The sequence below is a fragment of the Eschrichtius robustus genome, chromosome 16 (genome assembly GCF_028021215.1).
Source record: "Eschrichtius robustus isolate mEscRob2 chromosome 16, mEscRob2.pri, whole genome shotgun sequence".
Classification (NCBI taxonomy): domain Eukaryota; kingdom Metazoa; phylum Chordata; class Mammalia; order Artiodactyla; family Eschrichtiidae; genus Eschrichtius; species Eschrichtius robustus.
The window spans coordinates 46,711,404-46,783,218 of record NC_090839.1 but is presented as its reverse complement, the minus strand read 5'-3'; the positions used below and the strand labels follow the sequence as shown (position 1 = coordinate 46,783,218).

Below are 71,815 nucleotides of genomic sequence, written 5' to 3'. Positions count from 1 at the left end.
GTAGTTGCGGCAAGCGGGGGCTACTCTTGGTTGTGGTGCGTGGGCTTCTCATTGCAGTGGCTTCTCTTGTTGCAGAGCACGGGCTCTAGGTGCACAGGTTTCAGTAGTTGTGGCGCACAGGCTTGGTTGCTCCATGGCATGTGGGATCTTCCCAGATCAGGGCTTGAACCCATGTCCCCTGCATTGGCAGGCGGATTCTTAACCACTGCGCCACCAGGGAAGTCCCCTCAGAGGTTCTTAACCTGACCTTGGCTCGCTCATTTGCCCTTGCACTGTATCCTTCCCGCTATTTTGTCCCGCTACTGAGCGCTTCATTTCAACCACCGAAGTCTGTCTGCGGCTGTGTGTTCCTGTTTTGTGTCTCCTGGTCTCCTTGAGGATACTTATTCAGCTTCCTCTAATTCCTTCCCTGCCTGACCTACCAGTGCTGTCTCAGTGTCTCACTGCTGTGGCAGCCAGTGTAGATGGTTCCATCATCAAACTTGCTCCTGAAAGATCTTTTTCTTTTCCTCGCGAGCTCACAGGCACTTGGGAACACCAGCTGCCCTGGCAGGGCAGGTGTCCCTGGAAGGAGAAGCAAAGGCCCAGGCCCAGGACTTCCGTGCCCCTTGGGGAGGACACGAATGGAGGGGGGCTGGCGTCAGGGTGGAGGATTTCCATGCTTTCAGTGGGCTGGACCACTCCTGCAGTGACCTGTCCCCAGGCCAGGTGACTGAGCCACTCTGGAGAGCCACCTCCTTTGACATCATCACCCACCTGATGCGGGTGATGCAGCAGAGGAGGGTGTGCTCAGCACCTCTGCACCCCGGCCGGTCCTGTGCTGTCACCAGGCTGGTGGGATTGTTCCCTGCCACGGTGATGGGGCAAGCGGTGAGCTCTCCAGGGAAACGTGGGGATAGAAAAGCACGTAAGGGGAACCCCCAGCCAACCTTTCTCTGGTACCTGACCCTCTGACCCCTAGGTTGCATTTCCCTGACTCGAGAGAACCAGCAACCATCTACCTCCCGTGGGTCACCATGTTTAGGTTTAATAAAATGATCCACCTCCATTTCATTAGTTCTCCATCTGACCAGAAGAAGCAAATCTCAGAAAGTGACTTTTAAAAATATACATAGAAGAGTTGGCCAGAATGCCCAACTTTGTATTACTGTATCATTTCACTGTATTTTCTTTCACCACGAATTTCAACAAATTCTGGAAACTTAAGTCAGAATCAGAGATCTTACTTACTTTTTTAACCTTCCCAAGCCTCATCAGAGAAATGGGGAAAATAATGGAATCTCGCTCTTTGGGTTTGGGGACAGTCAATAGAATAACGCGCTATCGAGCCCAGCACAGAGCAAGTTCTCATTAAATGTGGAAAATGGGTCCACCCCCAGCTCTCTGGGCCTCAGCCTCCTGGGGCCACACTTGTTGAGAGGATTAGATGCCTAGCATCAGGTTCAGCTCAAACGGGTCCCAGAAAATAATCCCAGGTAATCAATGTATCAAGTTCTTAAGGCCAGGCTAACACATGACCTCTCACGGCCACGCTCTGTTGGTCACAGTTTGGCAACAAGGAGCAAACAGGGCAAAGCGGTGTAATTGTTTGGCCCAAGGCCTTCAAGCAATTTTCTCCACGTTCACACCAGCCGTCCTTAATGGAGCTATGCACACCTACAAGTCGGTGGGAGGGGAGCTGGGGGGAAACCCTTCTCCTCACACATCCCTTCATAAAATCATGGTGCCCAGGGAGCGGGATGTTTGACCTCGACACATGAGCTCTTATGCAAAAATAATGAAGGAGCCTCAACTTGCTGCCATGGTCCTGCTGCAAGCCCAGACTCTAGTGAGAGATCCCATAGGCATCAAGTTTACATCAGGGTTTAGGCGGGATTGAAAAGTAACAGTCAGATTTGTGAGTCATTGATAGGATTTAGGTGGGCTGCCCTAAAAAGTAACTTGTTTGCAGCACTAGAATTTAGGGTACATTTCCGGTCATGCATTTATTACAAAGACAAGCAAACAAACTCTATCTTTCAGAAGAGTCCATTTCCTAAATTGGGAATTGTTTAGACGTGCCATATCCAGTATGGTAGCTGTGAGCCACATGGGGCCACTAAGCTCTGGAAAGGTGGCTGGTCCAAACTGAAATGTGCTGTGAGTGTAAAATACACATTAGATTTTGATTACTTAATATGCAAAAAAAGTTTAAAAATCTCATTAATATTTTTATATTGATTATATGCTGACATAATGTTTGGATATATTAAACAAAATATTCACATTAATTTTTTCCTGTTTCTTTTTATTTTTCAGGGTTAATTATATTTCTAGAATTGTGTAATTCATTCTATACTTATCAAATATTACTTGTTAATAATATTAGTAATAGATATTCTTTATTCAACTAAAAGGCCATTTTAACCAGGATTTTAACAAGAGACTGTGTATTTGAGGCAAGTAGTTTGCAAAGCATTCTTAGACACCTAAGGTGATACACAAGTTATACAGTTAAGAAATTGTACCCATTTATTTACTTACTTTAGTTTTTATTGAAATATAGTTGATTTACAATGCTGTGTTAGTTTCAGGTGTACAGCAAAGTGATTCAGATATATATATATATTCTTTTTAAGAGTCTTTTCCTTTATAGGTTATTATAAGACATTGAATATAGTTCCCTGTACTATACAGTAGGTCCTTGTTGGTTATCTATTTTATATAAAGTCTTGTGAATCTGTTAATTCTAAACTCCTAATTTATCCCCCCACGCACCTTTCCCCTTTGGTAACCATAAGTTTGTTTTCTATGTCCATGAGTCTATTTCTGTTTTGTAAATAAGTTCATTTGTGTCACATTTTTAGATCCCACGTATAAGTGATATCATATATTTGTCTTTCTCTGACTTCCTGCACTTAGTATGATAATCTCTAGGTCCAGGCATGTTGTTGCAAATGGCATTATTTCATTCTTTTCTATGGCTGAGTAATATTCCATTGTATACATGTACCACATCTTCTTTATCCATTCATCTGTTAATGGACACTTAGGTTGCTTCCATGTCTTGGCTATTGTGAAGAGTGCCCTATAACCATTGGGGTGCATGTGTCTTTTCATTGATTTATTCACTTGGGAATTCTGCACCTGGGCACTGGGACTGGCACTCATGGGTTCCCTGCCACTGTGAGGTTATCACCTCAGAAGCAGAGGCAGCCAGTAAGCAATAAAAATAGGAAATAACTGAATTTTAGTGCATGCTCTAAGCCAGTGGGCGCTATGGAAAAAATAAAGAGAAGGAGAGAGTATGAGGGAGGTGTGGGCGCATAGATTCCCCCCAAATTCCAAAAATTTGGTGTTTTCCTAAAGAGAGTGATATTGGAAGTGATAACCACAGAGGAGGAGACTCTCCAGGTGGGCTGGAGGCCAGAGGCCAGAGGGACTGGAACAGATGAGCCGGAGGAGAGGAAGCGATGATGTCAGGGGTGGGGCGGAGCATGCAGGAAAGCGGGGATGACATTGGTGGGCGTGAGGTGGGGCGGGGCTTAAACTGCCTCAAGCAGGAAATACAGAAACCCCAAAGCTCCCTGCCCTGAGGAGCCCACAGCAAAGAGGCGAGAAAGACACGAGCATGTGAGACTGTACTGCACCCAACGTGATGTACAAGCGGAAAGGGAAGGGAGATGAGCTCGGCCTCGCTGCTGGGGGCAGGAAGTCAGGTTTCAGTTAGGCTATTTGGGGATGTATAAAAATTCATCAGACCAAAAAAAGACGTGAAAAGACATTCCAAGGTCAAGAAATAGCACGCGCAGAGCCCAGTGTTGACAAAGAAGGTGGATGATTTGGAGACCTGCAAGTCGAGGGTGTCTGGTGGGCTGCCTGTGGGAGGAGGCTCAGCTTGAGAAGAGAGGGCTGCATCCGGGCCTACTCACGACGGTGTGTGCAGGGCTAGGGGCTTGGACGTCCCACAGGCAGTGATCAGAAGCTTCCGGGCAGGACAGTATGTGGTCAAAGTTGTGTTTTCGAAAGATAAGTCATGTGACTCTATGAAGAAAAGATTGAAGAGAGTATAACTTAAAGATACACAGAGGACTTAGAAAGCTATTAAAGTTGCCCAAAGTTTTTGTGGAGGGTTGTATCTAGAGAGGGCTGGAAGTAAAGGAGGGACTGATTGGAGAGATTTTTTTAGAGGTTTATTCTTAGGAATCAATGACCAGTTGAAAGATGGGCTTTCTAACATGAAAGAAAAAGAATAAAAAATGATCCCCCAACTCTCTTGTTTGGGAGCTTTTGGGTGTTGTTATTAACTGGGAAAAGCAGAGGGAGAGAAACATGTCCCAGACATGCTGAGTTGGAGGCATATATTAGTTTGGGTTCCCCCAGAAGCAGGATTCAGTTGTAAGCAGTGTCCTTGGAAGGTGACCTTGTGAGCAATGGTAGGGAAGGTGGGGAGTAAGACAGGGGCGAGAAAGCACTAAAGCACAATTGCACGGTTACTGCTGTGTCCGTGGGGCTCAGCCCTGCGGGGGCCTCTGGGAAAAACCAAGAGTGTGCATCAGAATCGCTCCACTTCAGGGAGTGGGGACTGGGGTATTTACTCTGTGGGATGCTCTGATTCCTGATTTCCTCTGAGCTGGGAGGCCTGAGAAAGCCCTCAGGCAGAAAGGAAGGTGCTCCCAGGACGAAGTTCTAGGTACCTTGTGCCTGGGAGTGGAGAGGCAAGTGCCAAGGGGCTACATGTGGGACATGGGGCGCTGGTAGCATCCCGTAAAAGGTGCCAGCTGAGAGGGCTCTGCCCGTGGGGATGTAACATAGGCCATGGAGAATACAAAGCTCCAATGAGAAGTCAAGCAGAAGACAGTGATTTGGGGAATCCAACATACTTGGCTAATATTAGCATAAGCCTTTTCAAAGTGGTTTCTTTGCCAGGTAACCCCATGCGGTGAAGACACTTCTGCGTGTGAGCGTTACTGGCTTGTGCCCTGTGTGCCTGTCCCCAGCAGCAGTGACCTGGGTGAGGCTCGATTGAACTTGGGCACCAGCTCTCCTTCCTCAATAAATGTCTACTCTATTGGACCAGAAGCCATGGGATTTTATTCCTACATCCTCTGAGAGGGATATTTTTCTAGGATTTTGTTTCTTTTTTTTTTTTTTTAAATTTTATTTATTTATTTATTTATTTATTTATGGCTGTGTTGGGTCTTCGTTTCTGTGCGAGGGCTTTCTCTAGTTGCGGCGAACGGGGGCCACTCTTCATCGCGGTGCGCGGGCCTCTCACTATCGCGGCCTCTCTTGTTGCGGAGCACAGGCTCCAGACGCGCAGGCTCAGTAACTGTGGCTCACGGGCCTAGTTGCTCCGCGGCATGTGGGATCTTCCCAGACCAGGGCTCGAACCCGTGTCCCCTGCATTAGCAGGCAGACTCCCAACCACTGCGCCACCAGGGAAGCCCAGGATTTTGTTTCTCAAAGGCAAACTCACTCTCTTGGACAAGTGAGTGCCCCAGTGATGGAGTCCAGCTTCCTAAAGAGTAAACAGAAAACTCCATCGTGGACCCGTGTTACCAGCGTTCCTGAATTTGAGTTAGAATTTTAGCTTTAGAAGAAAAGGTACAGAAAAAAAAACAAAGAATAAAGAAAGTTGGGAAACTCCCATGTCCTTCCTGGCAGGGACCAACAGGACAGGAGATTGGGAAGAGTATTGAGTGCAGGTGAGCTCTCCTGTGGGCGTCTCTATCTGGACCCACCTGTCAGCTGTTGCCCTGCAAGAGGAACCTTTCAAAGTATCTTAAGCACCCACATTAAATCCCCAGTCTGTCTTCTGTATCCACAAGATCCCTTTTGTCTGAGAACTATCTTCTGAAGATTATAAATAGAGCCTCGGAACTATCTTAGACTCTGGGCTCGGTTCAAATTCCATCCTTGTCCAGTTAATGGTGGACCTTTGGATGGCTCATTTGGCCTTTCAAAGTCTCAACTTCCTCATCTGTGTAGCGGCGATAAGAACCACCTCGCAAATTTTTCAGGGTTGGAAGGGCTAGGGACTGAGAAACTGCCATGAACAGCTCTTGATAGTGTTAAAGATTTGGTCTAGAATGGCTTTGACTGTTATTGCTGCTCTGGATCATTCTTAACCTTCCTGTGGCTCCAGTTACCAAGTATAGGCTATGGCCCGAAAGCCTGCAGTGTGAAAGGCAGACATCCACCCCTGGGGTCCCAGAGCAGGGGCTCAGAATGACTCAAATGCTAGAGGCCCCACTGGATTCTTTCTTTCGAAAAAAGCACTGGACCCTTGAGAGACCTCTAGATCCATGTTGACCTCTCCCAACCGTATGAACCTAGGTGGGTTACTGCACCCCACCCTCTGTATGCGGGAAAGGAATGAATTAGACAGGTCCAACCCCTCCAGCTCAATACTCCTGAGATCCTACACCTGAGAATTCTGGCTTTGACTGACCTATACTCCCAGTATTCTGGTTGACCAAGAAAAGAGTGATAGAAGTTTCATGAGCCATTATCTTCCTAATGAGTGCTAAGTGTGCGTCCCCAGAAGAACTCCAGTTATTCAGGCCCTGAGCAGCCCACTCTAAGACCCTCACTCCAACCTTGCCCTTTTGGTTTTCCTGCTTAGGGGGCTCTGAAGAGGTCAGAAGAAACAGATATCCTACCAGGATGCCACTTCCCCATCTCAAGAGAACATCTTTCAACTGAACCACAGTCAGCTTCATTTTCAACTTGTGGGTGAAATTCCAGAGTGATAAACAAAGGAAATGGATTAGGCAGGCAATCCTTTGATTCCAGTCACATCCCCTGAGGGTCTGCGGTGGTCAGTGCCGTGCTGGCCCCTGGAAGGAATGGCCGAAGTCGAACGCTGTCTAGGAAAACAAAGCAGGTTTTAAAAATAAACGTCATTTAGGATATGACTAACCGATGCCCACTCCCTATGTGTGTCTTTACGTCTATAATCTTTCCGCCTGTAACTTTCAGGCAGGTTTCCTCTGACCCACCTTCCACCTGGGCCCAGGAAGTCATATGCCATGGAGAACAGCGGTGATTCCGGCCAGCACGGTGAGTCAGGGACATATGGTGTCCCGAGCTCTCTGTTTACTCTTGTGCCCGGGAGATTAGTCAGCCAGAGGCGCAGAATCAGCCTGAACGCCATCTGCTGTACCCTGGTGCAGGCTGAAGGTGACAGGTCAGCCCTACATACCTTGATAGCTAGGGGAGGGCCTGGATCATTCAAAGTGGGAAGGCTGCGGCCTAACGAAGGCAGGGCTCAGGCTGTCCATCTGTCCTTTCTCACCGAGCAATGGGAGAGCTGCGTCTGGAGAAGGAAGACGGGCCCTGAGCTGCTGTGGTTCTGGTTTGTCCAAGGCTCCCCAGTGGACCTCTTCTCAGCCCCAAGACACCAGGTAGCTGCCCTCACTTCTCTCCTGCTGGTCTGCAGCCTCGGGAGTTAGTCTAAGAGTTCAAGGTATTCTGCATGTAGAGGTGGTGCTTTGTCAGTGGAAAGATTCTAGACTTTGGCCCCTGCATCTGCCTGCTTTTAAGCTCAGGTCTTGAGGTCTTGGGTAACTTGTTCAACCCCCCTAAGTCTCCCTTTCTTTGTCTGTTGAATGACATCCTCACAAGGCTGTTGCCTAGGATGAACTGATCTGAGATAATCTATGTAAAGCACCTGGATTTAGGAGGAGTGCAATAAAAGTGAGTGCCCTTCCCCCTCCCCTGGATTATCTGCTTTTTTCCCCTTTGCCGTAGATTCCTTGGTGAACAGAAAGCTGTTATGTCATTTGCCTGTAATCCTCATGATAAAATAAAATTCTCATCAGAATAATGTTGACATCCCATTGGCATGTCCGGGCCACAGAAATAATGATGTGGTGAAAATAAAGTTGAGGCTATTGGCTAAAGGAAAGAGGTTAGCAAGTCACAGTGTGCAGAGAGAGAGAGACAGAGAGAGAGAAAGAGAGAGAGAGAAAGAGACAGGCCCTGGGGGAGCCTGAATCCTTCTCCATGAAGAGTAAAATTGCACGTGACAGCACTGGACCTCTAGGAGATCTCAAGACACGTGCTTTGGACAAAACTCTCCCCAGTCTCCAGCGTTCCAGGTTCATTTCCTGGGGGTCCTCTATTCCATCAAAACTGACTGCAGTTCCCAGCCCACCAGCCCCAGGAGGAGGTTGATTTTGGCTGTGGATTTCATAACTGATCCCATGTGGGCACTTTTCCATCATTTAGCTGAAGGTATGAAGTTGCGAGTCATGAAGTTCCAAATTATGAAGGCATCCCCATGGGATTTCTACTGGTGCAATGGGTTTTGTTATAAGGTTTGTATTTGTTTCTGAGAAGAGTCCTGGAATAACTGTCCCATTTGCAGCCACCAGCTCCCGGGTGCTATTTTCAGCACAGAATTTCCCCAGGACCTGTTACAGGAAAATTGTGACAACATCTGGCCAACTTCAGAGAAATCAATGAGGGCTGCGAGGGTGGACTTTGTTCACCCATGGTGTTCCAATGAATATTTTCACCTGTCCAGAAATCAAATTCATTGATTTCTCCAAAGGGCAAGGACAAGCAGATGTCCCCAGTAAAAGGAGGTCTCCCCAGTGGCTTTCAGAACTCACTCATGCTTTATTCTTTATGTTGAACAGACACTCTTCTGGAGGCTGAAGAGAAAAAAAACAAAGCAAGACAAAACTAAGGTTGGTTACCACGGACTATGCAGAGGACAGAGGGCACTTCTCTGTAGAAAAAGCTGCGCCATCCCCAGACCACATGCCCTGAGCACAACCATCTCCACGAGCTCCCGTGCCTGGTGGACCTTGGGCTCTGACTTCCAGTCTCCACACCAGCAAAGGATCGCTGGGACCAGGACAACTCTGTTCATGCAAAATAAGACTGGCCCCAGGGTCCAGACAACACAAGGCAGGAGGGGAGCCCAACTGCACAAGCTTCTCCTTGTGGATGCAAAGTGGGCCCCGTGGCCTGGTGGAAAATAATGGCCTTTCCCAGCGAGATCACTTCTGAGATGAGCTGGTCTCTTCCGAGATAGGCATGGCTCTCGATAACTTCCCAGGCTCAGTTTCTTCATCTGTAAAAAGGAATAACAATGCCCGTGTCAGAGTGGGCTGTCAGTGCACGTTAAACATGTTTTTAGAGCAAGTGTGGAGACAGTTGACTTGCTCTGATGGAGGAATAAAAAATAGGTAGTTGGGGAAGGACAGCCTGTGAGATCCAGTGAGGATTCCTCGTGCCCCAGATCCCAGGGGCACTTTGCATGGTGGATGTGGCCCCAGGTCCCACCACGGTGCCTTCTTGAGCATCGAAGGCTGCTTCCCCAGGTGGGACATGGACGCTGGAGCATGGGCCATTCTGGAGAAGCCACCGTTCCTGGTGACAATCCACATTCGAGCCGTGGGCAGGGACTCTTTTTGCTAGTTTCAGGCAGGAGACGTAGAGAGGGTGGTGTTGGTGGTTACTATTCCAGAGTGAACCCCCTGCATCCAGAACCATCCAGAATCTTCTCAGATTCTTCTCCAAGGGAGACAACCCAGCTCATGTGCACAGTTACTTTTGGGGTCTAATCGTTGTCTAAATTAGCCCTCCTTTCACAGACAAAGATAAATTGTGTCTTGAGAAAAGCGTTGGGATTCGATGGAGCTTTTGAAATCCCCTTGCAGCTGGCCTTTAATCCTCACGTTGGCATTTATGGTGTCTGGACTACAGTGACACCTGCCCCTGCCTTCGTATCCTGAAAAGATCCAAAGTCACAGACAAGCAGAATCAGGGAGCTGAAAGGGCTGTAGAAAACCTGCCATTAATTAATAAGTTAATAAATTAAGGGGAGACATTTCTGTAGGAGCGTGGCTCAGCTGAGAGCTCAGCCCTGGTATTGCAATGGCACCTGTCTTACTGTGTGGCCCTAGGCAGTGCCCTTAACCTCTCGGATCATGCATTTCCTCATCCGTAAACGTACAGAGAACACCTGGTAACACCTGCCTTGGCTAAACCTTGAGGATGTTGAGGATACAGTAAGAAAATAGGCCTGAGGGTATTTTGAAAAACAGTAAAGGCTATAAAATCTTATAACAATAAATTGCCATGGTTATTACATTCAAGGAGCACCAGGTGGAAAACAACAGACATTTCTGTATCTACTGGTTAATTGCTACTCAGCATCTTCAAAGATTATGTTTGTGCTCAAAGGTCACCCTGAATCAGTCTATGGGTGTCTACTACAAAATTCTTCCAACTTTTCAGTATGTTTGAAAATTTTCCTAATAAAATGTTGGGATATGAAAAAAAAAAAAATCACCTTACCTGAACACTGCAGTCTCACACATGTCTAGAGGCAATGAATTTGGAGTCTCCATTTTGGACAAAGAGAAAAAGAAAAATGGCAGCATTATCAAAAGGCGAAAAAAAACAAGTCATAAATTCTGGCATGTTATAGTTCAGGGATATCCACCAGTCTTATTTATAATAGCACATCATTCTCCAAAGAAGAAAAATGTTTGAGTTTGTCACAGCACATCACTTTGAGGGAAAGCTCTATACCCATGAAAACAATACGTAAAAAGATGATACAGCACCTCTGTGCCTGTAATGATTCTCAGTTAAACAAGCAACAGAGAGGCAAATTTTTATATACTTATGACAGTGGTGTTAAATAAAAAAGAAAACAGAAACACTAGAGATAGAGGCATCCAAAAGATCATGGTGGTTGAGAGGCCTAGGATCACAGGAGGACTTGTTCTTTCTTTTGTGTAAATTTTTCCTTTGATGTCGCTACACTCCATTTATTATAAAAAAAGAAAAAAAAAATATTATGATTTTCATTTAGTGTAATTCTTTGATATTGAAAAAAATAAATGGCAGTTTGTGTATGCAGGCCCTCTGCTTGGCACAGCTGGCAAGAGCAACTTAGCTTTGAAAGAGACCCTTGTGGGCTGCCAGGTGCATTGTTCATCTGTGGCTGCCCCGTGACTTTGGACACAATAGTTGCCAGGTTCAGGCGTGCCCACTCGGAGCCCGACCCAGACCTGGTTCAAGCTCATTGTTGCTTCAAGTACTTCTGCGAGGAGCCCACATCGCCAAGCTTTGAAGTCGGGTTCCCAGAGCCTGTTTCCTCAGAGGGTGAAGTTTATGTCGGAGAGCACTTGTAGGTGTCGCGGGGGGGGGAGATGTTCCAAAATGATCCCAAAGATCAAGACGGTCCCCACATGGGTCAGGGAGAGCTGAAGAACCCCTGCTAAAGGCTGGGATGTTACCGATTAGAAAAGTGGGCACAGGTGGGGCATTTATTTCAGAAATCCAGCCAGTGGTCAGGCCACCCTTTGGGGAAGCAGCCCTCGGCTTCCACTCAGCTGCCTCTCACAAAAGAGCCCTAATCGGCCTTTGTTCTCAGGCAGCAAGAGTCAGGGTCACACCTCAGAAGATCACATCTAAAGCTCCTGGTTTTCCAACCAGGGCTGGGCAAGGCCGAGAGGCTCTAATTCAAGGGCAGCAGGGTGCTGGGCACTGGGTCAAGGCTGCAGGCTTGGGCTCCTGCCTCTGCCCTCCTCCTGGGTTGCCAGTGACCTCAGTCCCCAGAGTCTCCACTCCAGTCCCTTGCCACCCTGGGGAGAGGTCCTCATTGCCCCTTTTGCTTTGGAGAACCTGAGATTCTTTCCAGGACAGTAAGTTCAGTGAGTCAGCAGCAGTATTTTTTGAAGGCCTTCTATGTGTAAAGAGCTAAGGTTAAGATTGGTTCAAGATGGTGGAGTAGAAGGGCATGTGCTCATTCCCTCTTGAGACAGCTCCAGAATCACAACTAACTACTGAACAATTATCGACAGGAAGACATTGGAACTCACCAAAAAAGATACCCCACATCCAAAGACAAAGGAGAAGCCACAATGAGACAGCAGGAGGGGCGCATTCACAGTAAAATCAAATCCCATGACCGCTGGATGGGTGACTCACAAACTGGGGAACAATTATACCACAGAAATCCACCCACTGGAGTGAAGGTTCTGAACCTCATGTCAGGCTTCCCAACCTGGGGGTCCAGCAATGGAAGGAGGAATTCTCAGAGAATAAGACTTTGAAGACCAGAGAGATTTGATTGCAGGACTTTGACAGGTCTGGGGGAAACAGAGACTCCACTCTTGGAGGGCACCCACCAAGTAGTGTGCACATCAGGACCCAGGGGAAAGGAGCAGTGACCCCATAGGAGACTGAACCAGACCTACCAGCTAGTGTTGGAGGGTCTCCTGCGGAGGCGGGGAGTGGCTGTGGCTCACCACAGGGATGGGGAGACTTGCAGCAGAAGTTCTGGGAAGTAGTCCTTGGTGTGAGCCCTCCCAGAGTCTGCCACTAGCCCCACCAAAGAGCCTGTAGCCTCCAGTGCTGGGTTGCCTCAGGCCAAACAACCAACAGGGGGGGAACTCAGCCCCACCAATCAGCAGACAAGCATATTAAAGTTTGACTGAGCTCTGCCCACCAGAGCAACACCCAGCTCTACCCACCAGCAGTCCCTCCCATTAGGAAGCTTGCACAAGCCTCTTAGATAGCCTCATGCACCAGAGGGCAGACAGCAGAAGCAAGAAGAACTCCAATCCTGCAGCCTGTGGAAAGAAAACCACATTCACAGAAAGACAGACAAAATGAAAAGGCAGAGGACTATGTACCAGATGAAGGAACAAGATAAAACCCCAGAAAAACAACTAAATGAAGTGGAGCTAGGCAACCTTCTAGAAAAAAAAATTCAAAATTATGATAGTGAAGATGATCCAGGACCTCGGAAAAAGAATGGAGCCAAAGATCGAGAAGATGCAAGAAATGTTTAACAAAGACCTAGAAGAATTAAAGAACAAACACCTAGAAGGATTAAAGAACAAACAAACAGGGATTAACAATACAATAACTGAAATGAAAATTACACTAGAAGGAATCAGTAGCAGAATAACTGAGGCAGAAGAAAGGATAAGTGACCTGGAAGACAGAATGGTGGAATTCACTGCCATGGAACAGAATAAAGAAGAAAGAAGGAAAAGAAATGAAGACAGCCTAAGAGACCTCTGGGACAACATTAAACACACCAACATTCACATTATAGTGGTCCCAGAAGGAGAAGAGAGATAGAAAGGAACCAAGAAAATATTTGAAGAGATTATTGTCAAAAAATTCCCTAACATGGGAAAGGAAATAGCCACCCAAGTCCAGGAAGTGCAGAGAGTCCCAGGCATGATAAACCCAAGGAGAAACACGCTGAGACACATAGTAATCAAATAACAAAAATTAAAGAAAAGAAAAATTATTGAAAGCAACAAGGGAAAAAAGACAAATAACATACAAAGGAACTCCCGTAAGGTTAACAGCCGGTTTCTCAGCAGAAACTCTACAAGCCAGACAGAGTGACATGATATATTTAAAGTGATGAAAAGGAAGAACCTACAACCAAGATTACTCTACCTGGCAAGGATCTCATTCAGATTCGATGCAGAAATCAAAAGCTTTACAGACCAGCGAAAACTAAGAGAATTCAGTACCACCAAACCAGCTTTACAACAAATGCTAAAGGAACTATTCTAAGTGGGAAACACAAGAGAAGAAAAGAACCTACAAAAACAAACCCAAAACAATTAAGAAAATGGCAATAGGAACAGACATATTGATAATTACCTTAAATGTGAATGGATTCAATGCTCCAACCAAAAGACACAGGCTCGCTGAATGGATAAAAAAACAAGACCCATATATATGCTGTCTACAAGAGACCCACTTCAGACCTAGGGACACATACAGACTGAAAGTGAGGGGATGGAAAAGGATATTCCATGCCAATAGAAATCAAAAGAAAGCTGGAGTAGCAATACTCATATCAGATAAAATAGACTTTAAAATAAAGAATGTTAAAAGAGACAAAGAAGGATACTACATAATGATCAAGGGATCAATCCAAGAAGAAGATATAACAATTATAAATATATATGCACCCAACATAAGAACATTTCAATATATAAAGCAACTGCTAACAGCTATAAAAGAGGAAATCAAGAGTAACACGATAATAGTGGGGGACTTTATCACACCTCACACCAATGGACAGATCATCCAGACAGAAAATTAATAAGGAAACAAAAGCTTTAAATGACACAATAGACCAGATAGATTTAATTGATATTTATAGGACATTCCATCCAAAAACAGCAGATTACACTTTCTTCTCAAGTGCACACGGAACATTCTCCAGGATAGATCACATCTTGGGTCACAGATCAAGCCTCGGTAAAATTAAGAAAATTGAAATCATATCAAACGTCTTTTCCAACCACAATTCTATGAGACTAGAAATCAATTACAGAGAAAAAAATGGGAAAAACACAAACACATGGAGGCTAAACAATACATTACTAAATAACCAAGAGATCACTGATGAAATCAAAGAGGAAATCAAAAAATACCTTAGAGACAAATGACAATGAAAACACGATGTTCCAAAACCTATAGAATGCAGCAAAAGCAGTTCTAAGAGGGAAGTTTATAGCAATACAATCCTACCTCAAGAAACAAGAAAAATCTCAAATAAACAATCTAACCTTACACCTAAAGGAACTAGAGAAAGAACAAACAAAACCCAAAGTTAGTAGAAGGAAAGAAATCATAAAGATCAGAGCAGAAATAAATGTTACAGAAACAAAGAAAACAATAGCAAAGATCAATAAAACTAAAGGCTGGTTCTTTGAGAAGATAAACAAAATTGATAAACCTTTAGTCATACTCATCAAGAAAAAGAGGGAGAGGACTCAAATCAATAAAATTAGACATGAAAAAGGAGAAGTTACAACAGACACCACAGAAATACAAAGCATCCTAAGAGACTACTACAAGCAACTCTATGCCAATAAAATGGACAACCTGGAAGAAATGGACAAATTCTTAGAAATGTATAACCCTCCAAGACTGAACCAGGAAGAAATAGAAAATATGAACAGACCAATCACAAGTAATGAAATTGAAACTGTGATTAAAAAGCTTCCAACAAACAAAAGTCCAGGACCAGATGGCTTCACAGGTGAATTCTATCAAACATTTAGAGAAGAGGTAACACCCATCCTTCTCAAACTCTTCCAAAAAATTTCAGAGGAAGGAACACTCCCAAACTCATTCTATGAGGCCACCATCACCCTGATACCAAAACCAGACAAATATACTACAAAAAAAGGAAATTACAGACCAATATTACTGATGAATATAGATACAAAAATCCTCAACAAAATACTAGCAAACAGAATCCAACAACACATTAAAATGATCATACACCATGATCAAGTGGGATTTTTCCCAGCAATGCAAGGATTCTTCAATATACGCAAATCAATCAATGTGATACACCATATTAACAAACTGAAGAAGAAAAACCATATGATCATCTCAATAGATGCAGAGAAAGCTTTTGACAACATTCAACACCCATTTATGATAAAAACTCTTCAGAAAGTGGACATAGAGGGAAACTACCTCAACATAATAAAGGCCATATATGACAAACCCACAGCAAATATCATTCTCAATGGTGAAAACTGGAAAGCATTTCCTCTAAGATCAGGAACAGGGCAAGGATGCCCACTCTTGCCACTATTATTCAACATAGTTTTGGAAGTCCTAGCCACGGCAATCAGAGAAGAAAAAGAAATAAAAGGAATCCAAATTGGAAAAGAAGTAAAACCATCACTGTTTGCAGATGACATGATACTATACATAGACAATCCTAAAGATGCCACCAGAAAACTACTAGAGCTAATCAATGAATTTGATAAATTTGCAGGATACAAAATTGATGCACAGAAATCACTTGCATTCCTATACACTAACAATGAAAGATCAGAAAGGGAAATTAAGGAAACAATCCCATTCATCACTGCAACAAAAAGAATAAAATACCTAGGAATCAACCTACCTAAGGAGGTAAAAGACCTGTACTCAGAAAACTATAAGACCTTGATGAAAGAAATCAAAGATGACACAAACAGATGGAGAGATGTACCATGTTCTTGGATTGCAAGAATCAATCTTATGAAAATGACTATTCTACCCAAAGCAATCTACAGACTCAACACAATCCCTATCAAATTACCAATGGCATTTTTTTACAGAACTAGAAAAAAAAATCTTAAAATATGTATGGAGACACAAAAGACCCCAAATAGCCAAAGCAATCTTGAGGGAAAAAAACAGAGCTGGAAGAATCAGACTCCCTGACTTCAGACTATATTACAAAGCTACAAAAATCAAGACAATATGGTACTGGCACGAAAACAGAAATATAGATCAACAGAACAGGATATAAAACTCAGAGATAAACCCACGCAGCTATGGTCAACTGATCTATGACAAAGGAGGCAAGGATATACAATGGAGAAAAGACAGTCTCTTCAATAAGTGGTGCTGGGAAAACTGGACAGCTACATGTAAAAGAATGAAATTAGAACACTCCTTACACCATACACAAAAAAGAAACTCAAAATGGATTAAAGACCTAAATGTAAGACCAGACACTATAAAACTCTTAGAGGAAAACATAGGAAGAACACTCTTTGACATAAATCACAGCCAGATCTTTTTTGACCCACCTCCTAGAGTAAGGGAAATAAAAACAAAAATAAACAAATGGGACCTAATGAAACTTAAAAGCTTTTGCACAGCAAAGGAAACTATAAACAAGATGAAAAGACAACCCTCAGAATGGGAGAAAATATTTGCAAACGAATCGATGGACAAAGGATTAATCTCCAAAATATATAAACAGCTCATGCAGCTCAATATTAAAAAAACAAGCAACCCAATCCAAAAATGGACAGAAGACCTAAAGAGACATTTCTCCAAAGAAGACATAGAGATGGCCAAGAAGCACATGAAAAGCTATTCAACATCACTAATTATTAGAGAAATGCAAATCAAAACTACAATGAGGTATCACCTCACACCAGTTAGAATGGGCATCATCAGAAAATGTACAAACAACAAATGCTGGAGAGGGTGTGGAGAAAAGGGAACCCTCTTGCACTGCTGGTGGGAATGTAAATTGATACAGCCACTATGGAGAACAGTATGGAGGTTCCTTAAAAAACTAAAAATAGAATTACCATATGACCCAGCAATCCCACTACCGGGCATAGACCCAGAGAAAACCATCATTCAAAAAGACACATGCACCCCAATGTTCATTGCAGCACTTTTTACAATAGCCAGGTCATGGAAGCAACCTAAGTGTCCATCAGCAGACGAATGGATAAAGAAGATATGGTACATATATACAATGGAATATTATTCAGCCATAAAAAGGAATGAAATTGGGTCATTTGTGGAGACATGGATGGACCTAGAGACTGCCATACAGAGTGACGTAAGTCATAAAGAGAAACACAAATATCGTATATTGACACATATATGTGGAATCTAGAAAAATGGTACAGATGAACCCGTTTGCAGGGCAGAAATAGAGACACAGATGTAGAGAACAAATGTATGGACACCAAAGGGGGAAAGCGGGGTGGGGGGCGGTTGGTGGTGGTGGGATGAATTGGGAGATTGGGATTGACATTTATACAGTAATATGTATAAAATAGATGACTAATAAGAACTTGCTGGATAAAAAAATAAATTAATTAAATTAATTTTTTTAAAAAAGAAAGAATTGCACCCCTAGAAGTCAGAAAAGGCATTCTGTCCTCAGCCTCAGGAGGGACCCAGCCCCATGAACACCTTGACATTATCTCAGAAACACTGATTTCAGACTCTAAAATCCAGAACTATAAGAAAATAAACTTGTGTTGTTTTAAACCACTAAATTTGTGGTAGTTTGTCACAGCAGCAATAAGAGAGTAATACAGAATGTTATTTGTGGACACCAAAAGTTCAATTTCAGATAAGTTTCACATGCCACCATCAGCATCATTATTATTCTTTTGATTTTTTTCAACCATTTAAAAATGTTAAAATCATTCTTAGCTTGCTGGCTGTACAAAAACAAGTGGTGGGCCATATTCAGCCAAATATTAGGACACTTCATCCATCCACGGATTAAAGTAATAATACATAAATTGATTATTAGAATTTTTATCATGGAGTTTTTATAATGCTTCAAAATTAGAATACTATTAACGTAATTCATTATGAATTAATGTAACAAAAACAAATCAAAATAAAACATTTAAATAGATGCCTAAAAACATTTAATAAAATTTTAATGCTCTTCTTTTTAATAAGTTAGTAATTGGAAATTTCATATTTTAATAGTGGTTGTTTGTCATAAACCATAACAAACATTTTGCTTAACAGTGAAAAATCAGTAGCGTCTTTGATCACCCAATCTAAAGTAGCCACCACCACCCAGCCCACTTTCTGTCTGTAATAACTGGTTTTATTTATCAGTCCTTAATTGTCCTGCTCATTTATTTATTTTTACTTGTTTATTTCATTCTTCTTTCAGAAGAGATAGTGACTGTTCACTGTTGTATGCCCAGAACCTAATACAATGTCTGGCACATATTAGGTGCTTAATAAATACTCGTTGAATAAAAAAAAAAAAAAAAAAAAGAACTAAGGTGGTAAATATAAATATGCTCTGAGCCCCACAGAATTCACAGAGGCATAGGCCGTGCAGTAATAATAACTAATACCTGCCGGGCCTCGCTACTTGCCAAGCCCTATTCCATGGGCTTTCCCTGGAGAAGCTCCTTTAAGCCCACCACAGCTCTATGACATGGATACTATTTTTATATGCATTTTATGGAGAAGGAAACTGAGGCACAGAGAAGCAAGCAAAGGCACTCTGGCTCCAGAGCCTAGGGTCCTGACCTCTCCCACGCCCTCCCACCCCATGCAGTGACAATTGTCAGGAGGCCTCAGCTTGTGGGGGGCGGGCAGGGAGGCAAGGGCACCTTTCCAGATGTTCTGGAAGTTTGCTACTCCAAATCCCGACATTCGGGAACAAGATAGGTGCTGAGGATTTGGAAGTGAGGGGATAGGATAAGGAGCAGTGTGAAAATGGGAAGAGAAGGTGACATGGTAGAGCCATAGGAGAAATTTAGAAAAGAAAGGAAGGAGTGAGGGAGGGAGGGTAGGGTAACCACAGCAAATATTGCAGAGACTGGCCACCAGCCTGATGACAGACATGATCTGTGATGATTTGACTACTCCCTGACTCTCGGTTTTCTCATCTGTAAAATGGAAAATGTTATGCTGTCATTACAAAGTTTTTTGTGAGACATAGCCCAAAAAAAAATACAAGTGTGAAAATTGCCTGTAAGCCAGCATTCCCAAAAGTGTATCTTGTGGAATGTTCCTTGGGATGTGAGCTGGATGAGAGTCTTTAGGATTAGGATACACGGTACAAAACATTAGGCAGTGGTCCTCGCTGTGACTCTTCCGGACTTTACTGGACTCACATGCATAGTGAGTCACCAAGAGAGGGACTTGGTGTTGCCCAAATATTGTGACCATGGGACACTTTCCACAGAGCACTTTGAGGGGTCAGTGTCTGCAAAACCCACTTTGGGGAAGCCAGTGCATTGAGTACAACGGTGCCCACGTAACCAAGCTAGGGGGACCAGGTGTGACAATGTGTGCAGAGTCCCTGGCAGAGCTGGGGGCCAGTGAGCATTGATTCTTTCCCCACATCAGATGATGAAAGCAAGGGAATCATTGTAAAAACTGAAGCTAAAATGCATAAAGAAAATCTCAGGAGATAGTCCAGGACACTACATCCTGCAGGCTCTACTGAGAAACAGCTAGGATGTGGGTTCAAGGGCCAGGTTTACAACTTCCTGGCTGTGTGATCTGGCAGGAGTTGCGTAACCACTCTGAGAAACAATGCAAGGCAAGAATTCAGATAACCCAGTGTGTGCTACTAGTTTCCTCCTGCAGCTCAATTTACCCCAAACTCAGTGGCTTAATCAACACATTTACTATGTCACAGTTTCTGCTGGTAGGAAACCAGGAAGGTTTAGCTGGAGTCTGGGCTTCAGTTGAGATGTCGTCCAGGATGGGGTCTCATCCAGAAGCTCAACTGGAAAAGGATGTCTTCCAAGCTCAGAGTGGTTGTCTGTAGTACTGGGTTTCCTGAGGGCTCAGTTCCTCTCTGGCTGTTGACTGGGTCACCCTTGTTTCTTCACCCTGGGGCCTCCCCAACACAGCTGGCAGCTGGCTCCATCAAAGCGGCAAGACTGCCAGCGAGATGGGGTCACAATCTTCCGTAACTTAATCATGGAAGAGATGCCCCCTCACTGGGCTCATATTCTATTAGGCAGAAGCAAGTTACTCAAGGGGAGGGGATGACACGAGGCCGTGGATCCAGGAGGTGGAGGCACTGGGTCTTAGAGACTTCGTGAGACATAGAGAGATGCATTGTTGTATTGTCCCTATTTATTTATATTTATATCATTCCTGTTGGTTAAGCATTGGTTATGCTTACTCCGTTTAAAAATTCCTGTTGAAATTGATTAGTCAGTAATATCAGCTGATTATCATCTTAGAGAGAAACAAAGTATCTAGAAAGCATGCCAGTGGGAAAAGGAAAAAAAAATGAGAAACACAAAAACAGAAGATTTATCAGTGGCTGACTGCCGTGCTTAACACCTTGAAATGATCCTAGCCTAGGAAGGATCCAGAAAGCCACTGTCCATATTTTTCAGTCTCAGGGACCAAAGGTCTTGGAATTACACCACTAGCCATCTATTTTTGGAAAGCAAAAATAATGATAATTCATTGTTTTTAGGATTTTACACATAGGAGCTCATTTAATCTTCAGAACAACCTTGTGAATTAGGTTCTATTATCCCCATTTACAGATGAGAAAAATGAAGCACAAAAAAAAAAATCACAGGATGGGGCTGAGCATCTTGTCACTAGTGAGTGGTAAGCGGATCCCGACCCTCTGTGTGGACCGCACACCTCCATCTCAACCACTACACTGTGTAACCTTTTAAGAGTAGGGGTGTGTGTGTGGTCTCTGGTCACTCAGTTAATAAGGAGAAACCAGAAACCAGGCTCCAGAAAGACTCTAGAGATTTGAGGCAGGGAGAATGGAGGGGAGGGCGGAGGGCACCGGACAGATTTACTCCCGTGGCACTTTGCCAAGGTCCCTGCCCCCCATTCTGCCTATCTGTGGATGCCCGTTGACCAAGACTATCTGGGTTCCTGCTGAAAGTTGTAAGGCATCAGGGTCCTAGTTACCCCCTGGGAACTCAGATGAATTTCTTCCCCTTTCTGAACCCCGAGGTAAAAATAAGATACTTACACTAAAAAAAGAGAAGTCTAAAAATTGCCTTTCCTATGATCAAGAGCCCACAAACAAGCGGGCCTGGATGACCTTCAGAGGTAGATTTGGGCCCCAGTCTGTAGAGACCACAATGGCCCTCTTCACAGATGGATGGTCTGTGTAAGTGCAGCACAAAGCTTGGAAACCTGACAACACGAGTGCATGTTCTGAGCTTGGGCAAGCCAGGGCCGCAGCATGCCAGCTTTGGGGGCCATCCTGGGAGAATGTTACCTCGGGGCATCTGGTATACTTGAGTGGTCCCCTTGCTTTTTCCTCCCTTACAGAGCAAAGCAGTAGTTTACCTCCCAAGAGAAAAGAAAAAAACTCCAGCTTTCTCACAATTGGGTCCCGGTGGTGACAGGGCCAACCGTGGATATTGTAAGGCTGTCATAGTGCTGGCAGGTGAGTTTAAAAAGAGACAGAACTCAGCATCTCACGTGACCAAGGAAAGAGCTTGGAAGGGGGGCTGAGAAGTCAGGATCCCCTGTCCCCCTTCCCCACCTCGTAAGAAAACTGAGACACCAGCTGAGGAAAAGTCCAGGACTTCTGCCATTGTTCTCCTCACCTTTGGGGCTAATTAGCCACCACTGGGCCAAATTAGCTCCACCAGGAACAAAGACGGTGGGGCAGGGAGTGAAGAACAAAGCCCTTCCCAGGGACTGGAGGTCACACTCCAGGCCTGATGCTGGGAAAGCGAACCAGAGGGGCGTGCAGCCTGCAGAACTGGGGTCCAGCTCCCAGGTGCCTGCTGTACCCTCACGTGATGGGTTCCCCGCAGCATTCTCTAAGAAGAACACGACAAGTGCATGCCCACGTGCACCGCTCGCATCCTGTCCTCACACCGCGCTGCACTCAAGCCTATTCCCCTCAAGGTCTCCACGCGCCCAGGGGCACGGCAGGGTGAGCCCTGCATCCGGAATCAAGGAACACGATCCAACGGACAAAATCCTTCTTCCCCTCCAAGTGAGTTCCCCAGCTCTAAAAAGCCTGCCTTGATTCTAAATCAGTGTCTTCTCTCTGGTCTTGGTATCTTCGAGAAGAAAAGAATGACGGAGAAGTTTTTGGACCTGAGAAGCTCGCTCCTCTTTTCCTAACCCTGGGAGTCTGGGCTTCCCTCCAAGTTCCCTGTTTCCTAGCTGTGTGGCCTAGACTAGGTGCTTGCCCTCTCTGGGCTTCAGTATCACAAACGCGGCTGCTTTGCTTTGAGCGCTGAGTCCTGTAAAGTATATGAAGTGCCTTGTGGTTGGCCCTTCATTACCGAAGCATCTCTGCAAGGATTATGAAAGGCACTCCTGTCTTACCTTGCCCAGTCAGAGAAGGAAGGGCTCAGAACTACCAAGGCTGCCCTTTTCACTTCCTTCCCAGCGTCCCCAGGAGACCAACTTTCCGGCGCACTCAGGATTCATGGGGGAACTGCCCACATGGCCCAGCCTCCTGGAGCGCAAGCTCCTGGCCAGCTCGCCCCACAAAGCAGGGCCTGAGGCCTTGACTGGCTCGTGTCCACCACCCCGTGTCCTGGACCTCAGTTCTCTCTTGGCACCTGCTGTTAGAGGTTAATGTTTCTAGAAGCCCTTTGTGTGCCGGATCTCTGTTTCTTGGGTCCAGGCCTGGTTCTGGTCCCTGACGAACTGACTCCTGGCCTGGGTCCCCACCCTGCTCCTTCTTGGCGTGCTGGATCTGCCTGGCTTGTTTTCAGCCCCTGATGCTCAGAGCTCACTCCCGTTGGAGATTTCAGAGCTGTGGCTCAGGGATTTCAGACTCAGACCAGGGAAGGGCCTTAGAGCACAGACAACGTGTCTAATTCCTTAGTACAAAGATCCCCTCGAAGGCCAGCCAGCCAGCACACCTTCTTAAATTCCCACGATATCACAGGCACTGTAGTAAATCAGGAGATTCAAAAATAAATAAAACTTCAAGAAACTCACTACCCACTATGTAAACTTGTGTACAGAAGATGAAAAGATGGTTCCTCCTGGAGGCTGCTTGTCTGGGCTACGAGGGCGCATTCCCAGGACAGGGGTCTCCTTACTTTTGTTTAGTCCGTCATCAGGTGTTCGTGATTGCTAAAACATTCTTTCTAATTTTGAGCCCATGTCTCCTCCTGTCTACCTTCACCTCTTGGCTTTAGAATTGAAGGCCAAGTCCATCTGAAATCAGACTCCATTCTCACCAGCTGTGTGACCTTGAGCAAGTCTTCCAACCTCTCTGAGACTCAGCTTGCTTTGCCCAGCTGTACAATGAGCACACGACTCCCCGGGATGTATCGTATCACATGAGACGAAGGGTTTCTGCCTGTACAACTGCTTTAACTGTTCTCGGGACAGAGAGCTTCTTCTGTTTCTCTTCTAGCTAAGCGTTCATCTCACTCTGTTCCTTCTGCTTTCCTTCCCACTGCAGCCTCCCGCCCACCAACGATGCCGACAACCTCCTGTTGTCTCATCTGGGAGACCCGCCTCGGTTCCTCCCCGGATCTCGTGAAATGGTCCAGGGCCCTCCTTCGGAGGCCCCTCACTTGGGTCCTCCAACCCTGTGTTCTGAAGACTCCCTCCCTTCTGAAGACCTTTCCTCACCTGGGGCTGCTCCCAGCCCCTCCCCTCAGCCCTCTGCCCTTCTTGGCAGCAAGGAAGGTTCTGGAGCGCTTGCTCTGCCTGATCTGAGCCCTCGGCATGTCTGTACCCATTTCATTCCTGAATAAGGCCACAAGGACTCTGACTCTCCCTCTACGGATGACGAAACTGGGTGGTGCTCAGAGTGGTTGGGTAACCTGCCCAAGGTCAACCAGCAGAATAGGCCTGGACACGCAGGTTATCTGGCGTCTCCTAACCAGTCCGTCTCTGAGCAATTTTGTCCCCACTGAAGTTTCGTCGAGCTATTTGTTGACATCTGCCTGATGGGCGTCTCCAGGGAGGACCCTTCCTTGCAGCTCTAGGTCTAAATGTGAACTGCGTGCAGGACATCTGCCCTCCATGGTCCGCGGCCACATCAGGATGAATGTGAACTCATTTTCTCTCCCTCCAAACCCGTCCACCCCGTCTTCTCCCACGTCGCCCGAGTGCGACAGCCCCCGATGCCCGCATCTCCACCTCCCGCTCCCGTCTCACCCCAGCCCAGCCTCTGTGCTGCCTCCTGAGTGCTCCCCATGTCTGCCCCTCCTCTCCATCCCCTACGCCATCGCCTAGGTTCTGCAGCCTTTGTTTCTTGCCTGGATTTCTCCACGTCTCCTAACTACTCTCCCTGCCCCTCTCGGACCTCCTGCGATTTGTCGTCCTGCCAGGTGTCCAGGTGCTTTTTCTAAAATTCTGCACTCTTTGCTTAAGCCCCTTCCCTGGTTAACCATTACCTTCAAGATAACATCCACATTCCTCGTCACGCGATCCCAGCCCCCTTCTCACCCGTCCCCCTGCCTCTCAAGCCTCCTCCTCCACCCTCTGTCCCAGACTAACCGGATTGCTTGAGTTATCAGGATAATTACAAAAACAGCATAAACCGCTGGGTGCTCACCAGGGGCTGCACAAGTGTCTCTCTTCCTCCTTACATCCACCTGAGATGGAGAAATTATTCATGCCTCCCAAGCAAGGCAACCGGGGTTCAAAGAGGTTAAGTCACTTGCCCAGAAACTGATTTGTCCAAAACCAGGTGTCGGTAGCTCCAAGACCCATGCTCTTTGCCACCAGGCTCTAGGAAAGTGGCTAACTGCCTGGTGTGTACCACCTTGTGTGTCCTCCCCCAGCCCTCCCCAGGCTGACTCCTTCCCGTCTGAGTGCAAGGCTCGGCCCTCTGGAAAGCCAAGGTGGATCTCTGGCCCCCAGGCTGGCTTGAGTGGCTCAGAAGACTTTTATTTATCATACTGCTTTAAAGTGAGTATCCCATCATTTGTATGATGCATCCTGGGCTTAATATTATCTCTTCAGGAAGACAAAACTCGCCCCATGGGAAATGTACACATCCTCAAGCCTATCTCACACTGTACACACACACACACATGCACACCAAAAACTCCCATGCAAACTAAGTCAACCTCTGGGAGCCTGTCTGCCTTGGTCCAATTCCCAGTGTTACTAGGCCAAGCCTCTGGAGGAATTTTATCCCATTTGGATAACCCCGATGCCTGATACATGAATGAAACTTGAGGGGGTAAATAATGAATAGCCAGAAAAACAGCTAACCTTTTTTTGAGAACCTACAAGACACCAGCCATCGAGCTAGGTATTTGGCACGGATTATCTTATTTTAATTGCTCACAATAGAAACTATGAGATAGGTAGTTTTCTTATCTACAGTTTATTGATGTGGAAACAAAAAATCAGAGAGGTTAAGTAAGTCACTTAAAGACCCACAGCTACAGTGATAAAGGACTGAGATTTTAAACTAGTTTGGCTGATGTCAGAGTTTGAGGTCTTAACCTTGGGCTGCATTTCCAGAGAATGAAGGCTCTTTTCTGCTCCTCAGAAATGCTGTTCAGTCCACCTCCCTCCTTCCTACCCCCACCCCGGGCCAAACCCACCAAGATCATTGTCATACTGCTTTCTTTTGTCAGTATCTCTCTTTAAAAAAAATCACATAAAAATTTAACAGCAATTCAAGCATCGCTTGTCTATTATGGAAAACAGTAGGATTAGTACCTCCTTTCATATGGATGCCATGATTTCAACCTATTCAACAGCTGAGGCACACTGTCGATATTCAGTGAACATGTCGCCCACCTTAGCTTCTAGATCCTTCTCACAAAAACTAAGCCAGGCTGCACAAGTCTGGCATCTCTTCTACTTCTCTCAGCTGAAGACTTTATCATTTGTGAGATATATCCTTGACTTAGTATCATCTTTGCAGGAAGACAAATAAAAAACTCACATTGTAAATGTACACAGCGTTAATCCCTACTTCATGCCATATAGAAAAACAAACTCAAAGTGGGTGATAGACCTAAATGTAAGATTATAATGCTTCCAGAAGAAAACAAGTCAGAAAATCTTTGGGATCTTGAATTAGACAAATATTTCTTAAATACGACATCAAAAACACAACACATGAAAGAAAAAATGATAAATTGGACTTCACCAAAATAAAAAACTATTCTTAAAAAGACACTGTTAAGAAAACAGAAAGACAAGCCCCAGACTAGGGGACAATGTTTGCAAAACACATATCAGATAAAGGACTTGCCCAGAATATGTAAAAAAAAAAAAAACCTTCAAATTCAAGAAAAAGAAAATAGTGCAATTTTAAAAATTTGACCAAATACTTTGCCAAAGAAGTTATATGGTCAAATCATCATATCGAAAGATATTCATCATCGTTTGTCATTAGAGAAATGCACATTTAAACCACCATAAGATACCAATAAGCCTATATTAGAATTTCTACAAAATGCTGACAATACCAGGATATGGGACACACATGCATTCCTGTGCAAACTGATAAAACAACTTTGGAAAACAGTTGGGCAGCTTCCTAAAATGTTAAACATACACTTAACCATATGACCCAGAAATCTTACTCCTAACTATTTACCCACGAGAAATGAACACTTATGTCCACACAAAAACCTGGACATGAATGTTTATAATGGCTTTATTCATAATAGCCCCAACTGAAAACAACACAAATGTCCTTTAAATGATGACTAGGTAAACATGCTCTGGGGCATCCCTGCCATGGGTACCACTCAGCTGGAGAAAGGAACTGACGACTAACACTTGTGACAAAGAGGATTCATTTCAAAGGCGTTCAAGGAGCAGAAGAAGCCAGACACAGAAAGGCTACACAGATCTAATTCCATCTCTATGATATTCTGGGAAAGGCAAAACTCTAAGGATAGAGAACAGATCAGTGATGCCAGGGACCAAGAGGGAAGGGTTGGACTACAAAGAGGCACAAGGGGACTTTTTTTGTGGAACTGCCCTGTATCTTGATTTTGGTGTTGGTTACATGACAGTATGCATTTTTCAAAACTCTGGGAACTGTACAATAAGAAGGATGCACTTTAGTGTATGTAAATGGTACCTCGATTAAAAAAAAACGCATTCCTGTTCAGTATAACCAGTGGTGGAGGAGAAGCCAGGTGACAATGAGTTGAACCTTTTATCTGCACCCAGGTAGATCTTATATCGGCAACTACTTTACCTGTTAAATAATTTGTTGCCTTTGTCACAGATTTTAGGAGGCATCTAAAGTTCACAAACAATAGAAGGTAGAGGCCAGCCTCTTAGAACCAAGGAAATACAGTAGGTCATTTTGTGATTATATAATGCACACTTTATATCTAACCTCGTGAAGGCCAGTTTATCCAGACCTTTTCTGACTTGAGACTATGTTAGTCACCCCTCTCCAATCAGTGGCCCTGGAAATGGGGTGAGCATCCCTCCTATTTCTCCCCCGAGCAGAATGTGGAAATATCAGAAGGACAGTGCGCCTGGTGAGAGAGCAGGGACGTCCATCTACGTGGATGGTTACCGGCCAGCATCCTCCTTCAGGAATTTCCCAGTTGATGGAGAATGAGCGCAGGGTCTGGGCTTCCATTCCCCAAAGCTTAGTGCCAGATGGAAGGCCTCCCTCGACATCTGAGACCCCAGCTTCAGTGGACATTGCCTGTGCACGTGTCCTGGCCCCGTCTTCTCTCCCTGCGGGCACGGAGACCCAGCCTCACCCCCTAATCCAGCTGCACAAAAGCATAGCTGCTGCGCTAGGAGGTATCTGCCTGGCTTCCTTCCACCAAGAAAACATTCACACCCCGTGTTTCATTCTTAGAAAGTCCACAGACTTATACCTAGAAAATAGATTCCAGGAAATTATACCTTCAGAGGCCTCTTCCTTTTGAAGAGTTTCACGGAAGTCGTTACCCTTTGTGATTAAAATCAATACCAACAAGGGGAGACGGACCACTGTGTGCCTGAAGGGATGCCCTGGGCAGAATATGGCATCACCTGTGGGTACCCGGCAGCTGAGCACAACCTGAATCTAATTATGAGGAAACAAGGGAAAATGAAAATAAGGAACTGTATTATTCAAAGCTGTCAATATCATAAAGTATAAAAAAAGGTTGAAGAAATATTTCAGAAAAAGGAGATCGCAGACACACGACATCATGTGCTAAGGGGAAAAAAAGCCAAACCCTACAATCTTGAGTCAAATTATTGATAAAATCAGAACACTATTGGTAGATTAGAAAAAAATATTGTCAATGTTAAATTTACTGAGGTCAACAACCGTGCTATGGTTATGCAAAAAAATTCCCATTTCATAGAAAATACACACTGAAATATTTAGGAGTGAAGAGTCATGATGTGTGCAACTTAAACGGTTTAGGAAAGAAACAATTCTTGAAATTATTTGCATTATTATTATTATTACAATTGGAATGATTATTACTGTCAAAATTATTAATAAAAAGCTTTTAGGGGCAGGGTGAGCCAGGCCAAAAAAAAAAAGCTTTTAAAAATGTAGACCCGGGACTTCCCTGGTGGTGCAGTGGTTAAGAATCCGCCTGCCAATGCAGGGGACATGAGTTTGAGCCCTGGTCCGGGAAGATCCCACATGCCATGGAGCCATTAAGCCGTGCGCCACAACTACTGAGCCTGCACTCTAGACCCCGCGAGCCACAACTACTGAAGCCCGCGTGCGTAGAGCCCGTGCTCCGTAACAAGAGAAGCCACTGCAATGAGAAGCCCGCGCACCACAACGAAGAGTAGCCCCCGCTCACCGCAACTAGAGGAAGCCCGCACACAGCAACGAGGACCCAACGCAGCCAAAATAAAATTAATTAATTAATTAATTAATTAATTAATTAATAAAAATGTAGCCCCTAACGCAAGTTGTTTTGAATGTACGTTTAACACTGCAAGCTTGGTTAATTGCAGAAGGTGGGGGGAGGAAGGATGAGAAATGTGATTTTCCGAGCCCTGTGAAAACCCTCCGTAGACCGAATCCTTATGAAAATGTCAGTTCTAAATATCACTTGACAGATGCTTCTCCCAGGCTTTTTATTGGGACAGACATCAGGTATGCTGTCTCCTTCAGACAATGTCTTGGGTGGTGTGGGGAGGCCTCTGCAGATACCCGCTTGCCAATCATTTCCAACACAACAATCTCCATTTTCCCCTAAATCCTTCAAAGAAGGACTGAATATTTACAGCCTTCATGTTAACATTTTCCCTTTTCCACTGTTTGGCTTGGCCGAGACATTTTTGGCTGCATCAGTGGTCCTGCTGGTCAGTGACCCAGGCAGTCCCATGAGGTCCTCCGTCTCCTTCTCTCAGTCATTGTATTGCTGTTCCTTGGGGCAGGGAGGCACATAGGTTATAAGGAGGAAAAAGAAATGAACCCCAGTCCTTTGCTTTCATCATGCATTTGTGGTCCTGATACATGTACTGTTAATAGGAGAAGAGGGGGACATTGGCTCCAAGTTTGGGGATATGGGTAAAACCCTTACAGCAACTGCCAACTCTGAGAGGATTAACACACTAAAAGTGTAATTCTTATGCTTACAAAGTCATTATGGATTGGATGGTTCTCCTCCAGGTGGTGACTCAGGGATCCAGGCTCCCTGACGTTTTTGTCATTGTCATCTCCACCATGTATCACACACAGGTGCCCTGCTGGGGAAGGAGGAGGGAGGGAGGGGTGCGGGGAGATTTATGAGTGAGTCCAGTAACTTACATCACTTTAGTCCACTTCACACAATCAACAATCAATCATAGATGTCCACACTCCTCCACTGAGAGGTGGGGTCTCTTTCCCTCCCCTAGAACCTGGGTGGACCTTTATAACTAACATGGTGCACATGCTAGTGACAAGTGACCGTGAGTGATTTCCAAGACCAGGTGATAAAGGCAACACAGCTTTGGCTTGGTTCACTCTCTGTGTCTCTGGGGCTCACCTTAGACTCTAGTCGCCATGTTGGGAGGAAGCCCAGGTCACATGGAGAGGCCCCATGTGTACGTTCCAGCTGAACAGTTCCCCAGCCACCAGCTGGGATCAACTGCTAGACCTGTCAGTGAACGAGCCATCCACTCTCCCTTGCTGAATTACTGACCTGCAAAAACAATAAGAAATAGTACCTTTTCGTTATTGATTAAAGCTACTAAGTTTGGGGGTGACTTGTCACACAGATGTAGGTAACTAACACAGTGAGCATCTTGCTAGCCTCTACTATGATTCTCTGGCTTCTCTGCATGGTTACACATATGGAACCCCTGACTACCAGCTGAGAGAAAAATCACCACAACCACTGTCACCACAACCACCATCACTACGGTGTCCGTCAGGGTCTTGGTAAGAAATGCAGATGTCGCACTGAAAAAAGGAAACTGTGGAGAGTTTTGAAAAGGCGGTTAGGGCAAGGATGAGGGAACTTATTAGTGACACACCCTAGGACTGACAACCACGTGGTGGGGGTAGTATTACCCTCCTAGTCCTGAAGGGACAACATGGGGACAAGTTACTGGAATCTGGTAGGACATCTAACTATAGAGGACAGATCAGCTGGGAGGGACTGAGACTTTCAGAATGCAGCCACTGTCAATGGAGGCCCAGCAAAGAGAGAGAGCTGGGGGAACAAACACCCAAGCTCTCTCTCCTCTCACTTTGATTTTTCATTGATATTTCTACTGGGTGAAACCAACAGAAAACCAAAGGACAAGGAGGCTGGCTGAACAGTCTATAGGGTCGGCCTCCCATGGGACAGAAGAGGATGATAAAGTTAGAGAGTAGATCTGGAGGGGGAAATGCAAATGTCCGGTGCATACACCATCATCACCACCATCATCACCCCCATCATCACCCCCATCACCACCATCTTCATCTTCATCTTCATCATCACCACCATCACCACCCCATCACCCCCATCAGCACCACCATCACCACCATCCTCACCACCACCATCATCATCATCACCACCATCTTCATCTTCATCATCATCTCTATAGTACCTCAAATGTGCATACTACTTCTGGATTTACAAAATAAGTCCTCATACTTTCTCTTGTATCTTCCTCAGAAGGTCACCCTTGCAGTATCCCCTGCATCTAGCAGAGGGCATTGTACATAACTGGTGCTTAGTTCAATCCCACAAATACCTAGCATGTCCACTCTACTGAAGGATCTCAGCTAGAATCACAGGTACAGAGAGTAATGTTCCAAGATGAATATGTTAAGTATCACGAGAGAGACACAAAGTGTTAGGAAGGATTGATCAGAGAAGACTCATGAGGGTGGTGGTGCCCAAGGTTGGGCCTCAGTAGGGGGTAGATTTCCTCAGGTGTACTTGGAATGGAGAGTGCTTCCATGTCCTGGGAACCACATGAAGGAAAGATTTAAAGGTGGGGAAATAACGTGTTCTGCGAACAGGAAATACTTCCGTTTTGCTGGAGCACGGAACTTAGAGAGATAAGATGTAAGTTATAAAATTGAAAAAGTGAAGTGGTCATATTGGGATAAGTCTTTAAAGCCAAGAAGCACTTGTACTGAGCACATCAGGTACTGGGGAGTCAGTGATGGTTTTTGAACAGAGGAAGAAACATTCTAACCGCCCTTCCAGAGAACCTGGTTTACAGCAGTGGGGGGATATATGGAGTGAGTACGTACACGAGGTGGGGAGATTACCTGCAGGGCTGTACTTGTTTCAGAAATGAGACTCTTGTTGTGGGAACGGGAGCAGAAATGGAAGAAAAGGGTGTGGCAGCACACCGACAGGGTGAGAACTGAGCAGGTAAACAGTGGTTCTTCCACTGCTGGCACGGGGAATGCCACTGGTTCAACATCACACGTTTTTATTGAGTGACTGCTCTGTGCTAGGCACTGCTCCTGACTGTGGACACAGCAGGAAACCAGATGGATAATGCATCTCACTTCTCATCTGGATTCAGTAAGAGAAGGTGGTGCCATCAGCACAAGCAGGAAATTCAGGACTAGGAGATGGTGTACGGATTCTCCTCTGCCTAGAGTAGCCTTCCTCTGCTCTCCTTTGCCTAGAAAACTCCTATACATCCTTCAAAACCACCTCGAACTCCCCAACAATTTAAACACCTGTCTCTGATTCTTTCACAGTACTTTTCTCAGTCCTTTGAAATCTCCCTTCACAGACAACTAGGATTTCAAGGGTTTGAGAAAAGCATTTATAATTACAACAGATTGTGAAAGGTCTCTTGGAAGTTGTGTTAAAACTATTTGGTCAAACCATTAGCAATGCTGCATCGGTAAGTCAAAATCAGTAAAATAGCAGCAAGTTATTATTGGTCCTGACAGTTTGGAAACAAAGAGGACTCTGCACATGTGCCCTGCCCACCCCCTGCATCCTTACCCCACCCCACCCCATGCACCCAGGGGGTGTGTGACGCTGCTAAATGACCCGCATGCAGTCCCTGGGCTGCCAGGGCCAGGCTCGGCCTCCAGTCCTCCTAAGGCAGCAGGTGGGTCCAGGTGGGTCCAGGGCCCGGCCTTTGAAGTCAAGGTGACTCAAGCTGGAATTGAGGCTTTTCCACTTAAAGCACAATAGATACATAGATATATAGATAAGTAAAATATATAGATACGTGATATACAGATAAAATGTACACATTTAATTTGTTTCAAATAAATCATACTGCCACCTTAGCTATGAATTTGAATAAAGATAAATTAAGACAGATGATTGAACTGACATAATGTGTGAATATGTATATATATTATGTAGCTTTTATAGCAAGAGTATTAATTTTTACTGAACCACAACTGTGTGCCAGACAAGATGCTAAGGGCACCATCTTTTTAGCTAAGTGAGACTAAGTGAGTCATCCCAGCACACTTACAAGGGAGATGTTGATATCCTGATTTTATACTATATGAAATAGATTCAGAGATGTTAAGGAAATGCTCAAGGTCGCACAGCGTGGTACAGAACTTGAAATTAGTTGTTGTTGTTCTTTTTCTTTCCTCCATGTTATGGGTTGAACTGTGTTCCCCGGAAAAAGATATGTTGAAATTCTAAGCACCAGAACCGCAGAATGTGACTTTACTTGGAAATTGGGTCTTTACAAAGATAAGTTAAAATGAGGTCATTAGGGTGAGCCCTGATGCATAAGATTGGTGTCCTTCTGGAAAGGGGGAATTAGGACACGGAGACAGACATGCACAGAGGGGGCACAGTGGAAAGGGATGGAGACACAAGGAGAGAACCCCACGAAGACTGGAGTGATGGGTCTACAAGCCAGAGACTGCGGGCAAACCATGGGAAGCCAGGAGGGAGGCACAGAGCAGATTCTCACCCACAGCCTCGGAAGGAGCCTTGATCTCAGACTTCCAGCCTCCAGACTGTGACACGATAAATAGATGCTCCTTTAAGCCATCTGGTACATAGTACATTGTCTCAGCAGCCCTAGGAAATAAGTCCACTCTGCTTCCAAAGACGTTGTTCTTACCCATCTATTCCACCTGGCCCAACACAATGTGGTGACACGTGGGGCTGAATTCACATCCCATGGACATGTCTGTCTCTTGACCGAGTTATTCCTAGGGAATAACATCACGTTTACCAGGAGGAGGGATACATTAGGAGTTTGGGATTAACAAATACACACTACTAAATATAACTTAGATAACCAACAAGGACCTACTGTACAGCACAGGGAACTATATGCAATATCTTGTAATGACCTATATGGGAAAAGAATCTGAAAAAGAGTATATACACACATGTATATATCTAACTGAACCACTTTGCTGTACACCTGAAACTAACACAACATTGTAAATCAACTATACTTTAATAAAATTTAAAAAATTTTTAATTTAAATTTAAAAAAAGTTTAAAATGTGTATATCACGTTTACCCTTGTGCTCCCTGCTCATAGAACAGTGGGTGACACAAGGCAAGTGTACAAATATGTCCTTGAACTAACACAACATCGTAAAACAACTCTACCCCAATTTAAAAAAAAAAAAGATTTTCCTCGTCATACAGGACCTAGACTAGGGTGCTGGCAGAGAGAATGGAAAAGTTGTGATAAATGCGACCTTAAGAAAGAAGAACTAACAGGATTTGGTAAATAATTGAAGAAAGAGAGAGTTGAGGTATTGCTAATACCTTGACCAATGGAATCTTAAGTAACAAAAGAATGTGAATTGGAAATTTCACAAGAACAGGAAAACTGTCCTCTGGTTTAAGCCAACGGATGTCTCAGCTGGTATGGCTCTGACTTTGCAGATAACAGGTGCTCAGATAACCCCAGAAATGTCCCCAGGCCATCAGAATCCACCCTTTCATCTCCAGATACTTCTTAGAAAACTGATCATACATAACAAGGAGATCCATCAGCTAGGGGATATTCTAAAATGCTGAGCCATGTGCCAGACAGCATTTTAAGGGAATAAAGTATTAACATTTTTATCTGAAAGATACCCAGATGCTTCAGATCCTGAGTAATGAGTGGTTAAGGAAATATACGGGGGGTGGAGGAGCTGCTGACACGCCTGCACATATAAAGAGTTCTGTAGAATAAGTAAAAATTGTGGGCTCTTCTATGTAATCAATGCTATTAATGATTTAGCAATGGCAGAGCCTGCACGGCTGAGGCATGAGGACTGACAAAAGGTTGGTGGGGGGGACACCCAGGAGTCCACATCCGTGCCCCGGAGGTGAGGAAGAAGGGGGGGAGAGGAGATGGTGAAATGTAGAAAACGAAGGTCCGAGAGACACCAGTCAGTCCTGGAACTGGCCCCCAAAATGCTTATTAGAAGCAGCACATCAGAAGAAAACATGCAGATGTCAGCAGATTCGTTTAGGGTTTCAAAGAAGAATCCCCCCAGCCTGCCACTAAAACTATTTGTCAGTGGACATTCCCAGACCACACACACAAAAAAAAACCTATTGGCCAACCGTTTCTACCCATCAAGATGCAAAATTGCCCTTGATGCAGGTCAAGGGTCTCACCCCTCCCAGACACCTCCCTAAGATAAGACCCAACCACAGACACCGGCACTGACAAAGGACAGCCCTCGCGGGCAGGCAGAAGCAGGCGTCCACTGGGACAGCTGTGAGGGAGAGCTGACCCCTGGGAAGAGCCTGCCCCAGACGACCTGGCCCTCTCGGTGGCCAGCCTGCTGTTGAGAGGCCCAGGCTCGGTCCTGGGGATGCTGCAAAGGTGATGAGAAAAACACAGACATTCTTCTCTGTTTGGGAGGAAGCGGTGGAGGCCTCTGGGCCCAGAGCGGGTGGCAGAAGGTCCTTGTGGGAAAGCAGCTGTGCAGGGCGGACTACGGTGCCGGCGATGCCGGGTGACCGGCTGGCCGACAGGGATCCCTGCACCTGTCCCTGCTGGTCCTGGAGCCTCATTCGAGACAAATTCTTAAGATAATCGTGAAAACCATAGCAACCTTGTTGATGTTGGGATTTGTGCTGAGGTCCCAAACCGAGAGGTGGGGCAGAGAAACAGCTTCCGATCTCTTTCACAGAGGAGGCGAAAGGACGTGAGGGCTGCCCAGTGGATCTCGAGAGCTAACTGCGCCCACCCTATTCTGCCCCTGTTTCTAGAACAAGAAACGGATCCAAAACACATCACCGGCCTCACTCATTTCCAGGAAACTTGTCTTTTAAACAATTGTCTGTAAAATCATTTTTGTTTTATCCTCTGACAGAGAGAGAGAGACTGATGCCAAAAGACAGGAGTTGGCATTTCCAGGCAGACGTTGGGGCAGCGAGGGTGGAAATGGGAGCTGCTGGGGTCAGTCCTGCTGTTAGAGAGCGCGTGACAGGCCACCTCCGAGGGATGAGGACTCTGGGATTATGATTAAAGGGTGAAATGAAGGCAGTGGCGAATGGTCTGTGTTATCCCTTGAGCCCGGGCTGACTGGAGGGCGCAGATGAATCCAGGGAGGGGTGTGAGGACCACTCTCTCCACTGGGAGTGGGAGGCGTGTGTGTGTAGATCTCAGGAAGGGGGCAGAGTGAGGGTGGGGAAACTGAGGCAGGAGGAGGAATGGCCCTGGGCTGGTCATGGCCATGGGCAGCCGCACAGAGCTGAGTGGGGGCCTGGGGGGCTGTGCTGGAGCAACACCATGATCACCCGACCCCTGGGACTGGGGAACAGCCATGAGCAGAGACGTGGTCACCCTCCAACCTGTGCTCGCTGGCCGGGCTGGGTGGGCGGCCCTCCCAAGGGCAGAAATCCTGTGTCAATGGCAGGTGCAGCGCGGCCCTTGGGGACTGCCCTCCACGGCCACAGCAGGGGTCAGAGGGAAGGTGAAGAGGCTAGCCCCAGAGAAGCCCCAGGCCTCCCAAACCTGACAAAATGCTCTCCTTTCTTACCTGATTCTGGAAGCCACTGATGGTCCACGGTGGCCCGTGCCCTGTCTCCTACCCCAGCCCTCTGTGTCCTGCCGGCCACTGTGCCCTATGCTGGACCTCATCCAGCAGGAAGGAGAGCCTGGGAGCCGGTTTCCAGGTTAGGAGCCTCTGCCCGAGGGGCCTGTGGCACCTTCCCAGCTGCCAGGCCCGACGTGAGGGGCCCTGACGTGAGGGGCCCCGACGTGAGGACGCCGAGAGTCTGTCCTTCTTGGACACAGAGAGCAGTGCGGACTCAGTGTTTTCAGAATTGATTCACACAGATGCATTTTCAGGTCGTTTTCTCTGACTCCGGGGTGGGGGTTGGGTCATCACCTCTCCCCTCCCCTCTCAGACAGGTTCCTTGGAAGGGAGTCTGAGCTGTCAGTTTCCCTCGGGAAACACCCCCCAAAGGGGAATCTCCCCAGATCAGCGCCGAGAGCCCCTGAGCACCACACAGGAAGGGTGTGGAGAGAGGAGCAGGGCTTTCCTCTGGGCAGAGGGAGGAGGATACGGGTCCTGCCCTTGCTGCCCACGAGGCCTTGGGAACGTGATGGAGCCGAGTGGGTTCAGTTTCTTCGTTTATGAGCCTGTGACTGTGAAGGTGGGGCCGGGATCGAGGTAAACTGTCGCTCGTCCGTCCCCCAAAGGTGACAGTCTCCAGTTTTCCCCTCTGCTCCCGGGGGTGGGGGTGGGTGAGCGTGAATGTCATCGCCGGGAGCATCTCCACAGCCCTTTACGTTTAAAGATTTTTTTTTTCAAATAGTGTTTGGCCCTTTCTTCAGGATAGGTATTAAAACACACCTCTTTTGCACAAAGTTCTTTCCCCAGAAGATGCGTCATTAACGTGACTTGGAGCAGTCAGATCACAATTCAGAGGATTTAGGGCTCCCTCACCTTCTGACTCCTTTGCTAAGAGTCATGTCAGGAGACCCTAGGAGATGTGGACAGACCTTCCCCCATTTTTCCTCCCAAGAGCAGTAACAGAATAAGTTGCTGTTTTATTTTGTTTTGTTTTATTTCCCATATACAGGCTATCCAAGCCTTGGAAATTGGGCTGCCGGCATTTTAACTAAAGTGAAAGCCTGGGTGACCCCCACCCCTTCCCCAGTGATTTTCAGGAAGGGAAATAAACCAGCAAACCCCGGCAAGGCTATGGTCAGTGTGTTACCTCTTGGAAAGGGAAACGCCAACCCTCAGGATGGTGCCCCCAGCTCTCTAACCGGCCTGCCCCCTTCCCAGCACCCCCAGTCAATTTGGAAGTTTTCACTTCAAGTAGAAATCAGTTGGGGGGGGCAATATTTCTCCTTTTAATAAATAAAGTAAATACTTCCTCTGAATCAGCTTAGAGTCTCCATTTTCTCATACCAGGATCACCTTTATTCTGAGATCGGTACTACCCGTAAACCATCACTTCCCAACACAAAAGATACAAGGCAAATGCCTACAAATTCCCAGAATCTGGCCTTGAAATCAACCCGATATTTAAATCGGCATGGCTATCCCTCTTTTGTGTCAAAGTATAATCACAGTCTCCCCAGAGATACTGTATGTCTTGTTTCTTTTCTAGTAAATTTTTATTTTTCCCCCCAACATTCACGGCTTAAGCATCTATCCAGTTTAAACGATGGGGATTTATATTGCTATTTTAGTGGAAGAGGCTTGATTAAAACCTGTGTCCTCATCAAATTATTGGACAGTGGTTCTTGGGCTCTGTTTACATTAGTGTCGACCTTAATTTAAATTCTGCATAACTATATTTGCTTCACTAAATGCATTCACCAGGAACACACCACAAATTACTTTGCATTATGAGCAGACTCTCTTTGTCTATTGCAAAGTGTTTTGAAATTAGCACCATAAGTAACTAGCTGTAAGTGTCACTCGATCTCCTTAATGCCTCATTAATCAAACCCGGTGGCAGTTGGTGTGATGTCCAAGCCCATCTCATACAAGATTGGTATCACTTGCTCCTTGCTTCTGACCACAGTCTTTTAAACCTGATTCTAATGATTTGTGCGTCCACCCTCCCTGTGTTATCCTCTGCCCTCAGAGGCCTCCCAACACGTGTAGCTTTGCACCATAGACCAGTTCCCGAGCATTCTTTGCAAAAATCGGCAATTAAAAAACCATTTCCCCTCTCGTGGAAACCCATGATCTCAAAAGGAGAAAAGTCGTTTCCCTGAGTTATCTACCAAGATTCAACATGATTTTCAGATCACTCTTAAAATGCCACGCTGGAAAATTTTCCCTGGACTAGTTTTTCTTTATGGCAAGAGTTACAGAAAAGAAACACATTCTCCCAGGGAGACTGCAGTTTCCACCCTGGCCTCAGTTTTCAGAAGGATAGTATACATTTAGCCTGAGCACCTAACCAGGAGAGGACAATATGTTTGTTGCTTTATTATGGGATATGATTTCTGTCCTAAATACAAAATTTTAAAATTTTGTACCTGCAAAGGAAATGCAGAACAACCCAAACTTGATATTTTTATTATAGTCCCTACAGAAAAAAAAAAAAAAAAAAAGGTTATCATTCTTACATACGTGTTTATACAAAATCGTAACAAAAATGACACAACGAAAATGTTACAAGATCCTTTTTCCGGTCTTTTATGGGGCCATCAAACATGTGCAAATGTCTAAAAGGAACCCTCCCTATGTTCCATCCCCTTTCCCTGCATCGCACACAGGCCAGAACACACACACTCACACACACACAAACCCTTTTCACCAAATTTGATCTCCCTGACGTTAAAACTACTTAGCAGCTCTCCTGGACAGGGGCATCCCACGGGACGTCCTGAGTGGGCTGGGCAGTCAGTAGGCATGTGGGCAGGCAGGGCTGCCCTGTCCCGCATGGCCGTGGCCGTGGGCAGGCACGAGGCCACCCAGAGCAGACACAGGTGCTCTGTCTCCCGCGGTGCCGCCCCGTGAGGTCAGCTCTTCAGGAGCCACATCTCAATGGGAGGCCTTTGGCTTCATGGACTTCCCTTCTGACCACCCAGCAGGAAAAATCTACGGAAGGGTTTTTTTCTGTGAGTTTTGTCAGTGTGAAAAAAACACACAAACAGCACTGAAACTTCAAATTCCCTGCAGGTGGGCTTCTGGTCTGCGAACGTTTCGTGCAATCTTAGTAAACCATTAATTTTCTTTGGTGGTAAACTTTTTGCCTTTTCACCTTAGAAAACCATTCAGGCTAAATAAACCTTATTAGAATAGAATGCAGCCTTGTTGCCTGGCTCTCAATCCAACATCCATGGTAAAACCCACTGAGTCCGAACACGCAGACGGTACAAATCTGTGTAAGATTTTGACTTTAAAATCGACCTAATGTAAACCATACTTTGTGCTTATTTTTATATTATTATCACGTCTACTTTCTCTTATGGCATTTAAAATAGGCTTTGACTTTAAAAGAGCAAATGTGAAAGAACATTTTGATTATATTTTCGGTGACATTTACTCTGATTAAAGGTGTAATTTACAGCAATTACAAAAGTACCTTTTATGTCCCATCGCCAGATCATCCTGTTTTTACTCTGATTCCGGCAACCTCTATTCATTTAGACTCTGAACGACATCAGTGTGGGAAGGAGTCCACGATGATTTTCAGAAGTGACAAAATCATCACTGAACAGTTTCAAAATGGCCAATTCGAAACTTCTTCTTTTTAACAGCCATGAAATCTGAGTGTTTAAACCAAAAATTCTGCCTCACCCTCCCCTTTCCTGCATTACACACTCACCTCCTTCCCTTCCTTTCCCCCAAAGGCAATATTTTGGGTTGGCAACCAGTACAAATCTCTGAACCCTTCCATTTAAATGCCCCACAAAGATCCTGTTTGATCACAGCTTGGATTTCAGAAAGAAAGAAAAATCAGGAATTTGGACACAGGAGATGTCACAGTGCCCCACCCCCCATTCTGCCATTCTCTCCCTCACTGTCCCCTAGAAAAAAACAGAGAGCCAAGCCTCACCCTTACAGTAAAGACACCTCGAGATTTAGGGGGATAAGTGCGGCCTTACTTAGCTGCAACGCTGCAGCTGTGCTCTTATCTGGCCAAAGGAACCAGGGGACAACAAAAGACCCCAAAGAAGGGACGATGGCTGCATGGGAAAGCCAGCAGCCCAGCATTGTGGTGCCCTTCTGCTGAGCAAATAGTTCAAACTGCTCATTCCCATCTCCTATTCTCTCCCTGGTACATTGTTTGTGCCCTTGCATTTCATTCTGCAAGGAAGGTTGCTCTCTGGGCCTATAAGCAAACAGTCCAGAAAAGAGCTAACCATCCTCTTCTCTTCCCCGGAGAACTAGCATTTTTATTTCGGCTCCAAGCTGTCAAAGACCTGGAGAGTTTATGTCAGTGTCCTGAATTAATTGCTTTAAGCTGAAGCAGGCTCCACGGGCTACCAAATGTCCAGAAGATGTTTATTAATAACGATTCCTCCAGGATTCTGGCTCCAAGCTGTCCCTTGGTGGTGGCCTTTATCTGGCTGCCACCTTCTCTCCCCTGGCGTCTTGGTGCTGGGGGTGGGAGGGCTTGCCTATCCAGTCATCGTGACAAAATTTCGAATTGCCTGGAGTGAAAAAATACCCACCTGTGTATCAGGACATGGGTGATGGGCATCTTTGTCCTGCCCCCAGAAAGGTCCCAGAGTCACAGAAACTGCGTGAGTAACCTCGATGTCGGCCGGGGAGGTAGCTGCAGACCCTGCCCTGTGCAAGCTCATTTAGCCCGTGCAATTAGCAGAGGCAGCCGGAGAAATTCCCTCCTCCTACTCCCCCTCCCCACTTCCTCCCCCAAAAGAAAATTCAGTGAGGCTGACAACCTGATGTATTTTGAAGTTTTCCTGGTACCAAAAAAAGCCTCTTTAATAGAATGAAATAATAAACCAATTTATATACCGATATAAGACCAGGATCGTTGAGTGCCATTGTGTAATTTTCCACTTGACTTTTCATTATCTACCTGAACAAAATCAATCTATATGTATGGGATCAACATACAATTCCGGAGATAAAAGCTGAAAATAAATGTGCTTTGCATATCCCGGAGATAAAAGACACAGTCCTTCGGACAGCCTTTTCTTCTCCAGCAGATGTATTTATAAAATAAATGGTGTGTCAAGGAAAAACAACGAGACACAGTTGTGTATCTGGAGTGTGGACTCCTTTGCTGGAAATATTGATCCTGCAAATGAGCACTGGTTAATAAGTGCCCTGCCGACGATATCGGGTCTACCCAGAGCGCAGGCTGGGTCAACGCTTCTCCCAGCCAAACCTCCCCACCGCCAAAAAAAAAAAAAAAGACACTTGCCCTATTAACATGGATTTAAGGCTGAGGACTTCAAGGGCCTTCTGAAGCCTCTCCACGGAGACAAAGCACACTGAAAAATCACATTATGTTAGAAATCCCCCCTGCAGCAAAGGGCCAGCTGTGAGGGACCCTCAGTCTTCAAAAAAGAAGGAGAGGTGCCCTGCGCCCCTTGGAGGTGACTTTTTTCCTTTAAACAAGTTGAGTTCCATCCCTTTTTTCGGTGCCCTTCTTCACCCCAATACCTAGAAATGATACTAAGGACAGTACAGCTCTGTCCACACGGGCCACGCCCAGGTCCTGGCCACTCCCTTCCTTTGGGGATGCGTCCCCGTCAGCACTGCATGTGTGTGCCATGGTGGGCAGATGGCAGAGGCATCCATGGGTGTGCCCATCGGGTTCTGAACCCCTTGGGGAATGTGCACCTGCCTGGGGGGCTTACTGGGCCTGTTTCCAGGCTGGCCACTCTTGTCCCTTCTGTGAGGCAGGGACTAATTGCCCATGCCTTATTGGCCAGCAAAAAAACCCATGAGGGATGGGTCCTGGACCACCTTTAGCCCCAAACAATCACTTTGAGTTCATGGACTTTTTCCGGTCATTGAAAAGTAATGATGTCTTAGGCCAAGGACAGAAAACATGCCTGCTCGTCATTATTCATTCATTAGAAGCTTTAGTAACTTCAGGGGAGGTTCATTGTCTACTTGGGCAACTTTAATTTGTACAGCAGGACAAATCAACTCTTTTATGGTTTAATATCTTTGTGCTGACTAGTTTTGGTGGTTGTTGGTTGGATGGTTTGGTCCAAGTCTGCAAACCGCGATTTTCATGCACCCTCTTCCCTTATGCTGAGAGCTCATATTCAAGCCCAGCACCCACCTCATTCCTCAGACACTCATGGAAAACTATGGGGAAAGCCCCCAGGAGCAGTCTGACAGCAGAGTTATAGACTTTTAGGGACACTCCTGTAATGGTCAAAGTCCAGTATGGGGAGAAGCTTGTGTGCTTTCAGTCACGTGCGTCTCTTAGGAAAACAAGCATCCTCCCTTCATCCCATCTTTTTGTTCCAGTATCTGTGAATAAGCAAAGCTAGAGAAAACTAAGAATGCAGTCAAAGAGAGTTAGGCAGTCGTTAGAATTTCGTTTGAAAATTGAACTACATCCTGACGGCACACTTTGAAAAGTCCCTATATTTTCATTACAAAATTGATGTCTTTTATGCCTAGAGCATTCAGCCTCCATGAACTCAAGGCATATTTTGTCCAAGGTTTAATTACTCCATGATCCAAACACAGGACGTGATCTGTGTCCTGGAGAACCCAGTATGGTAGGTAGCACATGAGCTTCACCCACCAGGCGGAAAATCCTGTAGGAATTGTGTACCCCCGAGCTCCCTGAAGAAAGAGAACATGCCAGAACAGGGCGTTTCTACATCCACAGACACATTTACTGATCCTGCATAACCGTCTCCATGCATAAGCAAGGTCTTGACCCAGAGTCAGGCTGTAGTCCCTGTTTATCAAATAAGAATTTGCTAAACAGAAGAAACTGAGTTCTTCCAAAGGTATTTTTAGTAATCATGCCAGAGATGTCCTGTCTTGATGTCATTTCCCAGGGAAGAAAAACGGAGAGTCAGAAGTCCAGTAAATGTATGAAGGTGTACACATTCAGATGAACAGAACCAGATGGAAAGTTAGTGTCAACTGTTGCTAGCAATGACATTTAAAAAAAAACATATATCAGCAGTTAAAATACATAAGGAAGATGAAGGATGTAACCAAATTCAGGCTGAGGGTGAACACATGCCCCTCTTGGTCTTTCTGGCTGGGAGTCAATTAACAGATGAGGACAAGCCCCAGCCCCCCAGCTGCTGCTCAACCCCCTCTGGAACCTGGGAAACTGAAGACATTATATTATATAGGAATAAGCCAGCTGGCCTGATCATATTTATCTGTCTAGGTATCCTAAGCTAACTCACTTTCCCTCTCAGTAATTGCCTCATTCTTCCCTTCTAGTGAGTGTACAGCATCTTTAAAAACAACCGAAGTGCAAAGCTCTCTTGATCGCCACCAAAACCAAGAGACACAACTGCAAAGGCCCAGTGCGTCCCTTCACACCAGGCTTGATAGAGAAATAAGGAACCCATTTTCCAGATGAAGAACTACAGTGTCATCCTGCCCTGTGGGTGAGGTACTTACCCATTCAGAAAGGTCAAATGAGAATGTTTTTCAACGTTGTTTTTTGTTTTTCTTTTCTCTTTTCTCCCCCCCCTTCTTTCCTTCCTTCCTTCCTCCCTCCCTCCTTCCTTCCATCCTTTCCTTCCTTTCTTTTTTTTTTTTTTTTGGAGGACAGCGGGAGCTGGCAATGGAACTGGATGAAACATGGCCCTAAATCAGAATCTCTTGCACACCCCTCTAGCACCTTCCACTATACCGCAGTAAAGATAAAACCCCTTCTCCCGGCTCTCTGAATTATCAACACAGAAATCCATTCAGAAGACGGTGAGACCCAGGAATGAGGCCAGGAGAGGGCTCTGCCAGCCCTAAAGATGCCACAAACTCTCCACAGCACTTAAAATGTACTTCAAGTGGTCCTAGAGCAAGAGAGTTGCTTTCTAAAATGAAAAGAAAAATAACTGTAACTTATCCATGATGACAGTTTGAAAGGTGAAATTTTCATTTTGAGTGCCTATGTGTCACCATGGAAAAATTACTGGATTCTAATACTACACAATGCTAGAGAGACACATATCATTTCTTCTGTGTCTCATAGTCTACATCAAGTTGTTCAAAATGTTTCTCAATGTGGAGAACCAAATGAAAAATCTCTATGATTAAATTAACATTTGACGCAGAAAGTGTTGCCTTTATCACAGGAACCATGCAAGAAGAAGAATCGCCACTCATGCCATACGTGTTCCAACTTTTCTTGACTTGAAAATGTTTTCAAATGTATTTCTTAAGTATGTCCTTATTATTTGACAGTAAGAGATATGTACCCTTATTCAATTTTTTCTGCCATATTGTCCACAAAGAGAGCATGACACCACAGAGGAAAACAGGTTTCTTTTAAAGAAATAGGAAAACAGTAGCTCCATTATATTATTGGGGCCACAACAGCTTTATGACAAACTCCTTCAAAGCAGCACTTACTCCCCCTGCACAGATGGAGGGCTGGGTATCCTGTTCTGACTCTCCTGGCTGCCCCAGCAGTGATTCTGTCCAGTTTGTTGACATAACGTGGGCTCCATTAGAACCAAGTTGGATATTCAAATGCACTTTATATTCTTTTCCAGAGATTCTAAAAGAGAAAGATGTGGATTTGCAGCCTAACACAGAGGATGTTTAGTCTCAGTGAAGCCCGGGTGTGTTTATTCAGTGTCATTTTTAAAGGAACTGCCTACTTGATGCAGAAATGACAGTTCCTTGTCTCAAGCATCACTTAAAAGTTCAAAAGAAATAGCTGAAGCCCAGCATGGGAAAGTGTTTTACTTCCCAATTCACTCAGACTTTTAAAATGGTTAATGCTGGCAGTGGACTTACTCCGATAAATCAGGAAAAGCACCAGCTCATCTTCGTACACTGATCTGTGAATTTATGAAGTCAAAGAACATTGGTAGAAGTGCATTTTTTCTCATTTTGCTTTCCTCTGGGGGCCGGGGAAAGAGTGAAAGACCAGTAGGGAATACACCAGAACTCTTTTTATTTTGAACAAAGATAAGCCTCCATTTTCAAGTAATTGGAAGAGTGAGAATTCTGATACTGAAGAATTTCAATGCGGCTTTCCTGGAAACTTGAGACTGATTCAAAGAGCAAATACCACGGTGCAATTTCTTTACAGTTGTGAGTTTCTTTTTTCTTTTGAGTAAGAAAGTAGTAATACATGATGAAAAGCAATAATAATAATAACAACAATAATTTACAAGGGACGGGTGTAGGTTATTACGTATTTTGCTTGATATCACACAAAGTAATTTCACATTAATGAAGGGACACTAGATTTCACAATTTTCAGTATTCCTGTCCTAGCTAAAAAGTCATGTCACACCCCCAAAAAACAGGCCTGAGTTGATAGGATTTTTTATACAGATTTTAGGCCAGGTTAAAGGATCTTGTGGAACTATATGTCATGGCTTGGGGTGAAATTAAACAATATGCTTGCTTCCAGTGTCCATTTGGGGTTCATTTGTGTTCACATCTTTCTCCTATTTTTGCCGGCGTCCTGCAGTTCCACAGCTCCGGGGTCCGCATACAGATGGTTACATTCTCATACTGGGCACCCAGAGAAGGTCACATGCTTTACATCAATGGCAATTAGTTCCCTTTTTAAAATGGAAAATGTCATTAAGTTCTTGAATAATTCAAGAGTAGAGGTCACAATACAGTGTCCCTTTTGGGGGTCTTTATGGTGCAAATGGCAAAACAAGGCGATCCTATCAGTAAGAGTAGATCTAAGGTTTACAATGTAGCTCTATTTAGTGTGACAGGAAAATTAAATTACACGAGACACTCATTCATCGTCACCCGTTAACAGGCTTGGGAAAATTGTGGATCCCCGGGGGCAAATCACTGACAACGTGCGAGGCAAATAAAAATATGTCATTTTAATTGGCTGCTGTTTCCTCCGCTTGGTTTTGAAAATAACAAACATAAGCTTGTCCCCCACAACTGTCCTTGGAAATAGGGTCCCGAGTCTCCAAGAGAGGACCACAACTTAAGGACGGGTTAAGAGTTCCGGGGGACACGGGTCTGTTTTCTCAGCAGTCGTTGAGCGGGTCTTGATCCAGGGGTTCCCTGGAAAGGAAATATAGGGGAAGGTCCCACGTGAAAAGCGGCGTCGGCGGCTCCCCACTCCGCCCCGGCTGGGGGGTGGTCTGCACGGGAGTTACTGCGTTTCTGGAACAGGAGCTGCCCCTCAATCTGTGAGGTGTGAGGAGGAGGCCAGGAGGGAGGACCGAGCGTCGCGGGGTCCACCAACTGTCCTCCCTCCCCAGGGGAGAGAAAGCCACACGGCCCTCGACGGGCCTGGCGCCACGCTCCCGGGCTGGGGTCGGGTGGATAGGGTAGAACCAGAGGCAGCGCATCCTCAGAGGTCACCGACGGAGACGAAAGCCGTTCCCGGGCCGCGCCAGCACATCCTCGCCACACACGTCCCCTACGACCCCCAAAGTCCCAGTTCAGGCCAGTGGGCGTGGCTGTCCGGGACCCGCTCCCACCCTTGACCGCCCGCGTGTCGCGCAGAGCGCTGGGCTGCTCCACCCGCGCTTCCCGCCGCCGCCGCCGCCGCCGCCGCCGCGCTGCCGGCGGTCTCCCGCCCATCGCGGCGCCCTCGGCACCTGCAGGGCCCCGGCCCTGCTTCCTGCGTCTCCCCGAGGCTGGAGAGAGCTGGTTGGGCGGGGAGGAGTAAAGCCTGCGGCGCCGGGCGCCTGCGGGTGGGGTTGGCCCGTCCGTTGGGTGGGCCGCCTGGGGTCGGTCCCCTGCGCTGTAGGACTTGGAAAAGTCAAGAATGACCGCCCGTCTGCCTGTTGCTTATTATTATTATTATTATTATTATTATTATTATTATTATTATTATTATTATTATTATTATTATTTAGAAATAATATCTATCTGGCGCTTCCCTTTTTCGGGCTCCTCCGCCAAGACCCTGCGAAGTCCTATATTGGCCAAGTGAGCTCAGGGCGGGGTGCGCGCATCTTCTCGGCGCTGCGCGCATCTCTGCCGCCGGCGCCCGGCCGCGCGGGGAGGCCAGGTTCCGGATCTGGTGACACCGCGGCCCGACACACGCCCCAGGAGGCGCGGACCCTGGGTGGGGCCGGCGCGGACCCGAGGAGGGGCCGGCGGCCGGGCCTTGGCAGAGAGTCCCGGACCCTCGCGGGGAGGAGAAGCCGGTCCAGCGGCTGGGGGCTCCTTTCAGAATGAAGACCTTGGGGCCGCTCGGTTTCTGAAGCGGGCCTGACGTTAGTAAAGCTTAGGTAAAGGGAGATACTTCATTTTTAAGAAAAAGTCATATTACAGCGTGATTGCTGCCTCGGGCGGATGATGGGTGTCTGAGCCTCAGTATCTTTGTAGTAGAATTAAAAGTAGAATTCAGGAGTACGTTTCCTTCCTGGGGGGAGCGAGGGAGCAGAGGGGGCCAATTTAGAGGTTTTTCATTTTCTAAACGCTTCAATTTTAAGCAAACACTTGGGGGCTCCAGGCCGCTGTAATTCCAAAGACAATTTTCCGTGGTTTTAATTTGATTTGCATTTTTTCAACTTCTATAATATTCAATTTCATGGCTGAATACACAGGTAAACACTGTTAGGTCGTGTTTTTCGCCCCCTGCACCAAACAGAATGTCGCTTGCCTTGGAGTGCCAGGGGAGGTTACACCCCGTCCCAATAATGTCTGCGGGTTTCTCCTGAATTATTTTCCTAAACGTAGAGCGGTTTCGCCTGGGCGCCAGAAGGGTGGCCTATTAAAAATAGCTGAACTGCTCTGCACGGGTGGGGGGGACCCCCACAAACATGACCCAAAGGAAGGAGACAAAGCAAACAAATTCCTATTCTACATAGAATCTATTCTAATTTTACCCGGAAACATTTAAAAATATTTTATTAGTAGTTTTAAGCAATCCAAAAATGATCAATATACTCACTTCCCCCAGAAATGCTTTCAGTGTAAATTTCATCGCTAGAAAGACAAACATTGAGAAATACAAAGAGACAGGCTTTGTAAGGAGAAGTTTAATTAGCACCCTGGAGCTATTTTATAAAAAAAAAAAAAAAAACTTAGAGAAAAATACGAAGTGAAATTGGGTAATTAGCTTTAGTCATATCAAAGCTGATATTTAACAAAATGCCACTGTCCCTAACCCTGGAGCCAGGATGCTGGAAGCTGCAATCATGGGAGCAGCTACGCCAAAGACTAACACGGGTAGATGGTAATCCTTGAATACACCATACAACTTACATCTCGCAAAGAGATAGTTGAACCTCATCAAATATACAGATAGATTGGCACATAATAAATCTATCAAAACCCCAAATGCATTTTATATTCCTTCACAACATCGTGCTACAAGAGGTAAGGAGCAAAGAAATGACATACTTAATTGGCCTGTCCAGAGGTACTCATATAATAAAATAGCACTCTCAGGAACGATACCTCATTTAAAGAAAATATAGATATATACATATATATCTGCTTAATGTCCATTACTGTGAAACGCTCAATACCGTGAAAGCTATTCCTATTTTAAATCCTAAAAATTTACAGATTTGAATGTTTGTCTCATTTCGTAGGATTTTTTTTTTTTAATTGGAGAGCTCACGAACAATGTGACTTTCAGAAATTAAAAGATATTAGAGTTTTGGCATTTTGGAAAGAATAGATCCAGAAGTTACATTGGTGAGTCTTTCAAAAACCTTTTTGCTTGAGGTTGGCTGATTTGGGAAAACGGTATTGAGCCGATCTCATTTGCAAAATATTTTTTTATCGTACGAAAGGGGTTTAAGCAAACAAGAAAGGAATTTCTTTTGAAACAGTACCAACTTCGAAAAAGAAAGTTACTTCATTTTTTGAAAACACCGTCGTAGCAGGCTGACTGCACTGAACACCTTCAGGAAAACTGACCTTTATCATTTGACTTTTAATTTTTTTTTACTATTATTGAATTTCAAAGGATCATTGTTTAGGATCTGTCCTAATCTTTCTTATTGTGGATGACTGGCAATTATGTCTTTCTGTTTATCTTACACACATAGATGACAGAATGTGATGTCCACAGATGACAGCAGAGCAAACCTCTTCCTGGAAAAGAGTTCATGACAGGGACTCGACTAAAACACAAGGTCTACTCAGAGGATGGCAAACTTCGGGCAATAGGAACCTCTTTCTCTTTCTCTATTCTAATGGAGGAGTAAATGGGGCTCTTGTTAAGAACCTAAAAGCACTGATCATCAGAGTAAGTTTGCCAATTTCTTTCGCTTTTATCCCCAAAGAGGTCTGTGTCCAAGACTGTGGCAGCCGATCCAGAAGCTGTGCTCAGACGATGCAGACAGCGATTGCTCTCCCAACCCCCAACTGTGTTCAGCTGGGTCCAAGAGGCCACTGGCTGACCAAAGATGGAGGGCGCTTGGCAGGCCTGGGGTGGGGGAGGGGAGGGAGGGAGGAATGGGCCAAGGAGGTCCCTGGAGTATGTCTCAGCAGGTGGGGGCCCAAGTCCCAGTAGGAAACTTTCCCTACAGACTTAGGAACTTGGGAGGCCATGTCCTTTGGGAGAGATGTTAGTCCTCAGAGGAAAGAGTAGCACCCCCAGAAGACACAGCTGCTGGGGGGTGGGGGTGAGGTTAGCTGAGGGTGCTACGAAACGACTGTGGTCTGACTGTCCCTTCATGACTAATAGGAGCCTGAGGGAGGGGAGGAGTGTGAGTGTGTGTGTGTGTGTGTGTGTGTGAGATAGAGAGTGAGAGAGAGAGAGAGAGAGGTTCCGCTGAATACAAGGGAGAAATCCCACAGTTACTTTTAGTTGTTTACTGAGCAAGGGCAAAATCTAAACAGCGCTTTCCAGGATCAATGAAGGGATGGCCTCGGGTTCCAGAGCTGAGCCCCCTAAATGAGTCTGGCATCCTGATAACTGCAGGTTAGCACCTGAGATCAACTCCTTCCCACTGCTGGATGCTGGCAAGAGATACGGAGGCATCTTGTTCTGGGCTCTGGGAAGGGAGCGGCGACAAGGAGATTTAATTGTCTGCCTGGGTGAATCGAAATGTCCTTCGAAAGCAAAGAAATCAAGAGAGATTGGCCTTTAATTGGCAAACTCTGCTGGTTGGAGGGGAGTGGCAATTAAAGTGGAGAGAGGATAAAATGCAGATCGGATTCTTGTCCCCAGCTCGCCCCCAGACAGGTCCCAAGATCGCATTCTCCCCCCCCTCTTTCGGACTCTAGAAGGCTCCGCACCTAGTCTGACTGTGATAACTGTGTCTCTCTCCCCACCTCAGTCTAACGTCTCCATTATCAGTTTGGAGTGGGGAGTCTGGTTTAATCCAGAACTCCATTCACTTCCAAGAGCTGGTCATCCCCATGCCTGAGACATCATTGTGTGCAGAGCTGGCCTTAGGACCCAGCTGTCCAGAGCCTCCCCTGAAATCCCAAAAGGGGAGGGGCTCAGTCTACAGGAAATCCCCACCCCACTAAAAACGGACAGTCCGGGGAGCTTAACTTGCAGTAAGTCAAAAAGAAAAGGAGCCCTCCACGCCAGGAGGGCCTGACATAAGCAGGCGTGAGCCGTCCTTGGCTTGCACACCCCTGTGCCCGTGTGCAGCTCGGCCGGAGTGGCGCCCTTCCCCCAGATTTCAGGCCTACTGAGTGCCGGGCCTCAGCCATCCTGTGTGATGGAAGCAGGCCCGTCCACCTGGGCCGGCATCCCTTTCAGGGCCAAACCTGGAGGCAGGTGTTTATCCCGATCTGCATCTGTATGTGTGTGGGGGGAGGCGGCTGTAGGGACGGGGGCCTTGGTGCTCTTGCAGCTGTGTTGGAGCAGGGGCGTGCAGGGGCCCAGCTGTGATCGGTGTGTGCGCTCCAGCTGTGCTGTCACCTGGGCTGTTGGGCCACCAGGTGCAGGTCAGGGGGAGGTCAGAGGCGAGAGGCTCTCAGGAATTCCTGGCCCCTGATCCAAAATCCCCCGTAAGGAGTAAAGCTGACAGGCGGCACCTCGGACGTGGGTTATTTTAAGCCCATATGTCAGGCTATTGTTTCCGCCCCTGACATTTTCCTCTTCTCTGGCATTTTCTCTTTCTAATCACAATGCAAGAGCCATCTAGCTGCCGATTCTCTGCCCGTCTCCTCCCTTCCAACCTTAGCCAGCTGGTCCCGGAAGCTTAAATGGGGAGGAGTCGTGGTCCAGGCCTGACTGATCCTCTGGCTGGCTTTGGGGCCATGGTTGCATGGGAATTCTAACTCCAAGAGGGAAAAAGAGAAGCCAGCCTGACCCCAGACATAACCCACCCTGACCCCTTCTAGGACAGTGGGCAGGGTCTCTGCCATCCTTCCAAGAAGTGCCCAAGCCTGTTCTTCTTGAGACCTTCTTGTTTCTTTCTAGCCTTCTTCTAACACTGCCGTCCGCCCCCCCCTCCCCGCCCCATCACCTCCGCTTACCATCAGCGACTCACTTTGAAAACTTGGGGGTCCTGGCGAAGGCAGGCTCCCTACTGCATTGGAATCAGGGAGGTCTGTGCCCAGGCCATATGAAACCAGGAAAAGTTGAAAGAACACAGAGGTGAAAGATTTGAATTCAACGCTGAGCTCTGAAATTGAAGCTTTTTCTCTAACTTCTCTCTGCCCGGGCCCATCACCCATAAATTCTGACAGCTACTAGGGAGGGGAGTGGTCTTAAATGAGGTCATGTTCATGAAGACACCTGGCGTGGTGGCTGGCACAGAGGGGACCCCACCGAGTGGTGCTGGATGGAATACAGTTGTGATCAATAAAAGAGGAGGAGGGGCTGGGGCGGGGGTGGGAGAAACAGTAAGATGGTAGAAAGAAGGGCAAAAATTTTGCCCCAAGATGGACTCATTTTTCTGGGTAGAGGGTCAATTTTCTCCACCAGAGAGTTGTTGAAGTTGCAACTTCTTTCTGTGTGTAAACAGCTCAGTTTAATGTAGCTCAGAATTACAGACTGACTAGAAGGTATATAGTTAAATTGGTCTCGTTTATTTTAAATTTCTTAGATTGGGTTTTAGAAGGTAAGGCAAGCAGGAAGCTCGAGCAGAGGGTTGTATCTTTTAGAGCAGAGTGTACACACGCTGGCATCCTGATTTCTCTGCTAAAGATGCCTCTGGCCCCCATACAGAGAGCCCAGGTCCTATCCTGGCTGACATTCCACCCGTGTCTTCACAGAAGATGTCATTGCATCGTCATCTGCCCTCCCCGGTCCCCCAGCTCCCACTTCACGCCTTAGCTCCTCCCAAGCCCTCTCCGCCAAACACTTCCTAAGATTGTTTTCTATTTTTCAGTAATGCACCTGAACACCCAAGTCTTCAAGTTAAGAACCGTATGCTTTTCTTTAATGTGAGCAAAAAGTTCAACAAAATCCATTATATAACTACATCTGCTTTGTGAAGAGAGAAAAAATAGTGAATTGAGGTCCTATTTCTAATGAAATAAGTCAAAATTCACACGCATGCAACCTTATTTTGATTTGCTGGGGTCGCGACCAACCTTGGTCCAAAAACGTTCCTGCTTATTCTTGAACCCTGTGTTTTACTTTTTTTCCAAAAAAGTGAAACCATGGAAAAGCTGCTTTACCTAGGAAGCAAGTCTAGTCCTCAACCTTTTAAGCGAGCAGAAGTGGAGCCACTTAAGCAAGTAGAGCTAAAAACCAGCAAACTATTCTGATTCCAAAGTTTTCATCTGCATCACACCCCAGTATTTGTCCCTCACGCATCTACGTTTGTGATGTGGAAAATTTCCCTCTCAGTTCATTTGATGTGTTTAAGTTAAATCAATGTGGCCTTGCTGGCATGGTATCCTGGCATTGCAGGAATATCAGTGCCTCCAATTAGCTTCAAGAGAGAGTTCAACCCCAGGCACTTGCCCTAATGAGACCTGAGAACCTCTAGCTTTGCATGAATGAATGCAACTTCATTTGTGTGGCTCTTTTCAGCGTCTCGGCTATCGGTTGTATTATCTGCCAGTAAAATTCCCCACCTTCTTTTCAGAAAGAGAGAGAGAGGTGTGTTTGAAGGGTAAGTCAATGCCTTCTCATGGGAGCCTGGCGGAGAGGGGGGACATGTATGACAGCGACATCTGACCAGTCCATGTTTTGTTGGTAGTGAGGTTGGAGCTCTGAGGAACAGCCACTCATGTAAAAACTAAGGACACTGTCGTGAAGATGTGCTTGTGAAACCACCCTGTCTTCTGTACCTTATGCAGAGGATATACAAAGAATCTGGAACAAGCCCCAAGGGTGCAGGGGTTGGGGGAGGGGAGAGTAGGAATCACCTCCAGTCTGGCAGTAGGGACCAGGGCGGAATGACAGCTTGTAAAATAAGCCTCCATCAGTCTCCCAGGAGACAGCCGGCCTCAACTTGGGTGTTCCCCGCTTGTTAGCCTCACTCATAATTGGTCTCCCCTCCCATCCCACGTTGTTGGTTTTCTGTGTGTGGCTTTTGGTGTGAGCGTGTTAGGTCATCAACAAATACAATGGCAGGAGGGGGTGAGGGGGGACACACACGATTGTTTTAAAGAAGAAAGGAGAGAAAGGATGAGAGAGTGGGCAGGAAGGCTGTGAACAGAATGGGTAAGATGCCCCAGGATTTAGGCTTCCGAGGCAACCCCTGGAGGGCTGGGGGTAGTGCGCTCCCTGGGAGTTTTGTCTAAGGGAGAAGCAGCCTGCCAGGAGCTGGGGACCCTGCTGAGCGCCACTGGGGACACCGTCTATACCATGCAATTTTTGTTTGCTTGTCTCTGGAGGTGCCTGTAACATCCTGCCCATATCCGGTGCATCTCATCAAAAAGGAATTTCTCAAAAAATCCCAATTATTGTGGCTGCCTGAGAAAGGATGTAGCTTCAGGAGCAGCCCAGAATTCCCGCCCCTCCCCCCACCTCCCCGGGCAGACGGGCACACGGGCCTGTGCCAGCTGGCCTTTCCCCATCCATTTTAAAATAGTTTCTCCCACATTCCTCATGATCTTTTCCTCCACCCTACATTCTCTTTTTTCCTCTTCTCAGAGGAAAGCCAGTCCTGGGGTTAGAAGCTATAAGAAACGTGTAACAGTCGGACGTCTGTAAAGCCTAGCGCGAGCTGGCTTTGCAGTCAAGGGGCGCTGTAGATGCAGTGTATTGTTTTCACTCCACAAGGGAGCATTATAAGGCTCTGAGACCCTCAGATATCTGTTTACGGTATAAAGAACGTTTGACGGGAGAAGAGAGCAGCAGATAATTAAATTGAGCGGCAGACTCTTGGAGAGTTTTTTCTTGCATTTTTGGTTTTGTTTTTATAACTTCACGCCACCAACTGTTGGGCGGCCTGGGTTGCCATGGTGCTGTGGCCGGGGCTGCTCTCCACTATGTCCCTGACCCAGCAGAGACATTTGGGGTCTGAAATCTTGCTCTTCTGCTGCAGTGGTGACAGCACATTGGGGATGGTGGCGCAAAGGGGTGGGTGTTGGGGGGGGGTCTCCTCTGTGGCCGGACAGGGTGCCCGTTAAGTCTGTGGATGCTGGCCCGCGAGGTTAGGTCCACGGTGGGGATGGGGGACTCAGAGAACATTTCCTTCCGACCCCCTGGTGCAGGGTGAAGATTCCCGGCCCCAGTGGCCCTGCTGCTTTCTCCGGACAGTTCTGGTCTACGCAATTCAGAAGATTCTGTCTCGGTGACTCCAGCCCCAAGCCGGGAGGACCTCCAGACCCCCGATACTCAGAAGAGTGCGCTGCCCCAGAGAAAACCAGTTACCCCGAGGTACCTCCAGGTGCCTTCTTGAGCAAACACCCCCCCTTCCCCGTGCACTATTAAGCGGTATCTCTCGCTTCTCCCTGCGTCACCCGCGCATTAAAATTCCCCCAAAGCCCCGAAGGCCTGCTTCTCTGTATAAAGCCGGGAGAGGCGGGCGATAAACATCAGGCGTTTAAATGGGCCATTTGGAAGATTACATCTCTTCAGCGAGGGTCTTTCTTTCAAAACTCGCACTGAATTAAGGGCCGCGGCTACTCCGCACCGGCTCTCAAAGGCCGGGCACCTTTTAATTCGGCCGTGGAGTGGGCCGGGCGCGGTGACCCGGCGCCATCAAAGGCCCGAGGAAAGGCCGTGGGGCGACACCGTCTAATGACAAGTAATTGACGGATTCGAGGCCGCGCATTACCAGCGGAACGGGGAGGCATTAATTATTAAAAAACGATTAGCCTCGCGTGTGTCCCGCAGGCGGGCCATCTCGTTCAGGGAAGATAGCCAGCCACGCGAGCCGGAGCCGGACTTGGAGGGAGGCGGGTGCGCTCCCCGGTCGGCCTCGGGCGTGGTGGACAAAGGCGCGCGCGGCCCCGGGCGCCGGGGAAGGAGGGGACCGGGCGCCCAGGGTCCCCACGCATGGAAGTGTCCACAAAACTGACCCTGCCAATCACCGGGACCGATTTCTGCCCTTTTGGGTCCGAGATCTGGGTGACTGCGGCGCGGACTGGAAGAACTTTCCAGTTGGGGTGGCGGGCGACTGCGGTGACCCGGGACCTAGCGCGACCTACGTACGTCGTGGCGAAATACCAAACTGACCGAGCCGGCGTGGGCCTATCACGAGCCAGACACCCCGCCGTAGAAAGCAAACTCTCAGGGGTAATGCAGATTGATGGGGGGCACCTGGTAGACCCCAGAGGAAAGACACCTTTTCCTACGCTGCCCTCGACAGCCGAGGGTCCTGCGGTGTCAACTGGCAGCCTCGGAATCACTAGTTTACCGAGCCGTCGCCTTCCTGCAGACGGCAGACAGATGCGATCGGTCTGTCCGAGCCTCCAAACCCGGTGCCCCAGGCCAGCGCGGGGGAAGTGGGTGAGGAACGGCCCCGCGGCCGGGTTCGGCCTTTCCCTCCCGGACTGGGCTAGTGGCCCGGAGGCTCCCTGACCTGCCTGCGGTCGTGCGCGCTCGCGGCGAGAGCGCAGGGTTCCCCGGCCGCTCGGAAAGGCGCTGCGCCTCCTCGGCTCCCGGACGGCGGGAACCCCACCGCCGCCTGGGCCTCGGGGCTTCCTGGAACCCCCGAGACGGGACTGGAACCCATGCGCGTCCACGCTCGGGCCTCGCTCTGCCGCCTCCCAGTACCAGTGTGCCGTCTTCCACCGTCCCCATCCCAGGCTCTGAGGCCAAGGCCGGCCCCCACCTCCACCTTCCCACTGTCCTAGGGCGACAGGCGGCCCTCGGATCGAATCAGCAGCCCGGAGCGGCTGCAGGGGCCTGTGGTGGCTTCCCGTCGCTTCGGGGTCCCACCAAACTTTCCAGTTGTGCTCAGGCCCCAGATTCAGTCTGAGTGTGCAGCTCCTCGACCCCTCATCCTCCCACGCCGAGCATCCTCAGAATCCCCCGCAAAAAGGCCACCTCCCCAGCCCCGGGGTCTCCGCGACTTAGCTTCTCACTCCCCGTCCCCCAGGCGTCGAAGCGCCAGGGGCTGGCTGGGGGAGGGGAGGCGCGCGGACGGGAGTGGGGGCCGCACGCTCGGCGGGGACCCGGGCGCGGCCCCTGAGTGGGCGCGCTCCCTACCTGCGGTGCGGCGGGCAGGCGGGCGGCGGCGGCAGCGGAGCGTCCAGCGCGCGGAGGGAGGCGGCCGACTGCTCCGAGCCGAGGCATCCCCGCATTTATTTGAGCTCAAACCGAGCGACTGTTGACTTTAGCACACAAAGCAAAGATTTCACTGCCCGCTAGTTTAAAAATGAATATTTTACCAAGATATCGATCAGCGTTATAAAATTCAGTTAAGTACAATGGGATCCTGGCGAAAAAGAAAAAAAAAAATAATAAAGGAGGGAGAGGCAATATAATATCTGTGCAAATTTGCTGAAGTGTGACGTGGCACGGAAAGTTTACCCTCCTGGAATTCGGATCTAGAATGTTTTTTTCGGTTGTTTACTGACTGTTTATTCACAGACCACGGATGCTTAAACCCGCGCACGGATGGCGCGGGGAAAAGGAAGAAAAAGAGGGGAGAGAGAGGGAAAAACAAACGCTGCACCCTACCACGCAGAGTTGGGGGACGCGGGCGGAGGGCGGTCTGAGCGCCAGTAAGCTGGGGGCCCTGCGGGGGGAGGGGCTGGGGCGGGAGGATTGGGGGTGTGAAAGACGCAGGACGCGCAGAAAAAAGCCTCCGGAGCAGCCGGCTCCCCGACATCCTTTTTATGTATTCGGACAGAACGATATCTTATCTGGCCGGGATCAGTGGAGGGGGGCGCGCTAAGTAGTTTAAAACGACCCTCGCACAATGGGCGTGCGATAGGAAACATAGCAGGTTAGGGCAGCGCTTTCAGCCTTCATTGTCCCGCACTCGGCCCCCGGCCCTGCCTCTCGGCTCCTTCGCCACGGGAGCCTTTTATGTGATAATGAAACACATTTCAGGCTGGGCTCACGACGTGTGTGTCCTTGCCAGGGGGAGAGACGGCCCTGATTGCTGGCTGCGACCTCCGGATCCCTCCCACCAGCCCCCTCCCCAATTTCTCTTCCTTGTGTTCTTCGGGACAATGTGGCATGTTAAAAAGGGATTTGGAGGCGGGAGGCGGAGGCGAGGACCAACCCCCCTCAGGCGCGTGGGAAGGCCAGGGTTTGAGGGGCAGAGAGACCCCGCAAGGTGGGGAGGGCTCTCGCAGAGGTTGTATCCAGGCTTGGGGCGAAGCTGGGACACTCCAAGTTTGGTGGTCGAGAAGCCCAAAGATCTAGTCCGGGACACGGGAGCCTGAGCTTAGAAACCTGAGTCCGAAAGTTTTGGCCTCCGACTCTGCGGAGATTCTCACCCACCGCAAGCTAGCTGCGCCCTGGATGGCTCCTGCCCTCACTCGGCCAGCTTGCCTGCCAGCAGATGCCCAGGGCAAAGCCAAAGCGGAGCCCACTTTGTGAAGCCGGGCCCCGCTTGGCCTCCGAGGTTTCCACTTCGGTTGGCCGAGGATTTAGGGCCACTAGGCTGTCTGTGGAGAGAGGCAGTACGGTTTGTAAGCACTTACTCCGTGTCTTTCTTTATACTTTTCGGTTTTCCTTGAAGAATCACAACATACCCACTCACCTCCTTGGTGCTGTAATCCTAGATTGCCAACCCGGGCTAAGAGGCCACTTGGCCAAGGGCTCGGAGTTTGGGGGGAGGGGGGAGGGAGAAAACCTGCAGACCCTGGGATCCCACCCCTGACAAGGGGCACCTGGCCAGCCGTGCAGGACACCCCCTTACCTCTGCCTCATCCCCCAATATACATATTTTAAAAGATTTCCATCAGGACCCTGAGTTCCCTTTAAAATCACTTCCAGGAGAAAGTCTTTTGTTTCTCCAGACCAGATGCTCAAATGCATGGTTCCAGAAGCCTCACTACTCCTGGGCTGCAGCAAGTTCTACCAAGGTTGTGCAGAACACCTAAGTGAAGGTGGAGGGTGGGATGGAGGGTGGAGTGTAGACAAGAGGCCTGAGGCTGTCAATCCAGGCGGAGTTCCAATTCCAGGGAAGGATGAATGGGTGCAGAGAGGCAGTGATGAAAAGGAAAAGAGCTGCACCAGGAATTTGCAAGTCCAATCGGGGCTCCCTGCCTTGAAGGGAGGCCTAGGATTGGACATACAGGAAAAAACATGGAAAATCCAGGCTTCTTTCCAGAGAAGCCAGCCCCAGGGTCCAAGAGACGTCAACAACATTGCACCTTCACATGGCCCAGCTGGAAAATACAGATAGGATGTGTGGTTTCCTCCAGGCTTTGGAGATAAACCTGCATCATCCCCACAATCCCCAGAATGGTTCACCTGGGATCTGTGAGTTTCACTGTGTGTAAAGTTAAACCCAAAATTCAAAGAAGTAACCTTGAACAATGTTGAGTTCCATTAACGATGTCCTTGCTGAAGTGTTTAGGGGGAAGTGTACTGAAGTCTGAAATTTACTTTGAAATGCACCTAGGGAAATAAGATAAGTGGGCCGATGGAGGTGTGGATAGATGGACAGATATGCTGTATAACAAGTATAGTGAAATGAGAACTGTAGGACCTGGGCAATGGGTATGTGTCTGTTTACTGTAAAATTCATTCAACTTTACTTTGTCTGAAAATGTTAATAATAAATAGTTGATAAAACAACAACTACCTCCCCCAGAACAAAATAAAACCTGCAGCCAGCCAGGATCTCCCTCCCTCAATTTTTAAATAATTCCCAGGTCTGTTTATTTCTTAAATCAAGCAAAGGAAAAAAAATCTTGAAGATTCGAAGCAAAAAAACTGGCAATAACACTTTAATATAGATTTGTGGAACTCTGGTTCTTGTAGTCAGAACACACATTTATAAGCCATAAATAAAGCACGCGGAAACCATAAATTAATCAGACTCGAGACCTGAATTTCACCGTATCGAGAATGGGAATGCTTTTTTTTTTTCTTTTTCTTGATCATTTACAACAGACCCTTACATCATTTTTTCTCTGTTTTAAACAATAGTACAACTCTGTTTTCTGTTAAAACTACAGTTTTACACGGAGTCACTCACAAAAGTTTGTTTTTTTCTTTTTTGTTGTTTTTTGTTGCTTTTTTTTGTTTTTGTTTTTTTTAATAAAGTGAGACTTCCCTGCAATGACAGCAACGGAGAGAAACCACAACAACAAAAAGTCAGAATTCGCAGGTGCTTAAAGAAGCAGGCGTCTACACAGTAGTGGAAACTGAGGCTTTCCTTTTTCTCTTTTTTTTTGACTGTTTATCTTTTTCTCCCTTTCCCTCCTTCTATATCATGATACACGTCAGTGTGGCCCATGTGAGGGAGGGAAGAGCTGCAGAGGGTGAGGGGAGACCTCTGTTCCGGGGGCGGGGGTGTGACGGGTCCTTCTCCCTCGTATCTTTCCAGCGCCCCTTTCTCACAGAGTCTCTACCCCACTTCCTGTCTCTCCCGTCTGGGTCCGGGCTAGCCAGGTCACGCCGTCTTCTTAAGAGGAGTTCATAATGGGCCTGGAGTACACCCCCTGGTAGTAGGAAGTGTCTGGGGCCAGGGTCGAGGCGTCCAGGCCCGCTTTGTTCGTGACCGGGCCCATGGCCAGGCTTCCCGGCATGGGGGACCCGTAGCCGGGGTAGTGCATCGCCTGTTCGTAGGCCTTGAGGTCCATTTTGTGGGGCTGGTGGTGGTGATGGCTGTGGTGGTGTTGTTGCTCCGAGGACATGAGGTTGTTGATGGAGAAGGGGTGGTTGAAGGCATAGTGGTGCTCCGGCTTCAGGTGGGCCTCTGGCGGCAGGCCCGGGTGATGCGGCGGGCCCAGCAGGTGGGCCGCGGCCTGCTGCTGCTGCTGCTGCTGCCGCCCTGGCGAGGGCGCCGGCTCCGCGGGGCTCAACGCCGCGGCCGGCGTCCCCTTCAGCTCCCCGAGGCCCCCTCGCTTGTGCTCCTGGCACGGGGAGGCGCTCGAGTGGGGCGATTCGGTGCCCGCCGGAGTCTCGGAGACCGGCCCGGCGGCCTCCCCGAGCTGACCCTGCGAGGCCTGGGCCCCGGCGGCCGCCTTCTTACCGCCGCCCGCGGCGCCCGCGGCCTCCTTCAGGGCCAGCTGCTTCTCGCACTTGAAGCGCTTCTGGCGGCGCAGGTAGCAGCCATTCTCGAACATGTTGCCCGAGTCGGGGTGCAGGGTCCAGAAGGAGCCCTTGCCGGGCTTGTCGGGCGAGCGGGGCACCTTGAGGAAGCAGTCGTTGAAGGAGAGCGAGTGGCGGATGGAGTTCTGCCAGCGCTGCTGGTTCTGCCGGTAGAAGGGGAAGAGGTCCATGATCCACTGGTAGATCTCGCTCAGCGTCAGCATCTTGTTGGGGCTCTGCTGAATGGCCATGGTGATGAGCGAAATGTACGAGTAGGGCGGCTTGGCGTGCGTGTAGCTGCGCCGGTAAGTCTTGGGGTCGCGCGCGCGGCTCAGGCCCGCCTGCCCGTACATGGGGCTCATGGAGTTCATGTTCGCGTAGGGTGCCAGGCCGCCCATGGCCCCGGCCGCCTGCCCCCCGAGCGGGCTCAGGCTCGGGCTCAGGTGCGGCCCCATGCCAGCCACGCCGGCCGCCCCGGCCGAGCCGCCCATGCCGGCCATGGCGCCCGCCCCGGGGGACATGCCGGCCAGGGACGGGCTCATGCCCGCGCCCACGTACGACGACATGTTCATGGAGCCGGCGCTCATGTTGCCCGAGCCGCTGCCCATGGCGGCCGCCGACATGCTCATGTACGTGTTCATGCCGTTCATCCCCAGGCCGGCGTTCATGTTGCTCACCGAGGAGTAACCCTGAGGACAGAGCCCGGAGGGAGGCGCACAGCGTTAGCACCGCGGCTGAAGCGCGCCCGGCCTGACCGCCCCACCCCCCCACCCCGGCCACCGGGCCAGCCCAGGCCCCCGCCTCCAGGAAGGCCTCCGGGGAGTCCTGCCCTCGCCCGGCCCCGGCCCCGCGTCCGTTTCACCCGGAGCGCGCCGCGATCGCCCTCGGGGAGGTGGCGCGGGGGCCGCCGCTCTGCGCCCGTGGCCGCCTCCTCGCCCTCCTGCGCCTCGCTCAGACTCTAAAACAGAGGTCCCCGGGAGCGCCCCAAGCCAGGCATCCCAAATGCATCTCCCCTCCGCAGAGTACCCCCGACTCTCACGCCAGCATACCGAGCAGACGCCGCGGCCCCGGACGCCACCTCCGACCCTGGCCAGCGACCTGTGGGACAAGGCGCAGGGCGCTCGGCGGCCTCCCGCGGAGACGATCCCAGGGTCCTCGCCATTCAGCCTTCCTCTCGGGACCCCATTCTGGGCCCCAGGGGAACCGAAACGCGGTACCTGCGCGCAGTCTGGGTCCAGCCGGAGGCATTGAGTGGAGAGACAGGGAGGGGACCGCGAACAGAACTACACGCGGCTGGGCTCTGCAGCCACAAACTTTCTTTCTCTTTGTCGCCTAGTCCTGGACCGTTTTTCTCTACCTCAGCCCCCAACTCCTACCCACCTTCTCCACTCCAGCTCCCCACCCCCTCGCCGGCCGACCTCCCACCCCTCCCCAGCCGCGCGCTGCCAAACACAACTCTGTTAGGATAGTGCGTGGCTCGGCCACGAAGAGGATTTGGAGGCGCCGCAAGTCAATATTTGATCACAAAGTTAATATTATCTCAAGGCTAACAGTGTGTCGTATAAAAAAGAGACCCATTTGAGTCGAAGGAGGGTGGAAAAGGCGGCTGCCCGGAGCGGCTGGGGTGGGGGCCGGGGGCCGGCCAGGGCAGCGGTCCAGAGGTTGGGGCCGAGAGCGGACGCCGCCACCCCGCTTCCCCCGGCAAAGGCGAGTGCCTACCTCGGGCTCGGCATAGTAGCTGCTCCAGTCGGACGGCTCGTGCCCTTCCATCTTCACTGCTCCCAGCATACTGGAAGCCGAGTGCATGGCAGTTTAAAATTTAACAGCCCCAGCAAACGACCGGCAATCACCCCCCCACCCCCACCCCCACCCCCACCCTCCTTTCTAAAAAAAGTCAGCCAAGGCACCGTCCCCTCCCTCCCTCTCGCGCTCCCTCTCTCTCGGCTCCACTCCCTCTCTCCCTCGGCCGGCCGGAGGCAGTGGTTGGAAGTGGGCGGGAGGGGTGAGTCGCGGGAGGAGGGGGCCGAGGGTAGGAGGAGGCCCGGAGCCGATCCCCGCTGCCGGAGCGCCCGCCGCCCGCCGCCGCCGCCGCCGCCGCGCTCGCGGGCTGCCCGGTGGAGGCCGAGGCTGGCAGTGCCGAGCTGCCGGGAGGCGGCGGGAAGCGCGCGGCGCGGGGGCGGGTGGGGGTGGGGGTGGAGAAGAGGAGGAGGAGGAGGAGGAGGGGGAGGGAGGAGGAGGAGGAGGAGGTGTGGACCGCGCAGCGGACAAGTGCCGCAGTGACGTGGGCTGCTGGTGATATAGTGCGGCGCGCGGGCGCGGGCCTCCAATCCCCAGACCCGGGGCAGCCCATTTGAATAATCAGCTCACACCTGGGCGAGAGGGAGCCCCGGCCGGCGCCCAGCACCTGCCCTCGGCGCCCGCCCAGCTGCCCTGCGCCGCGCACGCGGAGCCCGGACTGGCGAGCGGGGCGGGTGGGCGCGTGGGCCCCCGGGTCCAGCCCCCTTTCGTCTGCGGGGAGTCCCCACGGGAGGAGGGACCCGGGACGAGGCCACCCAGTGGAGAGGCCCAGGGCTCTGGCCCCGTCCCCGTCCCATAGAGCCGGGCGCCTGGCGCGCCTGTCCGAGGGCGCGTCCGGCTTCCGCGCCCGGTCTCCCCTCTGCAGAGCCTTATCACAGCCGCATTTATTTATCCCGGATTTCTTAGTTCTCAGTGCTCATTCCCTGTCAAAACAACCAGCCGCTGACGGAGCCAATCTGCAAAGCGCTGTCGTATTTAGAAAAACTGTGTACACACCTTTAACTCGCCTGTTGCGGCTGCTGGGAGGCCCCTCCCGTTACAGTTAAGACCCGGAGCGGCCTCGGGAGGCGTGCGGGGCGCCGTGTCCCGCCTCCCCGGCTTTTTGCCTCCTCCGAGCCAGGACTCCAGCGCCCGACGGGGCGACTGGAGGGGAGGAGCCCCGTCCCACGGTCCGGGTGCCGGGCGCAGGGCGCGCGCGGCCCCGCCAGCTGCTGCGACGGTTGGGAGACTATTTGTCTCTGACAGTCAGGACGGCGTGTTTCAAGGTTACTTTTCAGTCACAACTGAGGTGCCCACAGCATTTCGTAACTAAAACAAACAGGGCAGGAGGTGGGGGACGAGGCGGGAGGAGAGAGGGGAATTAAGGAATCAATAATGGGGCATATGGAGTCCGCCTGGCTGTGGGCGGGGGTGTCTCTGACCTCTCTGCTTTCCTGTTTTATAAGAATTAGAAACCCCAGCAACCATATGCGTCCTTTTTATTTTCGATCCAGCTTCTGAGTTCAAATGATCACCTGTCCTGGGCCAGGTACCAAGACCTCAGTGAGCCAGATTGGGGAGGGGGCGGGGAGGCGGAATACTACACGTGTTTGGAGGTGGACGCCCTTTCTTGGTTCTAAACCCCGGCTGGGCCGTGAGGATGCGGCCCTGCGCCCTCAACCCCAAAGAGAGAAAAAGTAGGAAATAGTGGGTATCTGGCCCACCTGTCCAGAGTTATGGGTAATGGTGGCAGAAGACAGAAGCGAGGTGGCAGGCACGGAGCAGAGCGAGGGGCACGGAAGGCCGGGTGAGGGTCAGGCCAGAGGGCAGGGGGCGGAGCAGTAGGTGCAGGGGTACTCCCACCCCTTCCCTCTACTTCAGGGCTCTCGGGCCTGCAACGCTTTGAACTGAAGATGCAGGCGCGGCTGGTTTGACCAATTCTTAGTGAGAGCGTTAATGAACCCGCCGAGCGAGGGCCGGGGTTAGGGTCCCCCGCAGCCAAGGTCTGCTTCTCCCCAGAAGCCGTACGCAGCGCAGAGTCCTCCCAGGAGGGGCAGGCCGGCCCGGTGCAGCCGAGAGGTGTGCTGGGTGTATGCACACGTAGTGTCGGTGTGCGCAGGGGAGCCGAGGGACCAGATCCCCGGGCATCTCTCGCCGGGTCCCCGAGCGTGGGTGGAAACTACTTGATCGCTCTCCCTAGGGCTGGGGAGAGAGGGTCCGCCCTGGCCTATTTTCCAAAGCTTTCTGCGCAGGCCGAGGGCAGAAACACACACGCGCGCGCGCGCGCGCACGCACAGACATACACACAGACACACCCTTCCTCCCCCCCCCCCCCGCCGCGGGGCGCTTCTCACATTCAGTAGGTCAGACAGACAAACCCGAGAAACAACGACAGACAGCTTTCTGGTGTGCGTGGGATTGAAAGCTCAGGAGTGTCCAGGTTAACCTAGTCTGTGCTTCTATGTGAGTGTCCACTCCCCTCTTTTTGCTCCTGGTGGAAAATGTGGTTCTAGAAATCTCGCCACGAGCTGGAGAGAGAGCGGCCCGGGGTAGGAGGGCGTGCCCCTCGTTGGCCCGGCCCCTGGTCACCGGCTTCCGCAGTGACAGGGCGCCCCCTGTCGGCCGCGCGGCCCCGGGACAGACAGGAGCCCTCACGGACCCCCGAGCCCCTAACCCCGCTATCTGGACGCCCGCGCCGCCCGCCGGCCTCTCCGAGTCTCCCCGAAAACGCCTCCCGGGGGCTGGCGCTTCTTCGGGGTCCCCGACGTTCTGCGCAAACCCAGGTTGGCCTCCGCCGCCTGCGGAGGCGCCGCGGGCTCGGGCGGAGCGGCCGCTGGGACCCTCCCCGGGAAGGGGAGCGCGGCCGGCGGATGCTGCGGGGAGCGCGAGCCCACGCCCCCGGCCCGCCGCCCTTCCCTGCGCGGAGGCCCGCCGAGGCGCCCCCGCCCCTGCACACGGCGCTCCTTCCCTTCCCGGCAGCTCTGGTTTCTAAAGGTTGATTCAGAGCGTCTGGCACGAGAGCCTCAGGCTGGAATGCTGTAAATTGCTCCGGGAGCTTCTCTCCAGGAAAAAGTTCGCGGGTAACTCGGGCTGAAAACAGATGTTTCCCCTGATCCCCCCTTATTTGAAGCCCCACCTAGGGCTGAGACCTACAGAGATTTCCTTTGCCCGTGCCACCTCTCTTTCCCGGCCTTGTCGTTCGGTGCTGCCGGGTTTGCGTTTAAAGCCGCCGTATGACCGATGACTGTGCTTGGATTTAGCGCGTCGGTTTTATTCCCGTCGCTGGCCCAGCGGACTGACTCGGCCCAAATCTGGGCCTCCTTCGGTCTCCCTGCAATCTCCAGCAAAACTCCTTCCCCGGGGCTCTCCGTCATGTGAAACTAGCCCTTGAGGAACGGGACATCAATAAACAGTACTCAACTTCCCTAACCGATGACCCACGAAATACCAAAGGGTGGGTGCGCTTTGGGCTGATCAATAACTCCAGTTCCCGAAGGCCTTTCGAGAATAAATACCCAGGACAGGCCTTGCTTTAGGGCATTACTAGGCAGGTCTGCAGGTGAGGTTAAAACAGAGGAGACAGAGAAAGGTGATTTAGCAAAGTCTTGTGAAAATACACATTTTACCTTCAAATAACCTTTGGGTTGGCAGAAATCAGACACCCACACCTCCATTATTCACAAGGTGGAATTTTCAGGGTGCATCCCAAGTCTTACTAAAGAAGAGGCATACAGTTGTATCCAAGGTTGCAATTAACATTTCACTTTCCATGGGTTGTTATTTCTGAAATAATGTTTAAAAAAAAAATCAAACTACTTGGCACTGAGCACTCAGATACTTTTTTTTTGCTGGCTTCCATAGTTCTTTGTGGCCAAAACCCTAGTTGTTTATGGGGAGGGCAATTGAAAAGATAATTAGTGAAGAATATCTTTCAAAGGAGATTTATGTGAAAAACATTAAAAAACCCACAAGAGAGTGATGTTGAATGTGATGTTAAAATTGAGAGGAAAGCAAGATACGGCATTGTAGGTTTATACACAGTAAGTTTATACACATGCATACAATCTACCACTCCTGGGCAAGATTCGCAGGAAAAGATGGGAAATAAGTCATAATAAATAATGATAAGATGAGATAAATACGATGTTAGTAACCCTGGTTGTGTTTGGTGGTAGAATGATCTCTTCAGTCTACATTTTTTTCCTGCAGTATATTTGTGTCATTTTATATGATTATTATTTTATGATTACATTATTTTTATTATTTTAGGGTGAACTATAGAATAAGAATATTAGATCAGATGTCATGGAAACTTTAGCAAAATAACTCATACCGTGTTCATTCAGTTCTCACACATGCAAGGCGATCAGGGAAGCCACCACTTCAAGGGAGCAAGGGTTTGAGTTCTGAAAACAAACCAGTACTATGTTCTCTGACCCGCATAAGAAAGACCACTGTGCCCTCCCTTGAGTTAAGGGAGGAAGAGAAGTGATATGCACGTCAACCCCAGGTGGTGGCTAGGATAGCCCGGTGTCGGGAGCAGGTGAGGCTCTGTCCTCAGGTCCTGTTGGATGAATTTGGCCCTCAGCTGTCTTTTTCTGTGTACGTAGAATTTGATGGCTGTTTGGAAGGTTGGTTGTGGTTATGGATTGTGCATCTTTTGTGGGCTTCCTCGGTGGTCAGGCTGAGCAGTTGTCGACTCCACTCCCATCTGCGTGGGTCTGTGGAGAAGGTCGATGATCTGCCCATTCGGGTCCAGGGTCTGACAAATATTTCTGGCATATACTTGGTATCCTGTCCGTCATTCTTGACTTTTTAGCACGCTTCTGGTAAGTGGGACTCTTAGAGCAGGTAATTAAATTAAGTGGAAGGGATAAAAATAAAGAAACGACGACTTTGAGTGGAAATAATAACATGTCAACGTGAGTGAGAATAAACTCCTCTTTGAGGGATGCCTAAATTAGATGTATCTGCATTGGTGGCTCTGCGAGCTATTTCATACATTCGGATGTTATTCTTGGAGGGGAGCTGTTACCCGTGCCAAAAGGGCGAGCAGTAAACCTCACTGAGGACAGGAGTCATGGAGAGTCTGTCACAGACCTGAAGAATCGGACCCGGACATTCATTCTTAGGAACCCAGGGAGATAATTAAGAAGCGGCCCCATTAGATCTACGAGTTACTGATTAGTTACTCGGATGAACGAATATACTTTCAGTAAGTATGAAAGGATGAAGCGTAGACAGATGTGGAGATCAGAGGAGGTTAGCAAGGCCTGGAGTTTGAGTCTTAGGCTTGGGAAGCAGATGTTTTCTTCTTGCTTCCATCTCAAAGTGATACAGGGGCTCTGCGTAAGCAGAAAAGAATTAGACATAACTTGCTCTCATTTTAAGCAGTGACAGTGAAGAGTAGTTTATAGATTTTTGGTCCATTTAGCAACTATTTTAATGAGTACTTACTATATTCCAGATGGCGGAGATACCGCCCTGACCATGGTAGGCAAAGCCATGTGCTTGCAGAGGTTTCTTTGCAGTGTTCCCTTCTACTTGCTCCACTTGCTGCCTTCTTCTGCTACGGGTTCCAGCAGAACTTATTTTGCCTATGTCTTCAAGTCATCTTTCAACGATGACCCAGGAATTTCCAAGGGCCAAAAACCCCAGTCTAAAGGGCAGTCTACATCTCACCATTCAGAATTAACCAACCTGCTGGCAGGGATGGACGCAAACCCAAGGCGAAGTGTGCTGCCTGTGTTGACCCAGAGTTGATGGAAGAGCCAAGGGTTGGGTCCTCTGAAGCAGTGGGCAGGATGCCAGCAGAATGGCAGGCCACTCCAGTCCCACTACCATTTGTAAACTCTCTAGAGTATCAGTTTTCCATCCTACAGGTACTAGGGGGGCTTCCGGCTCTGGGAAGGAGACAGAAGTCGGCAGCGAGGTGCTCCTGCCAGCTTGAGAGAGTGCCCTGTGTGTGTGAGAACCGCGGCAAGTGTGTGTAATACACGTGTCTGTATTCACTCTTTGCCTGCTTTGCTTCCAAAAGTCTTTCCAGAGGAAGGATTGTGGAGCTTCCTGAAAAGTGGGAGCTTCGTTTGACAGGGAGGGTTAGCATATTACAGCAACAGTGGCCCACTGGGGCTGGGGTAATTAACGGGCCCGGATCGGGACCCGCCCAGCAAATTTTTATGTGCATAAAACCGCCTCTGGGGATCTTGTTAAAATGCAGATTCGGGGGGGGGAGGGGCTTGAGAGTTGGCATTCTAACAGGCTTCCAGATGATGGTGAGGCTGCTGGTCCGCTGACCACAGGTGAAATAGCCCCGCCTCCCTAACTCATCTTGCAGTCTGTCCTGAGCTCAGTGGTGAGACAGGCCTTAATGAAATGTAAAGCAAGTCCACCTTCACCTCCTGTGGGTTCTCCCCTCCCACTCGCTCCCGGCCACACCGACCCTCCCCACGGCCAGAATGCATCTTCCCAGGGTTCAGAACGTGTCCGCAGCTTGGGGCGTGGAGAACGTGCTCTCAGCAGCGCCCCCCTCCCAGCCCCCACCTGGCCTTGTCAGCTTCCCGCACCTCCCACAGCGCCTCTCCTGGGACCTCCCTGGTTGACCGGGCAGGACAGGGAACCTACAGCAATGATCAGTTGGTGACTTAGAAGCTGTCATTTTCCAAGCAAGGAAAAACGGCCTAAGCAAAGTTTCAGCTGCAATCACACTGCATCACAAACGCTCTCCAAGGCCCCTTAACTCTCCTCCTTAAGGGAGAGAGCCCGGAGGACCCGGGCTGATCCTGCCTCCCGACGAATCTGGCGCGCTGGACTTGCCGACCTTTCCTAAACATCCCCGACCTCTTCACTGATCCCAATGTGCATTTTTAAGAAGCAAAATAGATCCAAAAGAAGAGAAAGTGACAAGGAGATTCCTGTTTATTGAGTTTCAAATGGGGTTTGTATGTCCTCCTCCTGGAAAAGACCTGGGCCTCCTGGGAAAGTGATTGGGAATTTTCTTCCACAGGACGCTGACCCGATGCTGAACTGGCACTGCCTGCCGATGCCCAAGAAAAAGAACAAGACCAGGAGAAATGCAAGCTGAACCCGCAGACACACCAAAATTAGCCCCACTCCCACGCTAGGAAACACACTGTTTCTCTTGCTTTGCCACCCAAATATTTTCCAACATGTATAATAGGAAACGTTTGGAAAGTAAAATTTGAGTCTCAAAGATGAGAAGCATTTAAAAGCTCAAGATGTTTCCTTAATGCTTATTCTATTTGCAATATGCACCCATAATTAGCTCTCAGATCATCTTTCCCTTGTGGGAATTTAAATGTCATTCGTTCTGAAAAGGGCTCCTTCTTTCCAGGTAAGAACTGCTAAACAGGAGTAAAGAGGGCAAATTCTTCTTATTTCTACCATATTTATAAAAGCACATGGAAAAAATCAATGTAAACACGGTAAGAATTTTAGACCAAGTCCTTAATCTATGTTTGATTTTAAAGCAGTGAGGACTGGGGGGTGAAAAAGCTGGGGAGGACATTGTATTCAGCTGCTTTGAGATCCCTGGATGGAACTGGATATAAAATACAAACTTATTTTGTAGTTTCTTTCATGCCCAGCGGCGACATCACCCCATAGTTTGCCTCTGTCATTCTAAGGCATGGAAATACGCGATGCCGATTTTGGATGTATTGTTTTGCATCATATAACAAATGATCAGTGGTGTTTAATATTCTCCAGAGGAGTCCACATAAATAGATGTATACCTTGCAAAATCCTGAGAGTTTAGTTTTTCTCTTTAAGAGGAAACCTGGTAAATTCATTCCTGTAAGTCTTCAGAATAAAGTGCTAAGTAGATGTTAACGATGAGAACCATCTGGTCCTAGTGGGAGTTCTGTGTCTCAGACCTGAGCCCCGCTCCCCAGTCTTTGTAGTAACATAGAAATGGAAAGAAGGCTTTTTTCTCCTTCCATGTTTCCTTTATTCTTTTCTCCTTTTTATGTTGAATTTAGAAATACAGGTACAGAATTTTTTTAATGTTAATTCCTCGGGTTTACTGCCCCCCAAGTGACCAGGATCTTTGTGGTGGGAGGGGTAATATTTGCATCAGACTTCATGGTTCTCCAAAACCTCTCTCAGGTGGGAGTTCCCTTTGTCCCTTGAGAATGGGAGTGAGCTGTTGAGGGCTTGCCTCAGACCACCCAGCCCTTCCATCCCAATCCAGGCCCTCTGACCCAAACCTTGACCTGTTTCCACATTATAATGTTCTCTGATGGAGAAGTCATGAGAAGCATGGGAAAAAGGAAAATGCTCACAGGTAGAGTTTTCAGTTACTGGTACCAAGTGTGTGTGTGTGTGTGTGTGTGTGTGTGTGTGTGTGTGTGGTTTATCTATAATATGCCCAAGATCGTAACTCTTAAAGAATAAGGTTAAATAAACAATAACCCAACTTAATTGTGGAATATTATGGAGCTGTTATAAAGCTGATATAAATCTCTCTGAAATCATATAGAAAGTATATCTACTTTATGATGAAGGGCTAAACAGTCACTGGATATGGGTAATTTGATTTAATTTTTGTAAAGGTAATTCTGACTCTATGTGCAGAAAAGTTTTGAAGGTTGCACACGAGGCTGTTAACAATTACACCCCCAGAAATTGGGACTTGGAAGGCTTGGGAGAAGACTTGCACTTTCTACTTTATATTTTCCTCATTTTTTTACAATTATTACTTCTGTTTTTGTCATTAAATAATATTAAATTACCAAACATTGAAAAGTGTGGTCTTTGCCACTGGATAGCCGACGGGCTGCACACAAATGTCTCTGCTCCTCATGAATTGAACATGCACTTTTCTGCATCTTGGTTTGGAGAAGATGAGTCAGTCTGCTGGAGAAGCAAAGATTGTATTTGCAAGCAGAGAATCAAACTGAGAACAC

At 48.3% G+C, this 71,815-nt stretch overlaps 1 protein-coding gene across 1 annotated transcript; it reads right to left on the bottom strand.

Moving 5' to 3' along the window:
- Positions 1 to 60,184: 60,184 nt before the first annotated feature.
- Positions 60,185 to 62,918, bottom strand: FOXA2 (forkhead box A2). Its single transcript, XM_068523975.1, has 2 exons — positions 62,832 to 62,918; positions 60,185 to 61,801 (listed from the first exon to the last, which is right to left on the bottom strand). The coding sequence occupies exons 1-2, from the start codon at positions 62,916 to 62,918 to the stop codon at positions 60,485 to 60,487; spliced, it is 1,404 nt and encodes a 467-aa protein (XP_068380076.1). The 3' UTR covers positions 60,185 to 60,484.
- Between the last annotated feature and the right edge of the window lie 8,897 nt (positions 62,919 to 71,815).

Bases quoted from the DNA above. Each gene is read 5' to 3' on its own strand.
- FOXA2 (XM_068523975.1), bottom strand. From the start codon at position 62,918: ATGCACTCGGCTTCCAGTATGCTGGGAGCAGTGAAGATGGAAGGGCAC. The intron at 61,802-62,831 runs GTAGGCACTCGC...CTCTGTCCTCAG, and splicing joins GCTACTATGCCGAGCCCGAG to GGTTACTCCTCGGTGAGCAA.